Source organism: Callospermophilus lateralis, chromosome 2 (genome assembly GCF_048772815.1).
Source record: "Callospermophilus lateralis isolate mCalLat2 chromosome 2, mCalLat2.hap1, whole genome shotgun sequence".
In the NCBI taxonomy this organism is placed as follows: domain Eukaryota; kingdom Metazoa; phylum Chordata; class Mammalia; order Rodentia; family Sciuridae; genus Callospermophilus; species Callospermophilus lateralis.
In genome coordinates this window covers 84,658,193-84,730,281 of record NC_135306.1, presented here as the reverse complement: position 1 = coordinate 84,730,281, position 72,089 = coordinate 84,658,193, and positions in this window count along the sequence as shown.

Below are 72,089 nucleotides of genomic sequence, written 5' to 3'. Positions count from 1 at the left end.
GTAGCGAGGGGAAAGGGAAAAATAATACAAGGGGGAGATATGAACTGCAGTAGAGTGGGTAGAGAGAAAAGAGGGGAGGGGAGGGGAGGGGAGGGGGATAGTAAAGGATAGGAAAGGCAGCAGAATACAACAGACCCTAGTATGGCAATATATAAATCAATGGAAGTGTAACTGATGTGATTCTGCAATTTGTATACGGGGTAAAAATGGGAGTTCATAACCCACTTGAATCAAAGTGTGAAATATGATATATCAAGAACTATGTAATGTTTTGAACAACCAACAATAAAAAAATAAAATAAAATAAAATAAAATTAGCAAAGATTTTTTAAAAAAAAAGATTAAAAAAAAATAAAATTCTGGAAAATTGGATACAAAAACATATCCAAAAGATCATGTACCATAATCAAGTGGGATTCATCCCTGGGATGCAATTTGGTTCAACATACAGAAATCAATAAATGTAGTTCATCACATCAATAGACTTAAAGATAAGAACCATATGATCATCTCAATAAATGCAGAAAAAGCATTTGACAAAATACAGCACCCCTTTATGTTAAAAACACTAGAAAAACTAGGAATAACAGGAACTTACCTCAACATTGTAAAAGCTACCTATGCTAAGCCTCAGGCCAGCATCATTCTAAATGGAGAAAAACTGAAGGCATTCCCTCTAAAATCTGGAACAAGACAGGGATGCCCTTTCTCACCACTTCTATTCAACATAGTTCTTGAAACACTGGCTAGAGCAATTAGACAAAAGAAATTAAAGGAATATATTTAGGAAAAGAAGAACTTAAACTAGCACTATTTGCTGATGATATGATTCTATACCTAGAAGACCCAAAAAACTCTACCAAGAAACTTTTAGAACTAGTAAATGAATTCAGCAAAGTGGCAGGATATAAAATCAACACCCATAAATCAAAGGCATTTCTGTGTATCAGTGACAAATCCTCTGAAAAGGAAATGAGGAAAACTACCCCATTCACAATATCCTCAAGAAAATAAAATAAAATACTTGGGAATCAACCTAACAAAAGAGGTGAAAGATCTTTACAATGAAAAGTATAGAACCCTAAAGAGAGAAATAGAAGAAGACCTTAGAAGATGAAAAGATCTACCTTGCTCATGGATAGGCAGAATTAATATTATTAAAATGACCATACTACCAAAAGCACTATACAGGTTCAATGCAATTCTGATCAAAATCCCAATGGCATTCCTCATAGAAATAGAAAAAGCAATCATGAAATTCATCTGGAAAAATAAGAGACCTAAAATAGTTAAAGCGATTCTAAGCAGGAAGAGTGAAACGAGTGGTATTGCTATACCAGACCTTAAACTATACTACAGAGCAATAATAACAAAAACAGCATGGTACTGGCACCAAAACAGGCTAGTAGACCAATGGTACAGAATAGAGGACACAGAGACCAACCCACAAATATATGACTATCTTATATTAGATAAAGGTGCCAAAAGCATGCACTGGAGAAAGGATAGCATCTTCAACAAATGATGCTGGGAAAACCAAAAATCCATATGCAACAAAATGAAATTGAATCCCTCTCACCATGCACAAAAGTTAACTCAGAATTGATCAAGGATCTAGGGATTAAACCAGAGACTCTGTGTCTAATAGAAGAAAAAGGAGGCCCTAATCTCCATCACATGGGGCTAGGCCCCCAACTTCCTTAATGAGATGCCTATAGCACAAGAATTAACAAACAGGATGAATCAACAAAAGGGATGGATTCAAACTACAAAGTTTTTTCTCAGCAAAAGAAATAATATGTGAGGTGAATAGGGAGCCTACATCACGAGAGCAAATTTTTGCTCCTCACACATCAGATAGAGCTCTAATCTCTAGGGTATATAAAGAGGCCAACAAGACAATCACCAAAAAAACAAATAACCCAATCAATAAATAGGCCAAGGACCTGAACAGACACTTCTCAGAGGAGGACATACAATCAATCAACAAATATACGAAAAAATGCTCACCATCTCTAGCAATCAGAGAAATGCAAATTAAAACTACTCTAAGATACCATCTCACTCCAGTAAGAGTGGCAGCCATTATTAAGACAAACAACAACAAGTGCTGGCGAGGATGTGGGGGGGGTGGGGGGGAAGGTACACTCATACACTGCTGGTAAGACTGCAAATTGGTGCAGCCAATTTGGAAAGCAGTATGGAAATTCCTTGGAAAACTGGGAATGGAACCACCATTTGACCCAGCTATTCCTCTTCTCAGACTATACCCAAAGGACCTAAAAACAGCATATTACAGGGACACAGCCACATCAATGTTTATAGCAGCACAATTCACAATAGCTAAACTATGGAGGAACCTAGATGTCCTTCAGTGGATGAATGGATTAAAAAAATGTGGCATTTACACACAATGGAATATTACTCAGCAATAAAAAATAATAAGATCATGGTATTTGCAGGGAAATGGATGGCATTAGAGAAGATTATTCTAAGTGAAGTTAGCCAATCCCCAAAAACAATGCCAAATGTCTTCTCTGATATAAAGGGGGTGACTCAAAATGGGGCTGGGAGGGAGAGCCAGGGAGGAAGATTACCTCTAGATAGGGAATAGGGGTGGGAGGGAAAGAGAGGGAGAAGGGGAATAGCATGGATGGTGAAAGGAGACCCTCATCATTATATAAAATACATGTATGAAGATGTGAATTTGGTGTCAACATACCTTATATATAATCAGAGATATGATAAATTATGATATAATGGTGCATTAAGAATTGTAAAGCAAAAATAAATAAATAAATAAATATTTTTAAAAAAACATTATGCCAAGTCAAATAAGCCATACAAAAGATCAAACATTGTATGGGTCTATTGAAAGGAAATATTCAGAATAGGTAAACAGAAACAGAAAGTGGATCAGTGAATAACCACTTACAGGTAAGGGGTTTCTTTTGAGGTGATGAAAGTATACACATATATATGAATGGATATATGAATATGTTGTAGTTGGACTCAATACCTTTATCTTATTTATTTATTTTATGTGGTGCTGAGGATCAAACCCAGTGCCTTGCATGTGGTAGGCAGGTGCTCCACTACTGAGCCACAACACCAACCCAATATTTTGGAACTTAAAAGGGGTAGTGGTTAAAAAATACTGTGACTATGGTAAATGCCATGCGTTGTTAATTTTAAAATGGTTGTTTTAAATTATGAATTTCCCTTCAATAAAAAAAATAGGAATTTAAATTTTTTAAAACTAGGGATAGGTCAGATTTGGCACAGAGATCACAGTTTGCTGATGTCTCTCTGAACTATGGGTGAGGACTTCAGAGCATGCTCCAACATTGCCTTTCTAAATGACACTGAGACTATGAGTGTTAGCTCTTCCAGGCACCCTCTTCCCCAGAAAGCCACTCTTGAAGCCCCCACCTGCCTGGTGTTGCTTTTCCTTCTGGCAAAACTCCCCACTCATGTCACCATTCTCTCGATGCATCTTTATTTCTTCTATCGGTCCATAGGCTCCCAGAAAGCATAGACTGGATTTCATTTCTCTCTCAAGTGCCCTTTTTAGTGCCTAACACAAGACAGGCACCCACTCAGGAAATGTTTATGTAATTAATGAATATTATCAGAAAAATCTGACCTTTGTGATTATTGGCTCCTCCACATGTAAAGTGAAAAAATTACATCTCATTTTTGCCTCATTAACAATGATCAACTATATATAATGATGGCATGCTAAGTGTATAAGTCCTATATAAGTAATATAGTCCATGATCAGATACCTGCACATGAACTTGAAACATTTCATTTAAAAAGATATTTTTAAACAAACAGGTTGTCAGAAGAAATTATTGTATTTTTAGTTGGTTATAGCATATGTAATTTATTTCCACTTTTCATTTAAATTTTTCTTCATTTTTTCAAAGCAAAAAATATAAACATATTCCAAAGAATATGGAAAGTTAATCCTTTTGTCCCTTCTTTATCTATGCCCCATCTTATTACCCAGAAGTTATTCTTATAATTTCTGTTTTTAACCCTCTATAAATATGAATGTGAAGTTGTATCTCTATTTTTTATCCACTCTAGACATGATCTGCTAACTACCAATATGAAATATTAAAAAGAAAAATAATCGAACAGGGTCATTACACATAAAACAAGTCCTAGGGAAACTGGTATTTTCACCCAACTCATACCCCACCTTGACTCCCACTGAGCTTTACATATCTAAGGACAATAACAACTTTGTGCAGTTGTGTCTCTAGTGTACCTACCAAGGTATGTTACATAAAGTATCTCATACTATCTGCAGAATTCAAGCTTGCTCCTACCCTCTAAACTAAAATAAATTGAGAATTTTGTTTGCACTATCTCCACCTCTCATTCACACAACCTCTCAACTGTTGCTGGAAATATAAAGGTGCGCACAAGCCAATATCCCAGGGAACCCCCAATTCTAGCAGAAGGGAGACAAAATAAATGAGTTGCTATCCCGTGCCTAAGAAAAAAATTGAAAAACTGAAAATAAAACCAAGTTATGTAGAAAGAAGAAGGAACTAGCCAGGTGATGAGTGAGGGTATTCCTATGGATTAAATAAAATAATGTACATGAAAGTACTGTAGAAACTCTTAACACATTATACAAACTTAAGGCACTGCCATTGTTGCTATTAGGAAACTCTGAGAAAAGTTCCAGCTTCTTTTTCCAGTGACCAGAAATGCTACAGTGCTCTCCTTAAAGTTTTTCTTTTCTTTTCTTTTCTTTTCTTTTCCACTGGAACAAGTAGCCCAAGGAGCCAGCAGTATAATGGATGCCCAAGGTACACTTATTATAAGTTATTTGAAGAAAGATTCCACAGCATCAAGAGACATTGCCATTATTAAAGTTGATTCCTGACAAAACATTTTATCTTCCCTAATTCAGTGCAATTAGAATTTCATATGACTACAGAGCTGACAGAGCCTATGAGTACACGTAGCGCCCACATACATACATAACACATATGCATCTGGAGAGTTCTGGAATCCTCCTCACTGAGGAGGTGCACAAAGCAAGGGAACACAGAGAAATCAATCCACGAATCCAAGTCATGATGAGAATCCTAAAAGTAATGTTTAAATGAAAACAGAAGAAAATATAAATTTCAAGAAAATATTAATGGGGCTGGGATTGTGACTCAGTGGCAGAACACTTGCCTCACATGTGTGAGGCACTGGGTTGGATCCTCAGCACCACATAAAAATAAACAAACAAAATAAAGTCATTGTGTCTATCTACAACTAAAAAAAATTTTTTTTAAAGAAAAAATGAGGCTTTCTGGGAATATGCTGTAGAAGCACTTTGGAGTGTTAATCAGGTGGCAATAGTTGTAGGTTTTTTCCCCCAGCCAACATGATTCTTACAAGCTGCCACAGTATCTAGTCCAAATATATGTGGGGTGGTTTGGATGTGAGGTGTCCTTCCAGACACTCACGTGTGAGGCAATGCAAGAGGGTTCAGAGGGGAAACGATTGGGTTGTGAGAACTTTAACCTAATCCGTGAATTATCCTCTTGTTTTAGTCAGCTTCTTCGCTACTGTGACTAAATGACCAGCACAACTGTAGAGAAGGAAGAGTTTATTTGGGGGCTCACCATTTCAGTGGTCTCAATCCATAGACGGCAGATTCCATTCCTTGGGGGTCAAAGTGAGGCAGAACATCATGGCGGAAGAGCGTGACAGAGAGAAATAACTCACATCATGATCGGAAAGCCAAGAAACACTCCACTTGCCAGATACAAATATATACCCAAAGCCATGCCCCACTTCCCACCTCCTCCAGCCACATCCTAGTACTTCAGTTACCACTGAGTTAATCCCTATCAGGGGATTAAATCACTGATTGTGTTAACACTCTTACAACTCAATCATTTCTCCTCTGAACCTTCTTGCATTGCCTCACAGGAGCTTTTGGGGGACACCTCACATCTAAACCACAATACCCCTGATGAGTTTAATTAAATGGTAATTTGAGGCAGGTGAAGTATGGCTGGAGGAAGCAGGTCATTGGGGGTGTGGCTTTGGGGTATATATCTGTATCTGGCAAATGAAGATCTCTCTTTCCCTCTCTCCCTCTGTCTATCTCCTTCCCCTTCCTGATCATCATATGAGCTGCTTCCCTCTGCCACACTTCTGCTATGATGTTCAGTCTCACCTTGAGTCCCAAGGAATGGAGTCTGCTGTCCTGCTGTCTATGGATTGAGACCTGTGAATCCTTGAGCCCCCAAATAAACTTTTCCACCCCTAAAATTGTTCTGGTCCAATCTTTTAGTTGCAGCAGCAAGAGCTGACTAAAGCAATATGGCAGGGTTTGGGGGGCTCTTCAGAAACATCAGATGAAGAGAACAAGTCTTTGACAATAGTGTCAACTCCCCCTTTCCTACTAAACAGCACTCCCACCCACCAGAGCCCAAGCCAGAAATTTGGACCATGTATTCAACTCTTCCTCTCTTTCATTCCCCTCATGCATGCAACCACTTTCTTATGCCTTTTTAATCTCTCTTAAACAGATCCATTTCTGGGCTGTCTGCTTGGAGTTCTGTTGGATTCTTGCAAAAGCCCTCTCACTAGTCCTCCTCATTCCGACTTTGCTTTCTCCAACGTGTGCTCCTTATTCTAGCATCAATATGCTCTCTAAAACACAAATTTGAGATTTATAATACAATGGTAAGAACTCAGGCTCCAGGTCAGTGTGCCTGGTTTCAATTTCATACTCTACTACTGACCCATTCTGTGAATTTGGACAAGCTACATCTTGTTATGTGTTGAGTTGTGACTATATTTAGAAACAGGGTTTTTAAAGAGGTGATTAAATTAAAATGAGGTCATTAATGTGGATCCTAATCCGATATGACTGATATCCTTAAAGAAAAAGAAATTAAGGAACAGGTGCAGAGGAAAGACCATAAAAAGACACAAGGAGAAAGGAGATAGTCTCAAATCTCAAGCCAAGGAGAGAGGCCTTGGGAGAACCCACCTAGCTGATATCTAAATCTCAGATTTTCAGGCTATGTAATTGTGAGAAAATGAACTTCTGTTGTTTCAACCACCCAGTCTGTGATAATTTGTTATAGCAGCTTTAGCATACTCTGTTATCTAGAGTCATAATCTTTTTTATTAGTAAAAGTAGAAATGAATTTAGTGCCTATCTCCTAGAATTGTTGGGAATATTATCTAGAATAATATACATGCTATACCTAGAACATAGCCTGACATATAATTACATAAGAGAGCAATCAAAAGGATGATAACGATGGTGGTAGTGGTGATGCTGACAATATTTTTTCTCTACATAAAATTCTTCAATGGCTCCCCATTGCCCAAACAAGAAACTCTAAACTACTTAGCATGGCTACAAGGCACTACATGATCTAGACGCTGGATGCCTCTCAGCTCACCTCTTGCATGAGCTGCAGCCCTTCCAAATGGCTTAGAGTTTCCCAGCACACCATGCTATTCCATTGTCCCAGTCTTTCTGATACCACCCCTTCTTCCTAATGGCCACTCTGCAGCATCATTTACTCCCACTTTGAGACTGACTATTCAGTGTAGATATCATCTCCTCAAAGGATCTTCCTCTGCCCACTTCTGCCCCCTGCTGAATCAGATGTCCACAGTATCCATTTTAATTTTATTATGCCCCCATCCCTTTGTATAATAATTGCTCATGTCCTATCAGACTTCAAAGTGACCCTGTATTCCTTGTGAGATTGTACCTGATTCCTTATTGAATCCCCAGCATACAACTGACATGTACCATGAATTAACTCATTAAATATTTGTTAAATAAGTTAATGCATCTTTTTTTTAAGTGAGCTTTTAGTGGGACCCTTGTCTGCTCTTTCCCACAGTATACTCAAGACAGGGATGCCCTCTCTCACCACTTCTATTCAATATAGTTCTCAAAACACTGGCCAGAGCAATTAGACAGACGAAAGAAATTAAAGGCATAAAAATAGGAAAAGAAGAACTTAAATTATCACTGTTTGCGGATGATATGATCCTATACCTAGAAGACACAAAAGGGTCTACAAAGAAACTACTAGAGCTAATAAATGAATTCAGCAAAGTGGCTGGATATAAAATCAACACGCATAAATCAAAGGCATTCCTGTATATCAGCGACAAATCTTCTGAACTGGAAATGAGGACATCTACCCCATTCACAATATCCTCAAAAAAAATAAAATACTTGGGAATCAACCTAACAAAAGAGGTGAAAGATTTATACAATGAAAAGTACAGAACCCTAAAGAGAGAAATAGAAGAAGATCTCAGAAGATGGAAAAATATACCCTGTTCATGGATAGGCAGAACTAACATCATCAAAATGGCGATATTACCAAAAGTTCTCTATAGGTTCAATGCAATGCCAATCAAAATCCCAACGGCATTTCTTGTGGAAATAGATAAAGCAATCATGAAATTCATATGGAAAAATAAAAGACCCAGAATAGCAAAAGCAATTCTAAGTAGGAAGTGTGAATCAGGAGGTGTAGCGATACCAGATTTCAAACTGTACTACAAAGCAAAAGTAACAAAAACAGCATGGTACTGGTACCAAAACAGGCGGGTGGACCAATGGTATAGAATAGAGGACACAGAAACCAATCCACAAAATTACAACTATCTTATATTCGATAAAGGGGCTAAAAGCATGCAATGGAGGAAGGATAGCATCTTCAACAAATGGTGCTGGGAAAACTGGAAATCCATATGCAATAAAATGAAACTGAATCCCCTCCTCTCGCCATGCACAAAAGTTAACTCAAAATGGTTTTGATATCAAAACCTTGATATCAAATCAGAGACTATGCGTCTGATAGATGAAAAGGTTGGCTCCGATCTACATATTGTGGGGTCGGGCTCCAAATTCCTTAATAGGACACCCATAGCACAAGAGTTAAAAACAAGAATCAACAAATGGGACTTACTTAAACTAAAAAGTTTTTTCTCAGCAAGAGAAACAATAAGAGAGGTAAATAGGGAGCCTACATCATGGGAACAAATTTTTACTCCTCACACTTCAGATAGAGCCCTAATATCCAGAGTATACAAACAACTCAAAAAATTAAACAATAAGAAAACAAATAACCCAATCAACAAATGGGCCAAAGACCTGAACAGACACTTCTCAGAGGAGGACATACAATCAATCAACAAGTACATGAAAAAATGCTCACCATCTCTAGCAGTCAGAGAAATGCAAATCAAAACCACCCTAAGATACCATCTCACTCCAGTAAGATTGGCAGCCATTATGAAGTGGAACAATAACAAGTGCTGGCGAGGATGTGGGGAAAAGGGTACTCTTATACATTGCTGGTGGGACTGCAAAATGGTGAGGCCAATATGGAAAGCAGTATGGACATTCCTGGGAAAGCTGGGAATGGAACCACCATTTGACCCAGCTATTGCCCTTCTCGGACTATTCCCTGAAGACCTCAAAAGAGCGTACTACAGGGATACTGCCACATCGATGTTCATAGCAGCACAATTCACAATAGCTAGACTGTGGAACCAACCCCGATGCCCCTCAATAGATGAATGGATAAAAAAAAAATGTGGCATTTATACACAATGGAGTACTACGCAGCACTAAGAAATGACAAAATCATGGAATTTGCAGGGAAATGGATGGCACTAGAGCAGATTATGCTAAGTGAAGCTAGCCAATCCCTAAAAAACAAATGCCAAATGTCTTCTTTGATATAATGAGAGCAACCAAGAACAGAGCAGGGAGGAAGAGCAGGAGGAAAAGATTAACATTAAGCAGAGTCATGAAGTGGGAGGGAAAGGGAGAGAAAAGGGAAATTGCTTGGAAATGAAAGGAGACCTTCATTGTTATGCAAAATTACATATAAGAGTTTGTGAGGGGAATGGGAAAAAATAAGAAGAGAAATGAATTACAGTAGATGGGGTAGAGAGAGAAGATGAAAGGGGAGGGGAGGGGGGATAGTAGAGGATAGGAAAGGTAGCAGAATACAACAGTTACTATTATGGTATTATGTAAAAATGTGGATGTGTAACCGATGTGATTCTGAAATCTTTGTAATGTTTTGAATAAAAAAAAAATAAAAAAAAAAAGAAGAACCGGAATTCAGACCACCTCCAGTAGATAACTGCATGTTTCAAAATCATTGCACGAGCATTAAAAAAAGATGTGTTCTATTTGACAGGAGAAAGCTTGGTGTGTAAAAAATGTCTATATAAGCTTCAAAGGGGTGACTGCCAGCTTTTTTGAGAAAGAGGATGTGTTCAGTAACTCTAAGGAATTTATTATTTACAAGCACGTTTTTGACATCTTGGCCATCAGGCATTTTTCTCAAATGAAATGCCAAGAATGTGACTGAGAGCAACAAATATCTCTCATTTTGAACCCATCTCTGTACTCCTGACAAGATGGTATGTCTTCGTACAGTGCTCATTCTGAGCCCCTCACGTGCTGGCTCAGAGCATGCTCCCTGTTCTTTCCTCTGGCTTCCTCTGCAGTGGTACCATCCCTCAGGTAGTAGACTCAAGAATCCAGTCTACACTCAGCCATTCCGCACATAAATGCCTACAAAGATAGCAGTGGAGGTGTTAGACAAAATACCTGCATAATATTATTATTTTAAATTTTGGGATTTTGGACTGATAGGCTCTCTTTCATGAATATATTTCCAATTTTTTGCCTTGGTGGCAAAGAATTTGAGAAACAGCACCTTATCCCCAGAAGATTCATTCAAGACCCTTAGTAGATACCTAAAACCAGGACAATATCAACCCCTATGTATACTATAATGTTCTTCCTCTACAGACAATCATATGATGAAGTTTAATTTATCAATTGGGCACAGTAAGAGAACAACAAAAATAGCTAATAATAAAATTCAGCAATTATGAAAATATATTGTAATAAAATTGCTACTTTTGTGCTTTGGAGCCATTTTTAAGTAAAATAAGGGTTACTTGAATACAAACATGGGGATATAGCAGCAGTATATTTGATAACTGAGACAGCCACTGGGCAACTAATGGATAGATAGAGCTTAAAGCATGCATATACCGCACGAAGGGATGATTCATGTCTTAGGTTGAATGGAACAGGATGGCACGAGATTTCATCATACTACTAGGAGTAGTACACAATTTAAAACATATACATTGTTTATTTCTGGAATTTTCCAACTAATATTTTCATACTGTAGTTGATCTTGGGTAATCACAGAAAGTGAAACCATGCATGAGAGAGTGCTAGTGTACATTGAATATCTAATCACAAAACCATGTCAGCCAATGCCAGTCCCTCCCCTCTTTTCAACATGTTATTCAATTGTCATATATGCCCATATTCAGTAGATTTATAGAGACCATAAACTCAGGCTCTGAATCCAAACTACCTGGGTTTGAATCCTGGCTCTTCTCCTCACTAAGCTGTGTCATCATGAAGTAACTTCTCTGTGTTTTAATCTCATCTGTAAAACAGGGGCAGTTAAATGATTCAATATGCATAAATAGAATATAAATATATAAATAGGCTTTTTTAAGAGAGAGAAAAAACAATGCCTCATACAAGCAATTGCCACAGCAGAATTTTTTAAATATGGTAATAGTATTAGTATTTCAAATATTCTTAAAAAGCAGCTTGAATATAAATTCTAATTATATATAATACTAATAAAATATATTTGTTCTAATAATTCATAGTTTTTCTTTTTGCTAACACAATGGTCTGGAACAATTTGATCTAGAACTTCATGACACCCATGCCCATACACACAAACACATTCTTACACACATGTGCACATACACACACAGGCACACAAGCTATATTTACCTTGGAAGCAAAACTATAGTAATATGCAAATCCTAAGGGTAAGTTTCTTCCATTTAAAAATATATAATTTGAAATGCTCTCAGATATGTTTACCAGACAACCACCAATTTTTGCATTTTACTATGTTTCTCAAAGGACAATTGTGGTTTAATATGCCAAATAAGAGAATAATATGCTAATAATCTTAACCTTACTGGTGGGTAGCATCTTATGCTAAATATGGGTTCTGACATAGACCACGTTAGCAAACCATGGATCCTGATATCTGTTTCAAAAAACTACTTTCTGGAACTATTTTCCCAGCAACAAAAATATCAAGACAATTCATGGGCAAATAAAAATGTTTCTTATAGGCTAAGCACAGTGGCATACACATGTAATCCCAGCAACTCAGGAGGCTGAGGCAGAAGGATCACAGGTTTAAAGCCACCCTCACCAACATACTGAGACCCTCAGCAACTTAGTGAGAACCTGTCTATAAGTAAAAGATAGATAGATAGACTGGGGATATAGCTCAGTGGTAGAGTACCTGTAGGTTCAGTCTCCAGAACAAAAAGAAAAATGCTTCTCATCCTCAAAGGGTTGGATTCATAATTCAAATTACCTATCAGAGGTACCACACAGGCTGGTTCTAAGGATCTTGTCTAGGAAAAGAGTGGTGAATGTACGGGTCCATATTTTATCAAAATTGCAGAAGATAAACAGGTAATTACCATGCTATGTGGAGTCTCACCTTCCCAGGCTGATGCAACTCATAAAAGATGTGTAAGTTCAGGTATGATACTTAACCTCAAGCCACAATAGGCATTTCCAGTATTAGCTATGCTTTACAGAGCACTCACATTTCATGCTGAGCCTGCCAATCATGGAAACCTAGGTGAGAACAAAAACAAACCTATTAGCCACTTTTAAATGACTGAGTTCATATTTTTAGTGAAAACACTTGGGGTTTGCAATGACCATTAAATTATCCACTGCTCCACTTTTTACTCTGCTTTCAAAATATTTTTAGACTCTTGGAGCTAATGCTTTTGTTTACATTGTTTTCATTATGACTATAGATCAAGTGAGAGATATTTATTGAGCTCCAACCCTTTGTGATAGAAATTATAGTATATCCAGAAGAAAAACCACATCAAACTTGGCTTTTACAAGACTTAAGATACTAAATATTGTACCTTTAAAAAAGTGTAGGATAATTCAAAGTCAAGTACTGAAGTATGTAACACAGGCTTATCCAACCTGCACTAGATAGGGGTGACATTTGAAATGGGTCTCAAAGATTCTAGAATAAATAAATGTATAAGGGAGAGAAAGTATTGCAGCATGACTGGGAGTGGGGAAAGGGGTTGGTAGCTGGAAATAGAAGCACAGGTAGCAAAGATCTGAAGTTGGGAAGGAGCTTAGCATGTTTGGGAGAAGCCAAGAAATCAGACTAGAGTTGAGGCTTGTATGAGGGCAGAGAAACAGAACCCACCCACTCACTCTAAGGTGTTGCTACTTGTACTCATATCAGATTGTCTATCCCACCACACTGTGAATAGCTCAACTAACTGAAGTCCTCAGATGAGAATCCTGCTTTAAGTTCAGTGACTGGGAAGTGATTTTCATAATTATTATCTTCTTTATCATGAAATTTAAATTAATGTGTATGCATTTATACCCTGCCATTTTCTGAAGGATATTTAAGATGGTTTGCAAATATGATATCAAGTACAATGAAAGGATATGAAACTGAGCTAGATAGGAGAAATAATAAAGAGAAAGTCCAGGTATGTATTAAATGGAGTCAGAAATAAGCTGAGTGCTAATTATAGGTCATGAAGGGCCATAAATTTATCTTCTGGCAGCATGGAGAGAGAACCTAATGGTTATGGGAAAGTGGTTATTTAATCTGTCATAGTCACACATATCGTTAAAACCATTAGAAGCATTAGGAATCATCCACGTCTAACCCTATCATTTCAAGATGTGGCAGCTGGGCTTCAGAGCCTACGAGTACTATCACAGAGCTAGTTAGGGCAGAACAGAAGTCAACTTTCAGAAGTGGGGAAATTACTCCCAGGGAGAAGATTAACAATCAGAAGCAAACCAATGAACAGAGGTCACCTTCCGAAGGATTTGGAACCTCCTTTGAACAGTCTGATCTCTTCTGTGAAAGCTGTCACTAAGATGTGAATTAAGGCATATTCTAAGTTCTTAATTAGATTACCTTAATTGCTGTTGCTATGCTTAACTATAAAACCTAAAATAATGTTTAAAATTCATCACAGGCTTTATGAGATGGTGGGTTTCTTGTGTATCGTTCAGCATCAACAATAAACTATCTGTTGTTTTCACAAATATGCTCACAAGCACGTCCATTTTCTGGTACCTTGGCACAGGCATTTTCTGTTTGTTTGGGTTTTTATTCATTCTAGGGAGTGTTGTAACCACATATCCTCACCCTGGTGGAGAAATGTGTTTTCACTATAACTATAATTTACTACTTTGGATCTCTCCCATTCATAAAACGGTGACTCTACAGGAAAGACCTTATTATGTAACTCTGTTGTTGCAATGAGAAAAGAAAGGAATAGTATGCAAGCACTGTTAATTCAGTGCTTAAGAATACTTGCTGGAGACCATGATCCAACTGTAATACCTAATTGATGGAGTAAAAGGAAAGAAATGAGGGTTCCATACCCATGTGATTAAGAAAAAAATAAACATAATCAAAACAAGAAGTAAAGCAATAGCCATATTTTTCCTTTATATTGGTGCATTATAATTATATATAACATTAAAATGCATTGTTACATGTTCATCCATGCATACAACAAAACAATACAATTTGATCAATTCCATTCCCCAGTAACAACCACAATATTATTGCACTCAGAAGGTCAGCTTGGGGCTCTTAGGCACTATTACAGCTCACGTTCTTCTCTTGGAGACCTTCCTACTGACACAGAGCAGCAGCCAGCCCTGCAGCTGCCTCCTGCCCCAGCTGCTCCTTTACTGTCTCCAACCCCTGGGCCAGGTGCTTGCTTTGTTCCTATGATCATCCAAGAGATTGAAAGGAGGGAGAGAGACTGACAAGGCTTTCAGTCCTGGCTCATGGGTCCTGGCTGGTGCTTGTTCTCCAGCTTTTACTCACATTCTCTTCTGACTGTTCCAATACCAGAACACTAGGCACGACGACTTTTTAACCAGCTCCCACAATGGCTTAAGGCCAAATCCCTCTCATACATCCCCAGTGGTTCTGATTCTCTGATTGAAGCCTAATGATTTAAGCTTCACATTTCAAATTTTTCTACTGTGAACTTATCCTTCTCAATGGCACGGTCTGATCTTTTGGCAGTTAATTATATTGGGGTCTATTAGAACAGCAAATCACTTTGCTAAAATGATATCTGAAGTAGTGAAAAACACATCACATTCTCAAATAGCTTCATAAAAATAACATTCTTTAGAACAGTAACTTTCACCATAAAACAGTGAGGGTTCTTACTTTGAGGGAAAATGGCAATAACAAAAGGCATTTGCCTCTCTTTCCATGAGATAATACTATCCTCAATGGGATGATTCTGCTGGCATTGAGGAGTTTTCTGTTTATTTGTCTGTTTGTTCTGAGTCTCTTAATTGCATTATTTTAAAATTAGAGTTAAAAAGCATTATAACATTATTAAGGACTACTTTCAAAGTGAAAAAAAAAAATCTTAACCTGTAACTTCTCTCTTTAACATGTCAAATGTTTTATCATCTTATAATTACGTGAGGCAGTTTAGAGCTCAAATTTTAATAAAGACTCTCTTATTTATCACTACAAGAGAAAAACTTTGCAATATACCATGGAAACCCTAGCATCCATGAGGTGATAATAAATTAATAAGATATTTTCATATGTGCCTTATAAAATAAGTCTCAATTTTTATAACCATATAAGGTCTGTCAGTCAGTCTATAAAGGAAGTGCCAAATTCCAAATGATTCCATAATACCAAATGCCAAATCATTGTTTGGTTTATAAAATTATATACTCGGATTTCTTTGAAGATTTTTGTATATGACCTGATTTCACCAAATTATCCTTATGATGGAATGAAGCTCTCTTAGTTATGTTTGCTGTGCCCAGCCAGTGGTTCTCAAATATCCATTCCAACCAGCAGGAAATGGCCTATTATGGAGATGGCTCATTCCAAGTCTGGCACAAGCAATATACAGAATGTGCCTAGAACCTCTGTCACACCTGAGATCAGGCAACCATCAAAACCACTGTGTTGTTTCAAAGGTAATAGGAGTCAATTGGAAGTGGCCAAAGATGGAATAATTTGAGCATCAAAAAGATAATGGCTATAATGGATTGAAACATAAATTTTGCTTAAAACGGCGTATGCAGCAAATCGCCCCGCGGCCAGAGTCTGCGGCGCTCGCTGGGAAACGACGGTAAGATAACAATGCAAAGATACAGCGCTACGGATTCTGCAGGCTCCCGCCAGCTGTGCAAATACTGTACTCAGAGCTGAATTCTGGGCTTGAGACGGGGAAGGAAGCCATCCAATTCGGTTCTCCACATCGGTCAGACCACAGAGGAAGCCAGCGGCCACCATCTTGGAGAGCTGACGTCATCATCTCTGTTTTTTGACTGATCACAGCTCTTTCAGCTATAGATCAGCGGGGAAAACTTAAGGGCCCCTCCCAGCTCTCCCGTGAGCGCAATAGCCAGACCGAGGGCGGCACGGGAGCCGGCGGGAGCCGCGGCTGCGGCGAAGGAGCCGGCGGCAGCCGCGGCTGCGGCAAGGAGCCGACGGCAGCCGGGGCAGCGGCACGGGAGCCGGCCAGAACCGGCGGGAGCCGCAGCAGCGGCGTGGGAGGCGGCGGGAACCGCAAGGCGCGGGACTCCCAGCTACCGCTCCCACCAGTGCTGACAACTGAGGTCTCTTGCATCAGATACGGGGGCGTGGCTACCAGAAGGTAAGCAAATTTGCTGGGGGTTCTCAGCCCCAAGCTCTACAAACTTAGGGCCTGAGGGAGGCAAACAAGGAGAGTGTGCCCAGGCACTAATGAAACAGCTGCTCCACGCGTGTGTAAGGTAGGCGGAACTGTGACCACCAACAAAACAGACCCAGAGGCCGGCCAGACACATCGCCCCGCCCCGGTTGGGGGAGGGGCAGAGCTGCCGGGCGCCTGCAAGGTAGGCAGACCTGCGACTCACCAGCAGATCAGGCCCAGCAACCATGGAGCAGCAGAGCCACCCCTGGGCCTGCAAGCTAGGTCCACTTGCCACCCACCGGCAGGTGGTCAGGCCCAACAAACTGCGGAGGGGCACAGCTGCCCCACGAGCCTGCTAGGTAGGCAGAACCCTGACCACTGACAGAACAGGCCCAGCAGCCGGCCAGACACATCGCCCCGCCCCGGTTGGGGGAGGGGCAGAGCTGCCGGGCGCCTGCAAGTTAGGCAGACCTGCGAATCACCAGCTGATCAGACCCAGCAACCGCGGAGCGGCAGAGCCACCCCCGGGCCTGCAAGGTAGGGGCACTTGCCACCCACCGGCAGGTCAGGCCCAACAAACTGTGGAGGGGCACAGCTGCCCCACGAGCCTGCTAGGTAGGCAGAACCCTGACCACCGACAGAACAGGCCCAGAGGCCGGCCAGACACATCGCCCCACCCCGGTTGGGGGAGGGGCAGAGCCGCCGGGCGCCTGCAAGTTACGCAGACCTGCAAATCACCAGCAGATCAGGCCCAGCAACCGCGGAGCGGCAGAGCCACCCCTGGGCCTGCAAGGTAGGCGCACTTGCCACACACCAGCAGGTCAGGCCCAACAAACTGCGGAGGGGCACAGCTGCCCCACGAGCCTGCTAGGTAGGCAGAACCCTGACCACCGACAGAACAGGCCCAGAGGCCGGCCAGACACATCGCCCCGCCCCGGTTGGGGGAGGGGCAGAGCCGCCAGGCGCCTGCAAGGTAGGCCAACCTGCGTCTCACCAGCATATCAGGCCCAGCAACCCGCGGAGCGGCAGAGCCACCCCCGGGCCTGCAAGGTAGGCGCACTTGCCACCCACCGGCAGAACAGGCACAGCAATCCACAGAGCGGCAGAGCCACCCCCGAGCCTACAAGGTAGGCAGACCTGCGACCCACCAGCAGGTCAGGCCCAAAAACCTGCGGAGGGGCACAGCTGCCCCACGTGCCTGCTAGGTAGGCTGAACCGTGACCACCAACAGAACAGGCCCAGCGGCCGGCCAGACACATCGCCCCGCCCCGGATGGGGGAGGGGCAGAGCCGCCGGGCGCCTGCAAGTTAGGCAGACCTGCGACTCACCAGCAGATCAGGCCCAGTGACCCGCGGAGCAGCAGAGTCACCCCCGCGCCTGCAAGGTAGGTGCACTTGCCACCCACCGGCAGGTCAGGTCCAGCAACTCTCGGAGGGACACAGCTGCTCCACGCACGTGCAAGGTAGGCGGAACCGTGACCACTGACAAAACAGGCCCAGTGGCCCGCCAGATACATCGCCCCGGTTGGGGGAGGGGCAGAGCCGCCACCAGCGCCTTTTAGGTAGACAGACCTGCAACCGACAGACAGAACAGGCCTAGTGGCCAGCGGAGGGGCAAAGCCGCTGCTCACGCCTGCAAGGTAGGCGGACCTGTGACCACCGAAAGAACAGGCCCATCGAAAGTACAGGCACAGCGGCCTCCCGGCGTGGTAGGCACATTGCCTCAATTGGAGGAGGGGCAGAACCACCGCCAAAGCCTGCGAGGGAGACTTTGCAGCTATACAAGAGCAATATAAATATATAGGGGGAAAAATCAATAACACAACAGTTTCACCAAGCAGAAAGAAACGCGATCAATATGAAAAGACAAGGAAAGAAAGGACCACAAGCAATGCAGGTCAACTCAACTTTAGAAGAGGTAATATCTGCAGCAGATGGAATGTCAGATAAAGAATTCAGGATATACATGCTTCAGATGATCTGGAGTCTCAAGGAAGACATTAGACAGCAAAATCAGACAATGAAAGACCACTTCGACCACTTTGACAATGAATTACATAAACAAATCCAAGAAGCAAAAGATCAATTATACAGGGAGATAGAGGTTATAAAAAACAAACAAAGAGAAATCCTGGAAATGCAGGAAACAATAAACCAACTTAAAAACTCAATTGAGAATACTACCAGCAGAGTAGAACACTTAGAAGATAGAACATCAGACAATGAAGACAAAGTATTTCAACTGGAGAAGAACATAGACAGCTCAGCAAAGCTGTTAAGAAACCATGAGCAGAACATTCAAGAAATATGGGATAACATAAAGAGACCAAACTTAAGAGTCATTGGGATACAGGAAGGTACTGAGGTCCAAACCAGAGGAATGGGCAATCTATTCAATGAAATAATACGAGAAAACTTCCCAGACTTGAAGAATGAGACAGAATCCCAAATCCTAGAAGCCTACAGGACGCCGAATGTGCAAAATCATAAGAGATCCACACCTAGACACATTATAATGAAGATGCCCAACATACAGAATAAGGAGAGAATTTTAAAAGCTACAAGAGAAAGGAAGCAGATTACATTTAGGGGTAAACCAATCAGGATAACAGCTGATCTTTCAACACAGACTCTGAAAGCTAGAAGATCCTGGAATAACATATTTCAAACACTGAAAGAAAATGGGTTCCAACCAAGAATTGTGTATCCCGCAAAATTAAGCTTCAGGATGGAAGATGAAATTAAAACCTTCCATGATAAACAAAAGTTAAAAGAATTTGCAGCTAGAAAACCATCTTTTCAAAACATCCTTGGCAAAATATTACAGGAAGTGGAAATGGAAAATATCAATGAAAACCAACAGCGGGAGGTAGTACAGTAAAGGGGGGGGGGGAATAATCAAAGAGGAAAACAAACCATGTTTAGTAACATAAATAAACAAATATGGCTGGAAGAACAACACATATCTCAATAATAACCCTAAATGATAATGGCTTAAACTCACCAATTAAGAGACACAGGCTAGTAGAATGGATCACAAAACAAGACCCAACAATATGCTGCCTTCAGGAGATGCATTTGATAGGAAAAGATATACATAGACTGAAGGTGAAAGGTTGGGAAAAATCATATCACTCATATGGACTTCGGAAACAAGCAGGAGTGTCCATACTCATATCAAATAAAATAGATTTCAAGCCAAAGTTAATCAAAAGGGATGAAGAGGGACACTACATACTTCTCAAGGGAACCATACACCAACAAGACATAACAATCATAAATATATATGCCCCAAACAATGGTGCAGCTATGTTCATCAAACAAACTCTTGTCAAGTTCAAGAGTCTAATAGACCACCATACAATAATCATGGGAGACTTCAACACACCTCTCTCACCACTGGACAGATCTTCCAAACAAAAGTTGAATAAGGAAACTATAGAGCTCAATAACACAATTAATAACCTAGACTTAATTGACATATATAGAATATACCACCCAACATCAAGCAGTTACACTTTTTTCTCAGCAGCACATGGATCCTTCTCAAAAATAGATCATATATTATGTCACAGGGCAACTCTTAGACAATATAAAGGAGTAGAGATAATACCATGCATCTTATCTGACCATAATGGAATGAAATTGAAAATTAACGATAAAAGAAGTAAGGAAAAATCATGCATCACTTGGAGAATGAACAATAGGTTACTGAATGATCAATGGGTTATAGAAGACATCAAGGAGGAAATTAAAAAATTCTTAGAGATAAATGAAAACACAGACACAACATATCGGAATCTATGGGACACATTGAAAGCAGTTCTAAGAGGAAAATTTATTGCTTGGAGTTCATTCCTTAAAAAAAGAAAAAACCTACAAATAAATGATCTAATACTTCAACTCAAAATCCTAGAAAAAGAAGAGCAAAACAACAGCAAAAGAAGTAGAAGACAAGAAATAATTAAAATCAGAGCTGAAATTAATGAAATCGAAACGAAAGAAACAATTGAAAAAATTGACAAAACTAAAAGTTGGTTCTTTGAAAAAATAAATAAAATCGACAAACCCTTAGACACGCTAACGAAGAGAAGAACAGAGAGAACTCAAATTACCAGCATACGGGATGAAAAAGGCAATATCAAAACAGACACTTCAGAAATACAGAAGATTATCAGAAACTATTTTGAATCCTTATACTCCAATAAAATAGAAGATAGTGAAGGCATCGATAAATTTCTTAAGTCATATGATTTGCCCAGATTGAGTCAGGAGGATATTGACAACCTAAACAGACCAATATCAATTGAGGAAATAGAAGATACCATCAAAAGACTACCAACTAAGAAAAGCCCAGGACCGGATGGGTATACAGCAGAGTTTTACAAAACCTTTAAAGAGGAACTAATACCAATACTTTTCAAGCTATTTCAGGAAATAGAAAAAGAGGGAGAACTTCCAAATTCATTCTATGAGGCCAACATCACCCTGATTCCTAAACCAGACAAAGACACTTCAAAGAAAGAAAACTACAGACCAATATCTCTAATGAACCTAGATGCAAAAATCCTCAATAAACTTCTGGCGAACCGGATACAAAAACATATCAAAAAAATTGTGCACCATGATCAGGTAGGATTTATCCCTGGGATGCAAGGCTGGTTCAATATACGGAAATCAATAAATGTTATTCACCACATCAATAGGCTTAAAAATAAGAATCATATGATCATCTCGATAGATGTGGAAAAAGCATTCGACAAAGTATAGCATCCCTTTATGTTCAAAACTCTAGAAAAAATAGGGATAACAGGAACATACCTCAATATTGTAAAAGCAAACTATGCTAAGCCTCAGGCTAGCATCATTCTGAATGGAGAAAAACTGAAGGCATTCCCTCTAAAATCTGGAACAAGACAGGGATGCCCTCTCTCACCACTTCTGTTCAACATAGTTCTCGAATCACTGGCCAGAGCAATTAGACAGACGAAAGAAATTAAAGGCATAAAAATAGGAAAAGAAGAACTCAAATTATCACTATTTGCAGGTGACATGATTCTATACCTAGCAGACCCAAAAGGGTCTACAAAGAAACTATTAGAGCTAATAAATGAATTCAGCAAAGTGGCAGGCTATAAAATCAACACGCATAAATCAAAGGCATTCCTGTATATCAGCGACAAATCCTCTGAAATGGAAATGAGGACAACCACCCCATTCACAATATCCTCAAAAAAAATAAAATACTTGGGAATCAACCTAACAAAAGAGGTGAAAGACTTATACAATGAAAACTACAGAACCCTAAAGAGAGAAATAGAAGATCTTAGAAGATGGAAAAATATACCCTGTTCATGGATAGGTAGAAGTAACATCATCAAAATGGCGATATTACCAAAAGTTCTCTATAGGTTTAATGCAATGCCAATCAAAATCCCAACGGCATTTCTTGTAGAAATAGAGAAAGCAATCATGAAATTCATATGGAAAAATAAAAGACCCAGAATAGCAAAAACAATGCTAAGCAGGAAGTGTGAATCAGGTGGTATAGCGATACCAGACTTCAAACTATACTACAGAGCAATAGTAACAAAAACAGCATGGTACTGGTACCAAAACAGGCGGGTGGACCAATGGTACAGAATAGAGGACACAGAAACCAATCCACAAAACTACAACTATCTTATATTCGATAAAGGGGCTAAAAGCATGCAATGGAAGAAGGATAGCATCTTCAACAAATGGTGTTGGGAAAACTGGAAATCCATTTGCAACAAAATGAAACTGAATCCCTTTCTCTCGCCATGCACAAAAGTTAACTCAAAATGGATCAAGGAGCTTGATATCAAATCAGAGACACGGCGTCTGATAGAAGAAAAAGTCAGCTATGATCTACATACTGTGGGGTCGGGCTCCAAATTCCTCAATAGGACACCCATAGCACAACAGTTAATAACTAGAATCAACAAATGGGACTTACTCAAACTAAAAAGTTTTTTCTCAGCAAAAGAAACAATAAGAGAGGTAAATAGGGAGCCTACGTCCTGGGAACAAATCTTTACTCCTCACACTTCAGACAGAGCCCTAATATCCAGAATATACAAAGAACTAAAAAAATTAGACAATGAGATAACGAATAACCCAATCAACAAATGGGCCAAGGACCTCAACAGAAATTTCTCAGAGGAGGACATACAATCAATCAACAAGTATATGAAAAAATGCTCACCATCTCTAGCAGTCAGAGAAATGCAAATCAAAACCACCCTAAGATACCATCTCACTCCAGTAAGATTGGCAGCCATTAGGAAGTCAAACAACAACAAGTGCTGGCGAGGATGTGGGGAAAAGGGTACTCTTGTACATTGCTGGTGGGACTGCAAATTGGTGAGGCCAATTTGGAAAGCAGTATGGAGATTTCTTGGAAAGCTCGGAATGGAACCACCATTTGATCCAGCTATTCCCCTACTCGGTCTATTCCCTAAAGACCTAAAAAAAGCACACTGTAGGGACACTGCTACATCCATGTTCATAGCAGCACAATTCACAATAGCAAGACTGTGGAACCAACCTAGATGCCCTTCAATAGACGAATGGATAAAAAAAATGTGGCATTTATACACAATGGAGTATTACTCTGCATTAAGAAATGACAAAATCATAGAATTTGGAGGGAAATGGATGGCATTAGAGCAGATTATGCTAAGTGAAGCTAGCCAATCCCTTAAAAACAAATGCCAAATGTCTTCTTTGATATAAGGAGAGTAGCTAAGAACAGAGTAGGGACAAAGAGCATGAGAAGAAGATTAACATTAAACAGGGATGAGAGGTGGGAGGGAAAGGGAGAGAGAAGGGAAATTGCATGTAAATGGAAGGAGACCCTCAGGGGTATACAAAATTACATACAAGAGGAAGTGAGGGGAAAGGAGGAAAAATATAAGGGGGAGAAATGAATTATAGTAGAGGGGGTAGAGAGAGAAGAGGGGAGGGGAGGGGGGAGGGGGGATAGTAGAGAATAGGAAAGGCAGCAGAATACAACAGACACCAGAATGGCAATATGTAAATCAATGGTTGTGCAACTGAAGTGATTCTGCAATCTGTATATGGGGTAAAAATGGGAGCGCATATCCCACTTGAATCAAAGTGTGAAATATGATATATCAAGAACTATGTAATGTTTTGAACAACCTACAATAAAAATTAATTAAAAAAAAAAAAAGAGGGGGCTGAGGTTATGGCTCAGTGCTGGAGCGCTCACTTAGCATGTGCAAGGCCCTGATTTTGATCCTCAGCACCACATAAAAATAAATAAAATAAAAGTATTGTGTTAACTACAACTAAAAAATAAATGTTAAAAAAAAATTTTGCTTAAAACTCATAAAATTAATCATCTTACTAAAAATAGTATGTGATATGTTCCAGCCACAAAATTGTGCTTGAATCCAATCAAGGTTTCAGATTAACAGTTTATAGGAAATATAGAGGCTAGAAGTACATGACAAGTGACCCTAGACAACACAGTCACCAAAATCCAGAGTGTGGAGAAGCTGACATTCTCCTCACAGTCTAAATATTTTGGGATCCTCTTTGACTCTTCCAATCTATTGATCTTTATTTCAAGTTTGTCTCCAAACCGTGCTCTTATCCTTTGTTCTTTCTTAAATGCGCCCTTTCTTGGCCTTCTCATGAACTATATCATCAATTTATCCTTGTCCTTATAATCAATCTCTTCATTTTAATAGTATTTAACACACTTTTTAATTAAAAAACCACTATGAGTATTTGTTTGCCATGTGTCTTCCTCTCTTAGTTCCAAAATCCCTGTGAAGGCAAAGGGCGGGACTCTGGTCCTCATCTGTCACACTGAATCATACTAAGTACATCAAAGCAGATTGTGTGTGACTGAATGCTTCATTAACTGACTGAATAAATACATGCACCAGCTTTTCAGGCTACTTACTATATTATTTCTAAAATCTTTTTTCCTTTCAATTCATCTTTCATAAAACACTACCAAATTATTTTTCCTAAACAATACAATGATTCTATTACTAGAGTGACTTACTTTCATCTATAGCATCAAGCTGAACTTCCCTGCTTCAATTTTTGGGTTCCCAAATATGCTCCTTGTTTTAGGGATCTCCAGAGAAATGGAATCAACAGGGTGTGTGTGTGTGTGTGTGTGTGTGTGTGTGTGTGCGTGCACACGCACGCATATGTGTGTGTAGAAGGAGAGAGAGAGAGAGAGAGATTGGGATTTTAAAGAATTGATTCACACAGTTGAGGTTTGGAGGGTCTAAAATTTGAGCAGCAAGCTAAATTGGGGGAGAGATGAATTTCAAGTCCAAAGGACAATCTATCAGCAGAATCTTTTCTTGCTTTGAGGAGTCCAATCTCTGTTCTGTTAAGAGCTTCAACTGATTGAAAAAGGTCCACCCACATTATTGTAGGTCAACTGCTGTACTCAGAGTCCACTGATTTCAATACTAACTAAAAATCTTTGCAGAAACATCCAGAATAATGTGTGATCAAATATCTGGGCACTGTGGCCTAGCCAACTTGAAACATAAAATTAACCCTCACACCATCCAATCCTTACCTACCCAAAGACACTTCCCAACAGCCCCTAGCTTTTCTGCTTGATCATTTCCCATTCCTGTGGTTTTCATTCCTGACTTAGTCATTTACTGTAGCCACCTCCTCCCCAGCTGGGAATCTCCTCCTTCTGCCTCACTCTGAATCTCACCTATTTCTAAGTCTATACTACTCCTCCAGCTTCCCAGGCCTCTGGCGTTTTGCCCAGGGTCCACGAAGTGCTGCTATCCAAAAGCGTAGGTTAGTAGATTTGCAAAGAACCTCAGAGTAACTTTACTGAACTCAACCCCTTTTGTTTCCATTTGTCAAAACAATTCATGTGTCATTTCTGAGTCACTCAGGAACAGATCAAGGCCCTTGTGTACCAACTCTCAGTCTAAAGTTCCTTCAGTTTGCACATGCAAGTTTGAACACTCTCCATAACTAGACTTAGATTATCCAAAGGCCATATGTGTCACTGTGTTTTACAGAACAGTGTACCACAAAGAAGGGTGAATACACTCCAGTAAAGTATACTGGTATATGGCAGGAAAATATTTGAACTTCTATTAATTTTTAGTCTTCACTTCATCCCTCCACATTTTCTATTTTCACATTTGTTTTAATGTACATTTTATGTTGGTATGGAGAACATTTATATAATTTATAAATAAATGCAATGCATATACAGAGGTACATATTCTCATACATACATAGTTTTTTTAACTGACAGGGTTGTACCCCCCACACACACACAGATTAGTCTCAGCTGCCTCTAGATTGCTAAACCAGCTTATAACATCTAACACCCAAAATATCTATCTCTTTTTATGGTTAACCAAGAACTATGAGCCAGGTTGAAGGAGGTTCCCTCCTTTGCTCCCTCCTCAGCTCTTTTAAATGCCTATTTTTAAAAGCCATTCAGTAAACACCATGGAAGTTTCAATCTGTTTAAATTCCTAAGGGCACTTAAAGGCGATATCTTCATTTAGAAACTCTAGCTTGAGAATTGTAGGAAAGAAAGTGGGAGGGGAAGCTGAAGATCATGACCTCCCTGCTTGCTGGGCCACCTGGGCAATATTTTCCTATGATCTCACTGATAGTGAGTTTATTTTGGTAACTTTCTGGAGATGAATCAAGTCCTGATTGAAAAGCAAGCATTTGTATATTGGGGAAAAATAAAAGAACAACTTCTAGGACTTATGACTGAAAAGTGCTCTGCTAAAACCCAGGCTCATCTCCTTGTTTAGCTCTGGATGTAGAATCCAAACCAGACATGTATCATGCCTTATAGGTCCAAGAAGTTAACACCAAACCATTGAAATAAAGAATCCAAGTCCAGATTTACTCGTTCTGGATAACAAACATGAGAGAAATATTCTTTGAAATCAAATTGATTTTTATTTCTGTCCCTTATGCGAGCAAGTTTCACTTAAAACAACTTAACAATCAGCCCTTCCCAAAAAGAAAAAGAAAAAGTAAACAAAATTCATTGATGTTCTGGGTGTTCCTGCCTTCAGACTTAGGTTCTTGGTAATATGAACTATAAAATAACATCCTGCTTTTCATGGACTGCCAGTTTTGGAAATGGCTATGCTCACCTCAATACACCTCAAAAAAGAAGAAAGAAGAAGAGGAGGAGAAGATGAAGGAGGAGGAGAAGGAGGAGGAAGAGGAGGAAAAGGAGAAGAGGAGGAGGGGAAAGGGGGAGAAGTGAGATAAGGGAGAGAAAGAGGAAAGAGAAGGAGGGAGGAGGAGGAAAAGAAAGGGGAGGGGGAGGAGAAGCAGCAGCAGCTTTGTCTTCTCACGTTTTAGTAAGAATGTCCAAAAGAATCTCTAATTTTTACCATAAAACTTCAGAAACTGACAAAACGATCATTGTCATCTTGCTGCTTTGTAATCTGATATTTCTATAAGTATTTCCTCAAGTGAAAAAAATTCTGATTGGAGAATTCACCAAAAGTAACAAGTTGTATTTGGTATTTATTCCTCCGATCTAGTTCTATTCCATCAATACAGTTAGATTAGTGGAAAATGAAATTACTTAAGTTTATAAAGGATTATTGCGGAAACCACTGCTGGATAGCTACAGATGTTCCCACACCTGTGGACTATATTCCAAGTCCAACGTCATCCTCTATACAGGAAATCATGATTAGTTCTCCTTGGCTTCCTTCCTGTAGCCAGAAATATGTGGAACAATGACATAATAGAGTATGCAACAGCACTTGCCCATCTAGAGTTACAATCTATGAAGAGTGTGATCCCAGAGGCTCAGCCCTGCCTCAGATGATCTCACAAACATCTGTGAGGTGCTTTGGGGCACCAAAACGGCCAAAATACTTGCCCCAGGGGAAGCTGAGTCATATTCTTCTGCCTTGGATTTCGAGGCAGAAAAGAAAGAACTGAACATGTGTTAACATCTGACCATAATCTTCAATTGCTTTCTTGCACAAAGTTACTTGAATGACTAGATAGGGTGATTTTTCCCTCTCACAATTCAAATTGAACCATCTTGAAGACTAAAAATGCATTTGAAACAAAAAACAGTCGTGTGCTTTATTTGTGAGTTGAGTTTCTGAGAATGTTAAAACCTAGATAAAGGTGTTAAGAACCCATTGATTGTTAAGATATTTGGCTCTATCCAAGAAACTGGAATCAGTGGCACCTTAAAAGTCAATTAAGCAGAACTGTATACTTAAAAGAGTATCTCTGCCCTAAATTATGATAAGGAAAAGAAGTTTGAAGGAACTATGCTAATGAGGGAAAAATTATTTGAGTTCTTCAGCCATGAAATAAGAAATATCATTTGGCTGTTGAAATCCTTCTTAGTTGGGAATGAAGATAGTTTATTTTCCTTTTCACAAATATATGACCAGTTACTGGTCAGTTAGCTCAGCTTTTTGGAGCTTGATATTTCAATAGACCAAGGCCTATAAAGCATGGTCAGCAATAAACATCACAATGTGAATGCTTTCTTTTATGATCTACTAAAGACCCTCCTCTTAGACATATGACCCTTTTGGTCAAACAAAAGACAATGATGTACTTAGGGTAAACTGCTAAATATATATATTTTTAAATGAAACATTCCATGTGACCTTGGGAAAGTTACTTCACCTCTCTGAGTCTTAGTGTCCTGATATTTAAACTGCAGGTTATAATATTGCTGAGCAGATAGAGTTGTTCCAAAGAGTAAATTAGTTACTATATGGAAAACTCTTAGAAAAGGGCAAGATATACAGTAAGTACTCAATAATGTTAACTACAGCTATAGTTTGGGTCTAAAATGCTCCACAAAGACCCATGTGTTAAATTTTGGTCTGTAGTGGAAACTTTAAAGTCTACAGGTATAGTGGCACACACCTGTAATCTCAGCAATTCAGAAGGCTGGGCAGGAGGATCCCAAGTTTAAGGGCAGCTCAGCAACTTAGTGAGATTGTGGCTCAAGGGTAGAGCACTTGCCTGGCATGTGTGAGGCCCTGGGTTTGATCCTCAGCACTATATATATATATAAAAGATAAATAAATAAATAAATAAAAGACCCACTTATCACTAAAAAATATTTTTTAATTAATTAATTAATTAAAAATTAAAAATAAAAAGGACTGGGGATGCAGCTCAGTGGATTTAATCCCGAGTACCCAAAAGCAGGAGAGAGAGACTGGGGTTTAGCAGGGGCGGGGGTCGGGGGGTTAGACCATTGCAAAATGCTCTCAAAGGGAAAAATTAGGATGCGAGCCCCTTCCTCCCATCTCAGCCATGAGATAATCAGTTTTTACTCCTCTATGCACTCCAGCCTCACCACAGGCCCTAAGCTATCAGGCCAATCAATCATGGACTAGAACTTCTAAACTTATGAGCCAAAATGAACCTTTTCTCTTTATAAGTTGATCATCTGAAGTATTTGTTACAGTAGCAGAGTGCTGACACTGCTACGATTAATATTATTATTTTCTTGTAAAATATTACCAATGGATCAGTAGAATATTCTTCTTTTGTGAAAGAATGCTATTTAAGAACAAAGGAAACTGACACTGGAAATTGATTTTAAAAAATAATGATTAAGAGCAGGAACCAAACCAATAAATAGTTAAGCAATAGGGTTCAATGGGTCTCAACCTGACCAGATTTAAAAAAGGGAGAAGCCTAAGAAAGGATACACCATGAAGTTAAAGGCATCCAGAAGAGGAGCTTTCCTGAAGACCTGTTTGACTAACATTAACAAGCTAAGTGTGACTCAGAGTTTGAACTTCAGATATTGGAGCTCTTCTTGAGGCAGAGTCCAGGTGGTAAGAATACAATGTGCACTGCCTGACTATCCTTGCAGGAAAATGCCTTTTGCTATATCCCTACTGAACATAGTTCTTTTTTGTGTGATTCTAGGTTTGCAGGTATAAGGACAAAATTCAAAAGCCTAACAAGAGAAAGATCTGCCTTAAAATGTAAATCTGCACTGGTTTATTTCCCTAGCACTCTGCCCCATCTCTGAAGTGTGCTCTTGTCTGTGTGGAGGTGGGGATGGAGTGGCTGGAGGGGCAGTTGCTGAATCAGTCCAGTGGGATCAGAAGCTAAGTAAACTTCCTTTGCAACAATAAAGACCTGCTAAACAAAGGATTATCCCCAAGTGGGGGAAAAAGGATGTCTTTGCTGTCAGTCATCGCTCCCTTTAGGGAAAAACCTTCTGAAAGGCAGACTCAGATGCTTACAAATAGAGCAGCTTTCCCAAATCTGATTATGAGCCCTTTGGGCTTTGAAAATTATGGCAGCTTATGAAAAGCAACCACAGAGTCCTCTGTGGGTGTGGAACAGAGCCCCAGGGATAGCCCCCTGGGAGGGGAATGAATTCAAGCCCAGGCCCTCCAGGTCTAGTTGCCAAAAAAAAAAAAAAAAAAAAGAACTTTCCATCAGCACAGAACTGTTTGCAGCTTTGGATTAAAAAGAGAGAGAGAAAAAAAAAGCTATGTCCTTTTAGTTGTTTTGTTTTGCTTTGTGTTACTCATGTAGATATTCATGGTTAATGCAAAATGAGATCTCTCCTAAAATTACCAAGGTTGCAAATGCAATATAAAATAATACGAGCCAAGAACAATATAAATGTCTCTCTTTGCAATATAGTCATAATGTGAAGTGTGTGGGGCTGATGGCACCACTGTCCCTCCCCTGTATGACAGTCCTTGCTAATCAATCATGGTGCTATTTCTTCTGAAATGTTATTCCAGACATTTATTTATTTATCAGAAATGACATAGAAGCTGAAATCAAGTTGAGAAATTTCTGGGAATCTCTGAACAACATATTTACAAAAGCATATTTTAGACTGGGCACCACAGTGCTAAGAATACTAAATTGAGACAATGGTTATTAAATATCAGTGAGCAACAGAATTAATTGTCTGGTGGGTTTGTTAAAGCAGAATACTGGGCTCCTCCCCTAGAACTGCTTATTGAATAGGTCTTAGTCTTCTGAGAATTTGCATTTCTAACAAGGTCTCAGGTGATTAGGGTCTTAGTCCAGGGAGGACATTTGAGAACCATTGGACCAGGGTTTAAAGACACTGTAGTAAGCTGATAATGACTCTCAAAGATATATACATGTCCTATTCCCTGGAACCCATGAATGTTACTTTATATGGTAAAGTTTCTACAAATACAATTACATTAAAGATGTTGAGGTAAAGAAATCATCCTGGATTATCTGACAGATCCTGCTATTGACTGAGTATATCCCAAAAAAATTTATATGCTGAAGCCCTAACTTCCAACATTATGGTACCAGGAAGCATAACCTTTAGGTAGTAATTAAGTTTGGCTAAGATCAGGAGGGAGGTCCCATGATTTAATTAGTATCCTTATAAGAAAAGGAAGTGATGAGTGTTCTCTATCTCTCTCTCCCTCTTTTTAAAAAAAAAAAAAATTGACACAGGTTCTCACTAAATTACTTAGGGCCTCACTAAATTACTGAGGCTGACCTTGAATGGACAATCCTCCTGTCTCAGCCTCCCAAATTGCTGGGATTACAGGCTTGTGCCACCATGCCCAGCAACATTTTCCCTCTCTCTATCATGGGAGGTTATGGCAAGAAGGTAGCTGTCTGTAAACCTTACAAGGACCTTCACCAAGAGCCTAACTTTGCTGGTGCTCTGAGCCTGAACTTCTCATCCACCAGAAGAGTGAGAAACAAGGGTCTGTTGTTCGAGTCATTCAGTCTATGGTATTTTGTTATAACTGTCCATGGAGATTAAAACAGGCCCTACATGTGATCACAAGTATCATTAAAAGAGAAAGGCCAAGGGATATTGGAGGAACACAAGAGGAGAGACCAAAGTGACCATGGAGACAGAGGTAGGAGGAGTAATGAAGACTCAAACCCAGGAATGGTGTAACTGGAAAAGCCAAGGAACAGAATCTTCCCTGAGCCTCCAGAGGAAGCAGTCCCTACAGACACCTTGAGTTCAAACCAGTGGAACTGATCTGGACATCTATCCCCCAGAACTATGAAAGAACAAATGTGTTTTAAGTCCCCCAAGTTTCTGTTAATTTGTTATAGAAGCCATAGAAACAAATACACTGCTAGTTCAGTGACTAATATACAAAATAGACAATCGCCAGACCATTTATGACAACAGAACTCTCTAGCCCACAACCTCTGTAGCAATGAATTCACAATGGTCAAGACCAGGTGAGTAACCACCAGCTTCCCTAGTTTTTGCCTCTATTTTCAAATGGTGACCACCAGAGAAAACCAAATATGTTCCCCACACCAATCATAAAAGATTGCTGTGCTTCTACTTGTCCAGACTCCAGCTTCCCCATGCCCAAAACTCTAATCCTGGAGTATTCTCTTTTGTTCACTATAAAACTTTCTTAATCCTCTACCTTCTCTTTGAGTCTGCCAAACACAGGAGATAGTGGTCAACCCCCTTGCTATAGAAAGCTCTGAATAAATGACTTAAGTTTGTTTTCATCTATATGGTTTTTGTGTATTTCCACAAATCCTCCGACCTGATAACAAGCTCATACTCACTTTTTTCTTACCACAGTAGGTAGCTCCTTGCTCATAGAAGATACTCAATTATTATTTTCAAAGCTGAATTTGACTTACTATTACCTGCCAATTTATAGATGAGGAATTTGAGAACTACAGAGATTAACTAATTTGCTGAAGATTATATTGGAATGCAATGTTAGAACCCATATGTCTGGATTCCCAATCCAGGGTTTTTTCATAGAAAGATTGACTCATTGCCCCAAGTTCTTCCACCAGTCCATCACCCTCTATGGTATGATCTTGGGGTCTAAGGAGTGTGCTTCTCTGCCCCTTGGCTTTAGGCTTAGATGCAAGACTTGCTTTGGCCAATAGGATATTAACACTCCTGACTCAAGCATAGTCTGAAATGTATTCTCATAACTGGGCTTGCTATCTTGCACATCATGAGAGGAACATGCCCAAAGAGGATGAAAGACTCATGGGGGAAGACCTGCATCCAACATATAGCTTGCATCCCAGTTCATACAGCCCAGCCCTAATTAGTTAATCCTGGTTGCCTGTGGATGTATGAGCAAGAAATGATTATGGTATGTCCCCGAAGTTTGGAAATATTTTTCAAGCCACAGTAGCTGATTAATATAATTATCCTTTTTGTTAATATGTGGCTTAAAGAGGAAAGCTCAATTCTAGAAAGGTGTTCATTAATAGTTTAAAAAGAGAGATTAAGAGAGAATTCCACTAGAGCCATGTGTATTAGCTATCTATCCGGCATAACAATTACCACAAACTTAGTGGCTTATTGTCTGTTAGATCAAATCTTCTACTAAATGTCCTACCCGGCTATGATAAATCTATCAACCAAGGCTAAATTCTCATCAGAAGCTCATGAATAAAGTTATGGTTTGGATGAGATGTCTCTCAAAAGCTCCTATGTTAATACAGGAATATTCAGAGGTGAAATGATTAGATTATGGGAGCTGAAACATAACAAGCCCATACTAGTTTGAATGGGCTGACTGGGTGCTAACTGTAGGCAGGTAGAGCATGGATAGAGGAGGTGGGCCGGGGGGTGGGGGTGTCGTTGAAGGGTGAATCTTCCCTGCAACACCTTCACCTCTTTCTGTGTGTTGGGTACACCAAGAGCTGAGTATCTTTTCTCCACCATGCCCTTCTGCCATGATGTTCTTCCTCACCTCAGACCCAGAGCAATGGAGCTGACCAACTATGGACTGAATCTCTGAAACCATAAGTTCAAAATAAACTTTTCCTCCTCTAAGTTGTTCTTGTTGGGTGTTTTGATCATAGAGATGTAAGATTGACTAACATAACCTTACATATGTGGTTTTTGGAAGCATTTCATTTCTTTTTACCTCTGGGATCCATAGAAGTTTGTTTCTTCAAAGTCAAAAGGGAAGATAAAGACTAAAGTAAGTTACCTAGCAAGGCAGAGCCTATTTAACAAAACATAAAACAGAATAACATCACATGGCATCAGTTAGAAAGAGTTCACACCAGTGTAACTCCACATCCTGTACAACCACAAGAATGGGAAGTTATATGTGTATGATATGTGAAAATACATTCCACTGTCATATATAACTAAAAAGGAGAAATTTTTAAAAAGAAGCAAGTCACAGATTCTGCCCACACTCAAGGGTAAGGATTACATAAAGGCATGAACACCAGGAGATAGGGGGAAGGGATGGCCAAAGTGTGTATAGTCCTTTCACCAGAGTCTACCTTCTATTCCAATGATTCATACCAACTATTCATCTATTCCTGGTCTTGGATCTTTGTTATTAAAGGGCTAGCCAGGAGAACCTGAAAAAAGATTGTAGGAAATAGTGATATTTTCTGGAAAATAAAAAGATAAATGAAAATGGATTTGCCCCTACATTTCCTTTTAGGTATATCTATTATATTAATAAAGTTTGTCCCAACAACTCCACTTTTTGGTATCTTCCTTGGAGAACTTCTAAATAGGGCTCACCATTTGTCATATTAAGGACTAGAATCAGCCTATATTCCTAATATTAAGCAATAGAGAAATAGCTAAATAGACTTAGGACTATCTGTACCTTGCAATACTTTGTAGTAGTTTAAATGAAAAAGGTAAATTCAAGTACAATGATGCATCACTAAACAGTGTGATACATTCTAAGAGATTAACCTTTGGGGGACTGGGGATGTGGCTCAAGCGGTAGCGCGCTCGCTGGCATGCGTGCAGCCCGGGTTCGATCCTCAGCACCACATACAAAGATGTCGTGTCTGCTGAAAACTAAAAAATAAATATTAAAATTCTCTCTCTCTCTCTCTCTCTCTCTCTCTCTCTCTCTCTCTCTCTCTTTAAAAAAAAGAAAAAAGAAAAAGAAATTAACCTTTGGGTGATTTCATCATTACTGAAACATGAAATGTACTTACACAAACTACAAAGGCTGCAACATCGCTAAGCAATATGATATGATGGTACTGCCCCCATATATGTGGACTGGCATTGACTGAAACTGCATCATGCCACACATAACTATAGCTCACTCACCACCTGTTGAGTGAAAAAAGACAAGAGAGGCAAACATACATGCTTAATGACACTGTGTATAAATACACATGTACACAAAATATCGGATGTCTTCTGAGTATCAAACACAGTGAAACCTGAAGAACAATATGCATCAGTATCATAGTACTGTTTTACCCAAAACTTCTGAGTTTACAAGAATCATGTCAGAGTAGGGATCCAAAGAAACAGTTTATATATAATGTTTTGATTTTTTATATATTACTTTATGTAGTAAACAATTCAAAGTAGTATAAATGATCCCGTAAAGTCAGAACTATAGCCACATGCATTGTGATGATATTAAAACTATGTCCACAAATTCTTTGCTACTTCTCCCATCAACAGATGGAACTTAATTCCCTCCCATTTAAAGTGTGGGATATATTTGGTGATTCACATATAGGGAATAGAATATAACAGAATCAATGAGATGTCTCTTCCAAAATTAAATTGTTAAAAACAGTGTAGCATGTGGCTTATGTGTGTGCACCCGTGCTCCCCCTGCCCCTCTGCACTGGCCCCACTTCTCCTTCTCCCTTTTCTTCTTGCTCTCCTGTCCATATTTCTCTCTCTCTTGACTTGCTTTGGTGTAAGCAGGCCTATGGAAAAGTCTATAAAGGGAGAAATTGAAGCCTCCTGCCAACAGCCCACCAAAGTCAGCTTGGAAGATAATTCTTCAGTTCCAATCAAAGCCTTAAGAAACTGAAGTCCTGACCAATAGCTTAACTGGGACCTCTAGAGGGACCCTGAGCCAGAGCCACCCAACTAAGCTGCTCATAGATTCTTGCACCAAGAAGCTCTGAGACACTAGATATTTATTGATTTGAGCCTTTAAATTTGGTAGTAATATATTAGACAGCAATAGATAGCTAATACATAGATTGATTGGATTAAGGGCAGCTATTTGCAACAAAAGAGTATTTTTAGTCTGCAGCACATGGACGTGTTATGGATGATAGGAAGTGGGTCTTAATTCAGTTCAACAAATATCCATATGCCAAGTTTTACAGAGGGTCTGAAGTTAAAACTGTACTTGTTTTCAATGTGCTCATAGTCACTAGATATGAAAATTCCCATTTCATCATGGAAAAATACAGTAGAGCTACTAAACCATGATAGAAATCACCAAAACACTAGATTCATCTTGTCAAAAAATGTTCCAAACATATCAGAATTTTCCTGCTGCCTTCAGAGTATGTTGTTCTAAGCTCTATTCCCTGAATCATACCAACAAATTTGAAGGTCACATGACTGGCAAGGAGAATACAAACTAGGAGCAAAGTGGAGGCTAAATAGCTAAGAAGGTGGTGAAGGGCTTTCCAGATGGAGGGACCTACACAGGCAAAGACTTGAAGACTTGGGGAAATAGTCCACGAAGGAGGAACTTATGAGATATTTAATTTACAACCGAGCCTATGTCAAAGGAAGGAAGAGCTCACTCTGTTGTTGCAAAATAGCAATAGTTGCTAAGAGCCACAGCCAATTAATATGATGCATGGTATTTTTGATTGAAAGGTGATGCCAGCTAGCCATTGAGATGATATGATTATGTTAAAAATTACATTCATATGGATACCGGACTCCTGCTGTTTACCTCGGCCTGCTGCGGGACTCCTGGAGAGTTCCCATTGGTTGGGAAAGTGCAGTAGGAGGGAATTCCGGGGGAGGAACTTGCGCTGGGGTTCCGGGGGAGAGACCGGCTGAACGCCGCGTGGGTGGATCAGGAATCTTCCCAGGCACGTACGTGATATTGGCAGTTATTTCAAAAATAAAGTGAGTAAAATTGCTTGCCCCTGAGGGAAGGCGACAGAATGGGTGACCATTTCAAAAAACAATGTGTTCTTCTTTTGATTTATTTTGTTTTTGTTTCAAGCTTCCTATCCCTAGAATTTTCTCAGGCAAACTGGGAAAAATGGTTGGCTCAAGGTTTGAAGTTGTTTGGCCCTGAGAAAGAGAAAATTGATACAACTATTCTTTGCTCCGTTTTTGTTTCATTCTGTTTTGGTTTTGTTTTATGCTATCTTATTGGGTTGCATTACCTTTATAGTAGATTAGAAACTAGTAAAAAAAAAACCGAAAAACTGTTAAGTAAATTGTTAGAGGCGCAAACTGTGGTAGAAAACATGTCAGGTCAAGCAAAAGAGAAAGTCTCTCCAGCTAGTCAGACAGAGGAAAATTTGAAGAAAGAAAGCTTAGAGGAAAAACGACCATCAAGTGGGGAGTTACAACAGGAGGCTGCTACTAACTCCGTTCTATCACCAGAGGGCGTAATTCAACCAACAGCTCCACCTACAGCTGAGCTGCCCTCAACTCCCAAAGTTAATGGACAAAATCCTGAGGCAGGATCCCAAAGATTAGCATGCCCTGTACTTGAGTAGGCAGGAGGGCAACGAATTCACCATGCTTTAGATTTCAAAACAGTGAAGCAATTAAAGGAGGCTGTAACAACCTATGGCCCGCAAGCACCCTTCACCATAAGTATGGTCGAATCTATTACCAACTTGGACATGACACCAGCAGATTGGGCTAACATGTGTCGATCTGTGCTAAATGGAGGACAATATTTGTTATGGAAGGTTGCCAATGAGGAATTCTGCACAGAGACAGCTAGGCAAAATGCACCAGTCGGTTACCCTCAAAGAAATCTGGAAATGTTGTTAGGAAAGGGACCTTATGAGGGTCAACGGCAACAAATTGAATATGATCCTGGTGTATACGCACAAATTGCTGTAGATGCGGTTAGGGCATGGAAAACTTTACAGGGGCATGGAGATTTACAAGGACAGTTATCTAAGGTAATACAAGGAACTAACGAACCTTACGCTGAATTTGTAGATAGACTTATTCAGACAGCTTCTAGAATATTTGGAGATGTAGAACAGGCAATGCCATTTATAAAACAACTGGCTTATGACCAAGCAAATCGTTGCTGCAGAGAGGTCATTAGACCATGGAAACATGAAGATTTAAACACATATATTAAATTATGTAGAGACATTAATGAACAAGGGCAAGTCTTAGCAGCAGTACAACAGGCTTTAGATGCCAGGCCAAAAACATGCTACAATTGTGATCAAACAGGACATTTTAAAAGGAATTGCCCCATAGGAGGAGGGTTTAACAAAGCTAGGTATCAAAGGAATAGAATACCAGGTATTTGCCCACGATGCCGTAGAGGGAGACATTGGGCTAATGAATGCCGTTCTCAAACCACTATAGAGGGCACTCCATTATCAAAAAACGGACAAGGACCAAGTGTTTACCCATGATATTGTGGAGAAAGGCATCAGGCTCCATTGCCAAAAAACGGACTAGAGGGCCCAATGCTCCGGGGCCCAAAACCACAAATATACGGGGCAACGGAGGAACCCAGCAGCACCATCAAGGTAGTGCCCAGGACACATTATCCATTAAATCCCTCATCAGACAAACTAGTGGGAGCGCAGGGTTGGACATCTGCGCCTCTGCAAGAGCAGTACTAACTCCAGAGATGGGAATTCAAATCATTCCCACAGGAGTAAAAGGACCTCTTCCCCAAGGAACAGTAGGCTTATTATTGGGACACAGTTCTTCTACACTAAAAGGACTTATGATAAGTCCCGGGGTAATTGATCCCGATTATGAAGGTGAAATAAAAATTATAGCTAGTTCTCCAAGAGGTATATCAGTAATTTCACCAGGGGATAGAATAGCACAGTTACTAATAGTACCCAGCCTACATGATAAATTTTCCAGTCGTACTGTAGAAAGAGGTACCAGGGGATTGGGCTCCACTGGTGTAGATTGGGCTATGCTGTCTTTAAATTTAGATTCTCGCCCCATGCTAAAACTAAATATTCAAGGACATGACTTTAATGGGCTGCTGGACACAGGTGCTGACCTCAGCATCATATCTCGTCAAGAATGGCCAAAACATTGGCCATTACAACAAGCCACTCAAACGCTTTGAGGCCTAGGAGTGGCGACTAATCCCCATAGAAGTGCAATGGTATTAGATTGGAAGGATCCTGAAGGATGTGAAGGAACTATACAGCCCTATGTATTGGATCATCTTCCTATAAATTTATGGGGACGAGATGTCCTAGATCAATTAGGCTTGACATTAACAAATAACATCAGTTCTAACGTGCCCACTACTAGGGCTAGACAAGGCTTTAGAAAAGAAAAAGATTAAGAGAACAAGAACAAGGTATGACAGCACCAATTCAAATAGATCAAGAAATAAATAGACATGGATTGGGTTTTCAAAAAGGGCCACTGAGACAATCAAAATTACTTGGAAATCAGACAGACCAGTGTGGGTTCCTCAGTGGCCCTTGACTAAAGAAAAGATACAAGTAGCCCATGACCTGGTCAAACAACAATTAGCAGAGGGACATATACAACCTTCCATTTCTCCCCATAATACTCCCATTTTTGTCATTAAAAAGAAATCTGGTAAATGGAGATTATTACAAGATTTAAGAGCCATTAATAATGAGATGGTTATTATGGGACCTGCTCAATCAGGGATTCCCCAATTGTCTGCTTTACCAAAACCTGGTATGTTTTAGCTATAGATATTAAAGATTGTTTTTTTTTCAATTCCAATTCATCCTGAGGATAGTCCACATTTTGCATTTACTATCCCTGCACTAAATCATGAAGGTCCTGATCAGAGATATGAATGGAAAGTACTCCCTCAGGGGATGGCTAATAGTCCAACTATGTGTCAAATTTATGTTAACAAAGCAATCCAACCACTTAGAAATCAAAATCCTGAACTACAAATATTTCACTATATGGATGATATGTTATTGGCACATAAAGATAAAAACACATTGCTAGAATGTTATGCCACACTTACAAATTTATTAAAAGGTTATAATCTAGAGATAGCAATAGATAAAGTACAATTAAATCTTCCAATTAATTATCTAGGAGTTCTGTTATCCTCAACCATGGTCCGTCCACCAAAAATTCAAATACGAGTAGATCAACTCAAATCACTTAATGACTTTCAAAAGTTATTGGGAGACATAAATTGGATAAGGCCTTATGTAGGCATACCAACAGGAGAGCTAGGACCTTTATTTGATATCCTAAAAGGTCCATCAGATCCAAATTCACCCCGCATGTTAACGCCTGAAACAAGAAAGGCATTAAAAATCATTGAAACATATATGGAAAATATGCACTTGGATAGAATTGATGTAAGTTTGCCTTTATTATTTATTGTACTACCAACAAAAAATATTCCTACAGGAGTATTTTGGCAAGAAGGTCCATTATTGTGGATACATTTATCTTATTCTCCTAATACTATTCTTACTAGATATCCTGAGGCTGTAGGACAATTAATACTCAAAGGAATAAAAGCAGCAAAGGGAGTGTTTGGGATTTCTCCCAATAAAATTATTACTCCATATACTATGGATCAAATTGATGAATTAGCTAATGAGTTAAATATTTGGGCAATAATCATGTGTAAATCTAATGTTTCATTTGATAATCACTTACCATCTAATCCTTTGTTGTCTTTTTGGTCTAAGCATCCTGTAGTTTTTCCAAAAATGACAAAAAAAAAACCCTATCATGAATGCTCCAAATATATTCACTGATGGGTCAAATAATGGTACAGCAGCAGTAGTTACCCCTCATCAAATTTTACATTTTTAGTACCCAAACAATCAGCCCAAAAGGTAGAGCTTAATGCAGTATTACAAGCTTTTATGATGTTTAAAGATTCTGTATTTAATTTATTTTCTGATAGTCAGTATGTAGTTAATGCTATAGTATCCCTTGAAGATGCTGGTAGGATTTCCCCTTCTTCTACTGTTTTCTCTTTGTTTTCCACTATACAAAGTCTAATCTGGGACAGAAAAGATCCATTCTTTATAGGACATATCAGGGCACATACAGGATTGCCTGGAGCCCTTAGTTTGGGCAATGAATTAGCAGATAAATCTACACATGACATACATATTTTCTCCACAATAGAAGAAGCTATAAATTTTCATAAAAGGTTCCATGTCAATGCTAATACTTTACAAAAGCGTTTTAAAATAACTAAAGAACAAGCCAGACATATAATAAAACAATGTCAAAATTGTGTGACATTTTTACCACAAGTTAATCTTGGAGTCAATCCTAGAGGACTGATACCTAACCATATTTGGCAGATGGACGTCACACACTTGCCAGAATTTGGAAAATTAAAATATTTGCATGTTACAGTTGATACTTCTTCCGGATTTTTGATGGGCTCCCTTTATGCCGGAGAAAAAACTAAAGATGTTATAGCTCATTGCTTACAAAATTTTGCCACCGTGGGCGTTCCAAAACAGTTAAAAACAGATAACGGTCCTGGTTATGCTTCTACCTCTTTTAAACAATTCTGCTCATCATTTGGCATTACTCACATAACAGGAATTCCATACAATCAACAGGGACAAGGCATAGTTGAAAGAGCTCATCAAACTATTAAAATGTACTTATTAAAACAAAAGGAGGGAATTGGAAAGGGGTATATATCCCCCAAAGATAAACTTAAAATAACCCTTTTTACTCTAAACTTTTTAAATTTGGATTCATCAGGGCTTAGTGCTGCGGAAAGACATTTGAATCCAAAAAATGTACATAAGCCTAAGGTACTTTGGAAGGATATTCTAACAGGACAATGGAAAGGTCCTGACCCAATGATTGTCTGGAGTCGGGGCTCTGTTTGTGTTTTTCCACAGGGAGAACAGCAGCCGATTTGGATTCCAGAGAGGTTAACAAAAACAGTTTCTACAAACCAAAAAGAAGATGATTTGACTGAAATCCATAACAGCTGATATCCAGAACTCCAGCTTGGCTATTCTTACATCTGCGATAGTGATTAACCAGGATGCTTTTTTCAATATCTATTTTATTATTGCTTTTTCCCACATCATAAAGTTCTATTTTATTTTTGAGCTCATACAGACCTAGGTTAATGTTTTTCTGATCAGTTTTATTTTTTGACTGTGGAGTTTTTAACATTGCAATGGAGATTTCATCTAGGTGAAGCTACAAGGCCTTTACTATTGTCTTATGTGTTGTATGTTATATGTGCACACTTCTGTTTTGTGTTGTATGTCTATATGTGCGTATGTCCATAGATCATATATGAGGAGTGCTCATGAAAAAATGGATCCAAGTATTTTTTATTATTCATGTAATTTTAATGGTTTAATTTAAATTGGGTAAACAGCTGTTAAAGATTATTTTAATATGTGTACAAATAAGCAAGTTAACAGATCTGTTTGTTTATTTTTGTCTTTCCTTTTCATTATATTTAATAATTCTGTTCAAGATAATGTAAATTGTTCTAAAAAAAAAATGTTTTCTTAGTACCTGTTGAAATGTTACATTTTTTTTCTTTCTTTCTTTAACATCATTGTCAGAATTCCTATTTTTCATCCCAGTGCCGGTGAAGACAAAGATGAAACCAAACTACAACTTCTTCGATAATTATCACAACAAACTGTATAAACTGATTCATCAATGAATAATAACTCAACAAGTAATGCTCAATCAATGAGTCGATTTATCTTGGGAGGAAATGGACATATTGATAGATTCCTCCACTTTGAATTGCTTACAGAACTTGCCTGGACTATGTATCACTTGTATGCACTGTGATCTATCTGTTGATGCAGCGAATTATGGTAATGCTGACGTATCTTTGCTGATGTATCACCAGTGATGCAATTTTCCCTAGGAGTCGTCAATTGATTTGGTGTCGTGGCATTTCTGTATCCTCCTCGCTTCTACTAGTGATGGTCTAATTTTGGGGGCCAACAGAGGTGAGGCAAAGAACCTCACCCCCCCACTGGCACCAAGGCCAAATCTGGGGGCCAACAGAGGTGAGGCAAAGAACCTCACCCCCCCCCACTGGTGCATAGGCCTATCCACAAGTATGGCTATATGCTGGACCGGTAGTCAGTGACGGGTATGATCCAATTGCAGTGGTATCAACCTAAGACAGGAGGCTGACGCCTAAAAGTCAGTTTTCCGATGACGGGTAAGAACCATATGTTGAATTGGACAAACCTAACAGGCACGGTCCCTAGCCACATTACTTGTTGCTTAATTAAACAGAAGGGGGGAGATGCTAAGAGCCACAGCCAATTAATATGATGCATGGCATTTTTGATTGAAAGGTGATGCCAGCTAGCCATTGAGATGATATGATTATGTTAAAAATTACATTCATATGGATACCGGACTCCTGCTGTTTACCTCGGCCTGCTGCGGGACTCCTGGAGAGTTCCCATTGGTTAGGAGGGAATTCCGGGGGAGGAACTTGCGCTGGGGTTCCAGGGGAGAGACCGGCTGAACGCCGCGTGGGTGGATCAGGAATCTTCCCAGGCACGTACGTGATATTGGCGGTTATTTCAAAAATAAAGTTTGTTCCTGTTTGAGTGGCTCGTGATCTTGTGCCCAGCCAGACTGCGGCAAATAGTAAAGACTGTCTGGGCTTTGAAGGCAAACCTGTGTTCAGATCAGACTGACCAAGTCACAGAAGACGAGCCTCAGTTTCCCATTAATAAAATGTAATCAGAAATACATAAAAAGCTTTATATCAAATAAATAAAATCTACATATATCACCAGGAAGAATGACTGCTCCATATGGAAGTTAGAGAAATGTATGCTTCCTTTCTCCTTTCATTCTTTAATAAAAACAATAGTAAATAATTTCTCTACATGAGACACTTTGCCCATTCTTATTTCCTCATTGAATCCTTGGCATAATCATGTAAGATGATATTATTTTCATAATCAATTTTAATAGCCAAGGAAACTAAAACAGAGGTTGCACAACTTTCCAAGGTCACACAACTAATGAGTGACAGAGCTTAAATTGGACCCAAACCATCTGGCTCTTGAGTTTTCACTATCATCCACTATACTCAGAGTGTCCCTGCGGACTAGTTTGCTGACAGGTGCCTCTTTTCCTGGCATAATTAATAACAGGGGCCTCTTTGCATTCTCAAAAGTGTCTTGATTTGAACAGTAAATTAGATGTCACCTAACTGCACTGGGAAGGAAATTCTTGGGAATCTCCTAAAGCCCCCATGGTCCAGCAAAAGTTTTCTTCCTTCCAAGCTACATCTGCAGGTCCTGACACAGAGACAACGATCCTAGGGCCTATGGGCATTAATCAGGACAAATTTTTCAGGAAGAAGATTCTACCCTCCCCTGGAGAGTGACAGGGTACACATCAAACTGCAATGCTAATGATTTGGGTGTTAGTCCTAATTCCCCCACAGCTGAGATCAGTGGAGATGGGGGAGCTGCCTGTCTGAAGTCAGATCCTTGGGGCTGAGTCAAATGTTCCATAGGCAAAACCAACACGTGGTAGCAGTGTTTTTATTCCACTAAGAATAAAACCCTCCAAGTGCCCTGCAGTTCTTTACAGTGAATTGAATCCATGGAGCTTTTTGAGACACGTAAAAATACTATGGGCTTCAAAGTCAGTAAGTACAAGAAGAAGAGGAGCCTTTGCATCTGTTCCACCTGGAAGCATTGCCATCTTGTAGACATGACCCAGGCTTACAGGACAGGCCACCTACTCCTAAGACTGTTCTTCCTTAATGTAGAGGCTATAACAGTGAGCAACCACAGAACCGCTTTCCTAGCGTGTCAGTCAGTTTTCCATTGCTGTGACAAATACCTGAGAAAAATAACTTATAATGAGGAAAAGATTTATTTTGGCTCACTCATGGTTTCAGAGGTTTCATGACCCCAGTGACCTAACTTCTTTACACTAGGTTCCACAACTTCCCAATAGCACCACAGACTGGAGATCAAACCCTTAAACACATGGGTCTTTGTGGGACATTTCAGAGCCAAGCTATATAGCACCTGGAAACATTAATAGCAGACAAAAGAAAGATGGCACTGCAATTGCAATTCAGGTTCAACACTGAGGCATGAAACAAAGGATGGACCAGAAACCTCATGTCTTGGCCTCTCTGAAGTGTCAGATGTTTGGCCAACTTTTTTGTATCAACACAGTCACAATATCCCAGTGGGACTTGCCTCAGCATAATTAATTCTCATAGAATAGAAAAGGTTAAATGACATTATCATGTGGTTATACATTTCCCAACAACTTTTACCCCTAGAGTGGAACCCTGGACTGAAACAATGCACCCAATATTTTTCCCAGGGTTCCCAATTGGTCAGTGACTAGCAATTTGACCTGGAAGGTTATTGCTTTCCTATGGGACACCTTTTCCCAAATGGGTTGAAAATGATCTCTAAGAAGCCTTCCTATTTTGAGAATCCCTGACATTTGAAATTACCATAATGTTCTCCTGGTATTGAAAAATGTCATCTAGCTGGCACTAGAGAGCTATTCTTCCCCATTATTCCTTGTCCTTGAACCTGTAAAAGGTCCTGGAGGATGTGAGTGTCTTGGAAATGGGAACAACCATAAGTAAAACTAGGAAGTAAGCCCTTGGATTTGAGTTATGGATGGATTTCCCATTAATTTCAGACACACAGTTTAAAAACTATTAGAATCTATTTTACAATTCATAGAAGATAAATGTCTGAGGAATATACATCATCAAAAAAAATTATAAATTTTAGATAGGGCAAAGGGGAAGGAGGGGAAGGAGGGGCATGAGGGTAGGAAAGATGGTGGAATGAGATGGACATCATTATCCTAAGTACATGTATGAAGACATGAATGATGTGACTCTATTTTATGTGCAACCAAAGACATGAAAAATTGTTTGTATAATATTAATTGAATTGACTTCTGGCATCATATATAACTAAATAGAATAAATAACATTTTTAAAAAACTTTAAAAATATATAACAAATTTACTTTGAAGGTCTTAAGTGGCTTTTCTTTATAATTCAGAATAGGGCAACACCTTATTCTATAAAGCAGAATGAGCAGAGCAGAGGATAAGCAGAGTGGAGGAGTTTGGTTTTACAGAAAGAAATGAGCTAAGAAAAGCAGAAATAGAAAACCAAAAGTGGTTTGGTTGTTTCAGAGTTACTTTCTTTGTAAAGGTTAAAACAGAGGAGACTTCCTTATCATGTGGGCTGGAACTGGCTTGTCTGGAGATTTGGTTATTGTCTCTCACTCTCCTGATTTCTTGGAAAGTCAGATAAACAGGTTAGTTTCAGCTTGGTAACACAGAACTTTAGCATAAGTGACTCCATTTCATTCTGGTCTGTTAGACACAGTGCAAGAGCTCAATTCAAACCAAAGACCTCCTATCAATTTTACTTAACAGCATGAAATGCCCAGTAAAACTAGAGAGGTGTTGTCTACCTTGGCAGAACAAGGTAGAAAAACAAAAGTCAGAAAGAAAAAAACGTCACTTTTATTTAAGTCAGCATGAAACCACAGAAGAGTGTCCTGTTCAGCTTATAAAACAGAGCACTAGATCCCACCTGAAACTAAGGGGCCTCAGACTGCAATGGGGCCAGAAATCTGCAACCTGTGATGTCAGGACACTCAGAGTCCATCTCCAGTGTCTCTTTCCACCAGGCAATTACATCCTCAGTACCTTGTTCACTGCATTGGCAAAGCCTCCCTGAATTAACTGCTCCTTTTTGTTCTGTTCACTTGCTCATCAGTTACAAACAATGGATAAAATTCTGTCTTGTATCATAGTTGGCTCATGCAATTATTCATTTGTTTGGCCCCTACACAATGAGTCCCTACAATGTGTTCAATCTCAAGGCTGAGCATATGACAATACGCAAAATATACACATCCTGGGGTTCACAAAACTTAAAAACTAGTGAGTGAATAAAAGACTAATCATTACACAAGTAAATGTAAAAATGTATTTTTAAGTGTGCACTGCTTTAAAGATATAGTCTACTGTAAGAGTATGTATCTGACCCAGAATATTGACAGCTGGTTGCATTGCTCTCCAGGTTTTTCCAAGCTAGCTCCTTGTAGGTACAATCCAATTTTATTTATCTGTGCCCCTCCTTCAGCTCTAGCCAGTGGCATGAAGTAGCAGCTAAATAAAGGTCTGTTGTAAGAGAGAAGTTTACAGACCACAAAAGTACCAAGTCTTCCTCCCACCAGAGTTTAATAAAAAGCTCTGGTTACATGCTTCTAAAAGACATAATCTGTGATGTTTGCTTTTCCTCATTTTCAAGGAAGGAGTTCTAAAGTTCCAAACATTTTAAGAGAAGGCTCAAGGGAGAAAGTTTTTGTAGCTAATGATCCAGCTTCAGATGGTTTATCTCAGAGCAAAGGGGGTTTCTGCTGCCTTCCCCCTGTCAGCAGGGAACTGGCTCCGAAGATGTGGGAGATTAAGGAGCTTTCAAGACAAAGGCACATAAATCAAAAACAATGAAAAGAAAACAAGATCCTGATCCTCCTCCTGTTGATGTTCTTTCAAAAGTATTTTGCAAGAAGGTGGGGTGGGGGAAAATAAACAAAGTTTGCAAAAAAGAATTAAGTTTAGTGTAGAGCCTGGGCCTGCTTGTCTCCCCCACACACACACACATTCCCCCCTCTTTTTCCCTCTCCCCACTTTTCTCTCTCCCTCTCCATTACTCTCTCTCTCTCTCTCTTTCTTTCTTTTTTTTCGGTCTTACCACTAACAATCTAACATGATAAAAATTGAAAAAAGATGTCTAAAAGATAAGCCATTTCCTCCCTCTCATTCCTAGTCCTATTTGGTTCAAAAACCGTGAACTATATATAGATCTCCTTTAATGATGAAATGTCTCAACCTCCACTTAATAAATCAAGAACAGAGTGCAAGGTGATGATAAGCTGGTGGATCCAAACATCCAGGGCAGAGCTGTTCTAGTCCAAAAGTAACAAAATAGATCTGATTTGGATTTGAATATTGACAAAGGTGTCCAAGAACTATGTACTGTTTCTTGCCTTCTATAAATCTGGGGGCTGACCAGGCTCCTGGACCAGAATCCCCAGCAGAAACCATTCCACTCCAGAACCACCTCTGGCTTCTGCTTTTCTCTAACATGCATTGCCAAAACTAAAGATAGAAACATCAACTCCTGCTCTGAAGCTTCCACAGGTAGTCTATGAACCTGCACAGCAAATCACTTCCTCTAGAATTAGGGTTGTCCAGTTAAATTTGAATTTTAGGTAAACAACAAATTATTTTTGTATATGTATGGCCAAGATTGTATATCTGGTACACTTTATTTTTATTTGCTAAATCTGGCAACCCTTCCAAGTATCATACTCAATAAACCTTAAACATGTACTGTTGCCAGATAAAGTACAAGAGAGCCAGTCAAATTTGAATTTCAAATAAACAAATTATTTTTTAGTTAAGTTCATCCCATGCTGCAATATTTGCAATATATAAATAATAAAAAAATTATTTTTTCCTACCTGAAATTCAAATTTAACTGGGCTTTCTGAACTTTCATTTGCTATATCTGGCAACCCTATTTATGTGTTCCCTCCAACAATTTCATTGAAGTAAGCTGAGACAAAATGAGGACGTTCTGGGTTAAACAGAAAAATCCAGAAAAAGAAGGATATTTGGAGAAGAGTCAGGGATAAATCAGTCATATCCTTTCTTTAATTTAAAAAAAATATGGGCTTAGAGATATTCCTATTATTCTTAATGTTTTGAGTATATGTCTATTATGACTACATTATTGTGCCTATGTTGTGTTTTTGCTCTAATTAGTCTTATTAAGGATAGTTCTTTTAAAGAACCAACTCTCAGTTCTCAAGACTTTGCTTATTTCATTAATTTATTCCTTTATCTTTATTATTTCCTTTGATTTTGTCTGGATTTACTTTGGAGTTTGGGTTGTGGATTTTTGTTGTTGTTGTTGTTGTTGTTGTTTTACTTTGAATTAAAACATTTTGTGCATCTATTTTGTCATTACTGTTAAGATTTATTTTTTTTAAATTCAAGAATTTAGCAGTTAGTATTTTACTTTATAATACAATTTTTTTTTCTTTTTTGTTCCTTCAGCTATTTAGTTTTTGTTGTTTGTTTGTTTGTTTGTTTTTAACCTGGTGATGCTCTTCTATGGCAGTGTTTTTACTCTCCTGTTTCAATTTTGGGAGGACGAACTCATTTTTAGTGAAAGGAGTTTTCACACACACCCTTCATTCCTGAGGTTATGGGGTCCCTGGCAGTGGTTTTGAATTTACTCTGCTAAGCCCTATAGTGCTCACCACCTGATGACAGCTCAGTTTCTATACTATAACTCCAAGGTAGTTCAAATTTAACTGTCTACTGTCACCAAAAATGGACTTGAGGTTCTGATTTGTCACCAGCACCCTGTGTCTACCTGCAAACTGCAGTCACACTAGAAGCAACAGGCCTGGAGTCAAGCTCTGTCCACTGCCTAAAGAAGAAAGGAATGCAGAAAATGCTTTGATGAGCTCTAAGCTCATAGCTCTTTCATTTACAAAATAGCTGACTTGGGGCAAGTTGCTTACCTTCTAGGAGCATCAACTTCCCCATCTCTAAGTAAGAAGAGTATACCAGTACAGCAAGAAAAGAGAGAGAGAGAGAGAGAGAGAGAGAGAGAGAGAGAGAGAGAGAGAGAGAGAGAGAAAGGAAGAATTTGCTGAGAAGCAGTGATCTACCAGATAGAATTGCACTGACTCCTACCCACTGCTTCCCTCATTGGGTGGTGACACAGGACCAGCACAGCCAGAACACAGGGACACAGGGCATTTTTCATGCTTCAAGTTAGGTGAATGAAATCTATCAGAGTATTTATCCTAACAGAAACAGAGAGGCCAACCTATACCAGAGACCAAAGCACAGCCCTTTGGGAATTCCCAACAGTACTTCAAGAAATTTGAGAAGTACTTATAAAGAAATATAAGTAAACAAATACATATAAACATAAACTTAAGTGATTCCTATAAGGAACAGATGCGTGTGAGTCACTTTGCTAAAAATGTCCCTGGGAATCTCACAAAGAGCTCTCAGATTAATTCTGTTTGAGAAGGTCATGTGCAAAGATGAAAAGGGGATGCATTAGTGGTACCCACCTGCAGGAATACAGAGCAAAAATCCAAAACAAGGATAGGTCCAGAAAAAAAGTGCTCAAGATATAAAAAAGATATTGTATTAGTTTCCTGTTGCTGTCATAATGAATTACCACAAACAGTGGTTTGAAATTGGCATGGATTTATTATCTTACAAACCTAGAAGTCAGACGTTCAAAATGAGCTGAAATCAAGGTGTCAGTGGACCTTCATTCCTTCTGTAAACTCTAGGGGTAAATCCATTTCCCTTGCCTTTTCCAACTTCTAGAAGCTTCTTAATTCTTTGGCTTGTGGCCCAACATTGGTCGGATCTCTGCTTCTGAGGTTATATCTCCTTCTCTTTCTTTGGTCTCTCTGTCTCCTTCTTATTAGGGACATGCAATTGCATTGGGCCCACCAAGACAAACCAGCAAATCTATCTTAAGGTCTTAAATTTAATCATATGTGCAAAATCATTTTAATCAGGATTTGGGGGATTGATGCAATTGGGGTCATTATTAAGCTTATCAGGGATATACTTAATTATTTGCAGAGCAAAATACTTCTTGGAGTCAATAGTGTAATGCTAACAGATTCTAGAGAGGAAGTGGGTCTCCTTAGTTCCCATATTGCTTCCAATTTCACTGACAGGTTGATTGATCCCTGGGCTGATAAACCCGGGACTTGGGCCTCCCTCACCAGCCCCTCCAGGCTAATACATCATGGTTTTCCCCAGAACTCTATGGCTCATTGCACATTCCTTTGTTATAGTAATTAATCACCCCAAAATATTTACTGAACACCTCCAAAGTGTAGACAATATTCCAGGCATCTAAAACACATCAGTGAACAACATATTCCACAGTTCTTACCTGCTATTAGGGGAAGGCACACAATAAACAAAATATAGAAGGAAATGATATAGCAGACTGGAAGGAGGCTATGTGCTATCAAGAATAATGAAGCAGGAAAGAGGGTTAGTAAAGGTCATATTTGGGGGGGTAGTCGTAATTCTAACTAGGATAGTTAGAAAAAGCTTAACTGAGAGGCTTGAAAGGTGGGAAGGAGAGAGCCTCACAGATTTGGCAAATAATGCAAAGTCTGAATAGGAATAACCTTATATGGCTGCAGAGGAATGAGCCGGGGGACAGTTATAGGAGAGGGGGACAGATCAGCAATGAGAGGTCAGCTGACAGAAGACTGTCACATCAGGCCATGCAGGATTTTGTACTCTGGAAAATGGGGACATGGTCTCATACTTTGATGGCCCAGGCACCTTGAACTGGATGACCTTTCATAGTTAACACCTGAGAAAAGAGGCTACAGGAAAAACCTAGGTTCAGGTTCCTCCACAGGCAAGGAAATGAGACAAGTTTCTTCTCTACAACTTCCCTTCCCACTTCACTTTCCCTTCTGCATCAAGGACCCAGGCTCAGGGTGTCTGTCACTAAGCTGTGCACAAAACTGTTTGCCCTATATTAACACCAACGTCTCCAATTAAGAAAGTGTTGCAGTTGCCCTGGGCCATAATCATGTATGCTCTGCTCCAGCCCTTCTGCTTACCTGCTGTGCTACTAACTGACAGCCCAACCTCACACCTACATCCCCAGTGAATTCCTTCCCACCTTATTGGTGAAAGCTCTGGCAAGGCCTTTCTCTGGCAGGCATAAGCCTCCACTAAAATATAGAGAGAACTCAGGGCAGGGAAGGGAGGTGTAAGAAGTCCCGGGGTGGGGGCAAGAGTTGAGAAACAGATGAAGGCTGTTCTGGGGGAATGGGAAGAGGAAAGGGGACATTGGGAAGCCTCTTTGTTCCACTGTGTTATAGAGTAACAAAGGGTTAAGCAATTTGCATTACTGTATTTGTGTGCAGGCCTCAGAGGGCTGCAGGAGCTGCGCTTGGGTGGTCTGGTACAGTCTAGGGCAGCAACCTATTAGTGGTATCTCGGTGTGATTTATGTAGCTGTCAAGCAGCCTTCACCGGGACAAGTGAATTGCCGACGCAGTTTGCAGCCTGTGCTCCTTCCGAAAGGGTAAGTAAATGGAGGCAAAGAGAAAGAAAACAGCTCAAGGTGCCACCCTTCATCCTCTGGGTCTTCTAATGAGGAGTTCCCTCTATAGAAAAACATTCAGCTGCCCAAAAGAGACCGCACTTATAGAGCCCCACTGTCTGCCACAGACCGCCAGTGAGCTCCTTCGTCCAGGGCCAGGGCCAGGCTAGGCCAGGAGGGCAGAGAGGGCTGGCAGGGAGCCACCTAACTTGCACAGAGGAAGGGAAGCAAGGCCAAGGGACAGCGAGACTCAGCCTATCCTGCTGGAGGGGTTGGGCACAGAGTCTCACTTTCAGGACTGAGGGTGGTGAGAAAAATAGACATCATGGTTTGCCCCATCCTACAGTCAAGGGAAGATGTGAAGATGCCACCCATTAGGTCCCAAGACAAGTCAGCTCTGCTCCTGAGGTAAAAAGACTTGGTGTTTGATGGCCACACAAAGGCCTAAAAAAAGGCCTTGATGCCGCACTGGAACACTGCAGGGACAAGAATTCATGTCAAAGTCAAGTGCGAGCACCTTTTTTAATGTCTGATGTTCCCGCCTATGACTCCTCCCTAGAAAAGTGACCCTTCTGGGTTTGGTCAACTCATAGCCACCAGACAGCCCCTACCAGGCAGGCTCACGCATGTGTATACACACACACACACACACACACACACACACACACACACACCTGTTATCCACAGAAGCTGAGGCCCGAGGAGAGGGCAGCCTCTTTCATTTAATGGCTGACTGACAGCAAAGTAGCCAGAGACATGTGTAAAACTTTAGAGGCCTGGAAAAGTGTGTGTGTGTGTGTGTGTGTGTGTGTGTGTGTGTGTAAGACAGAGAAAGACAGAAAGAGAGAGTGAGGCCAACAGCAGGACTTCATTCTTCATAATGTCAGGGATTTTTCTTTCCTTGGCCTCTTTTCTCTCCCCTGCCAACTGGCATGTGGTGTATTGTGTTTGTGGTACAGCAGTGGAAAGCAGGTGTTTCGTATTCGATTTGATTCCCAGCCAGAACATTTCAGAGGTTTTTTTGTTTTTTTGTTTTTTGTGTTTTGTTTTTTGGTTTTTTTTTTTGCGGGGGGCGGGGTGCGGTGCAGAGACAAATTCTTGACTCTTGCTGAAATGAGGAAAGAGCTGCATGCTGTCAGCAAATGATAACTGTCCACTTCATCCCTCCTTTCTCATTCATTCCCTTTGCCTGTCCTTGACTTTAGGAGTCACTGCTTCAGAATGGTGGTGCCCTGAAGAGGAAATCCCTTAGCTGGCCTCAGACAGACCCAGGTGGCACCAGCAGCTGCATGCTCTCTGAGTTTCTTGACTTGGCAAGAGCTCCCTGGACTTAGTCTTTTAACAGTCTTTTCAGCACAGGCCGGAAGAGACAATGGGCATTTTAATAGGCTTCCTGTTTGTTCAGATAGGAAATTGCTAATGCCTCACTTCAAAATGGTGCCTGGAGGTACATGTGCCAACTTGCCCTCCAAGCACCTGATTGCCTCCTCTTTGCAAGGAACCTTGAGTGCCCAGTCAGTCGGAAGTTTAAACATTTGACAGTTTAGTTCAGGACATGGCAGGGCTGGTATTTCCCATTGCCAGAGGCCTTTTGAGGACCCTATGCCCTTCTGTTTTCCAGGGCACCATTCTTCTGCCCTGGTTCTGGTTTAAAGAAAACAGCTGCAATGGAAACAGGGACTGTAGCTGGCTTGGCCAAAATTCCTTTTATAATTCCCATCTCAGCCTCTTACCCACGCCCCCATATCCGGTCATTATACACAGCTCTTGATTCCTTAAGCTTGCTTCTAATTTCAAATCTAAGCCACAGAACTTCTGTGCTGTCCCCATAGACCTGTGCTGGCCTGCCTCATGAGAATCCCTTTCACCACACCATGCCCCAATTTGGGTTCACAGAATGCAAGGAGCCTTTGGGAAGTTGTTTTCTGGACAGTTCCATTGAGACTCTGGGCACAGAAAGTCACAGATGTGTTCTTTCCATTTGGGGTTGCTCTTTAGAAAGAAAAAGACTGTTGGCAAAGGCATAAACTATTACTTGGTGCTTTTCTGATATATTTTGTGGGGGAAGCCATGCCTGACAATAATGGTAGATAGAGACTGGAGTCATTTTTCTTTCTAACATTTCAGGTTTGGAGTCTCTTCTAACATGCTTATCTAAGGATTGTTGCCTTTTCCATAAAGTTGAGGGATGGTAAAAGTTCACACCAGTCCATATACCTTCTTCCTCAGAAGCGGTAAAGTCAGTCCACCATCTTCATTCTCCCTACACGGCTTTAGCCCCATCAAGTCTCATCCAGGTCATTGCAATGTCTTCCCCCAAATCCACCCTTCCTGCCTTTAAAACTGTAATCATCTTCTTAAAACACAAGCCAGACCTCACTTGTCCTTCCTCTAATATTTCACTGATTCTCTCACTGCCTACATCACAAACTTGAGAGTTGCAATAAAGACCCTCTACAAGATGGATCTTGTTTTACTCAGCTTCGTCACTGCTGTGACAAAAAGACCTGACAAGAACAATTTAAGAGGAGGAAAAGTTTATCTGATGCTCACAGTTTCAGAGGTCTCAGTCCATAGACAGCCGGATCCATTGCTCTGTGCCTGAGGTATTAAGGTGAGGCAGAGCATCATTGTAGAAAAGTGTGGCAAAGGAAAGCAGCTCAGGACATGCTAGTGAAGAAGAAGAAGAATGAGGAGGAGGAGGAGGAGGAGGAGAGAGAATGCGTTTGCTTACCAGGGACAAAATATATACCCCCACTGTGACCCACCTCCTCCAGTCATACCCTACCTGCCCTACCACCCCATTAATATCATTTAAGTGGATTAATATACTGATTAGATTAAAGCTCTCATAACCCAGTTATTTCACCTCTTAATTTTCTTACATTGTCTAACATATGAGTTTTTTTTTTGTTTTTTAAGAGAGAGTGAGAGAGAGCGGGGGAGAGAGAGAGAGAGAATTTTTAATGTTTTTATTTTTTAGTTTTCGGCGGACACAACATCTTTGTTGTATGTGGTGCTGAGGATTGAACCCGGGCCACCCGCATGCCAGGCGAGCGCGCTACCGCCTGAGCCACATCCCCAGCCCATAACATATGAGTTTTTGAGGAATGTCTCATCTCTAAACCATAGATCTGTTCAATCTCCTTTTCAATATCCTTCCTGCAGAAGATAAAGATGATTTTTGTCCATCTAGGTCCACCTAGAAGCGGACATCAAGATGGGATTATAAGTGTGAATATGACTAGGGCTAATACCTGTGGGAGAAAATACATGGAGGAAGCTGGAGAGTGAAGAAAAACTATCCGGCTGTGATGGCAATTTGCCTCCACATGAAGGAAACAACGGAAAGTCTGGTAGAAGCGTCCCAAACTGCTATGGATTTCAGGAAAGTTGAGCAAGGCTATCAGGGATTGATGGCAGCCACCATAAAGGAAAGTCAGCAGACCATGGTCTTCTATGGCCACCAGGAGGGAGCCAGTATTTCTTCTTCGCTTAGAAATTGGCCCAGAGCAGCCTGTGGGAAATGTATGTGGCCCTGTGAGACAACCTGTGTGGATTTCATAAAGCAGTGACTGGTACCCTGGGTCAGTCACACTTTCTGAAATCAGAGGATAAGAGAAACACTTTCATGGACATTCCCCTTCCAACTCCTCTTGGCATAAGAAGTTACACACAGTTTCTGAACACTCCACTGAATTCCTTCCACCCTTGCACTTGCTCCTGTCTTCTCCTTGCCTGCTATGCTTTTTTCCCCATTCTGCCACCATAGGGCATTTTATTCATCCTTCAGGACTCAACTCAAAGGTCATCTTCTCCAAGACGTTTTTTTCCTGCACCAGCAGTACTTTGGCCTGTCGCTTGAGTACAGCATCTCTTTGATTAGATCCAGGTCCTTGCAGGTCTCTCTTCTCTCTGGCATTGAGGGCAGACTGTTTATAGGTCCATATGAAGGAGTCGATCCATGCATCATGTAAATGCATTTTATTTATATATTTGATTAAGAGTTATTATTTATTATTGTGTGCCAGACACTATGGTAGGCCCTACTGATCAAGACATACAAAACAGGGAAGGAGCTGAACTTCCAATCTTGCTTGATAAATGAAGGACTGGATGATAAATGAATGAAGAAAGTAGGAGGGAATATCCCGATGGGAACAAGTTCTAGGGTGCACTGCTAGGAGAAAGATTAAAGAAATTTACCCTAAGCATAGAAAGGTTATCATTGAAGTAAGATCTGGGGTGAGCACAAGATGATAATTTGGCATGAAATGATGCCAATAGGTAATTTTAAAAGTTAAAAAGATATGGCTGTCATACAAATATATAGTAAGAGTGTGTCAATGATTACTTAAATAATTGGTGAGGAAACTGGCAAGATAAAAACGCAGAGCCAGGTAAGTCAACAAAAATTGGCATTACAGATTGGTGCATCAGTGTATGCCTGTAATTCTAGCAATTTGGGAGACTGGGGCAGAAGATCACAAGTCCTTGGCCAGCATGGGCAACTGAGTGAGACCCTATTCCAAAATAAAATTTAAAAGGACTGGGAATGTACCTCAGTTGTAAAGTGCCCTTGGGTTCATACCCAGTACAGGGGGAGAAAAAAAGAGGGTATTTCACCTCATGAGGAGACAATAAAGAGGAGGAGGATGCTGGGCAAAGATGGCAAGGAGTTGGGCAAGGTGGCACACACCTGTAATCCCAGTGGCTCGTAGGCCGAGGCAGAAGGATTGCAAGTTTAAAGTCAGGCTCAGCAAAAACAAGGCACTAAGTAACTCAGTGAGACCCTGTCTCTAAATAAAATACAAAATAGGGCTGGAGATGTGACTCAGTGATCAAATATCCAATTTCAATCCTCAGTACACCCCTTCAATAAAAAATATATAGCAACAATAAACAAGGTCTTAGTATACTTAAATAGGAGAGTCAAACCTGAGACTCCTACAAAAGCTGAGACTCTCAAAAGGCTACAACCCCAATGAAAGAAAGACTTCCAAACTTCAAACCTCACTAGTCCGGCAGAAGCTTACATGTCTACAATTGTTTTAAATGAAAAAAAAAAAAAAAAAAGATCTGCACCTGTGTCTTACATTAGTTTACAATTTTGTATTTTAACTATGCACACAGGATATGAAACTTCATCCTGAGCCAAGAAATTAACAAAGAAATAAAGTAAATACTCTTTCAAATCTAATTCCCCATTAAGAATTACAACATGCTTGAGAAAACAAACCACCATATGAAAGCTAACAGATACACAAAGTGATTCATTCAACAAGGGCTTGATATAATAGCAAAATAATATAAGATAAACTATAAAGTAAGTATATCTGAAGTATTGAAGAGATTTTTTAAGTATTAAGATATAAGAAAAGAATTAGATTCCAAAAAAAAAAAAAAAACAGGCATCTTTAGAAAAGAATCCAATAGAACTTCTATAAGTGGAAAATATTTTAATTAAAATTAAAAAGTGAATGGGCAGTTTAAACAGTAGATTATCCAAGATATATTTGAAAAAAAAATTATTCAGAATACAGTACAGAGAAATAATGAGATATAAAGTATGAAACATGTTAAGAAACATGGAGGATACAGTGAGATGGTCCAAAGTATGTCTAACTGGAGTCACGGCAATATTCCAAGAGAGAATGAGAATTTTTTCACATTGAAGAAAAAAGACATGATCCTCCGATTTAACAAATATAAATCCCAAGAAGAATAAATAAAAAGTAAATCAACACTTAAAACAACATATTGAAACTATAACACCAATGTCAAAGAGAAATTATCTAAAACAACCAGAGAGAAAATAGAAAGAACAAAAACTAACTAGCATAACTTAATAAACAAAAGATAGTAGAATATTGTGAAAATCCTGAGGGATACGATTGCTCAGCCTAAACGCTACACTTGGATAAACTCTGCTTTATTCTATAATCAGGAATATAAAAATTAAAAGTATCTCAGGCAGATAAAGGCTGACATAATTTATAATTCACAGATTTTCATTGAAAAAGATTTAAAGGGATGTTCCATAGTGAGAAGAAGAGGTAAACCAGAGGAAGGATGCAAATGCAAGAAGTGAGGATCAGGTAACAAATTGTTGAAAAATTATAAAAATCTATGTAAGCATTGGCTGTAAAATAATAATAAGTATAATTAATAATTTAGAATAGTTTAAATAAACCTCAATGAAGTTTAAAACTTAACAGAAATAACATGTGACCCATAGAAAAATGTTGCAGTGCAGGTTTTTATTGTATTGGTCAAAAGAGAATAGACACACTGGATCTTGTCAGAGATGCACATTAAGAATATAAAGATGGGCTGGGGATGTGGCTCAAGTGGTAGCACACTCACCTGGCATGCATGCGGCCTGGGTTCAATCCTCAGCACCACATACAAACAAAGATGTTGTGACCACCCTCTCTCTCTCTCTCTCTCTCTCTCTCTCTCTCTCTCTCTCGCTCTAGAGAGAGAGAGAGAGAGAAAGATATTGGGCTGGGGTTGTGGCTCAGGGGTAGAGCGCTTGCCTACCATGCATGAGGCACTGGGTTTGATCCTCAGCACTACATAAAAACAAAATAAAGATATTGTATGCACCTATAACTAAAAAATCAATATTTTTTAAAAAATGTAAAGATACTAATGCAATATGTCATCCTATACTGGATCTTGGAACAGAAAAAGGACTCTAATGGAAATACTGGCAAAACACAAATAGAATTTGGAGTTTAGTTAATAATACTGCATCAATTATGTGGACTTTTTTTTTAATTTAACAAATGTGACATCATATGTAAGGTGTTAACATTAGCAAGAATTGAGTGAGAGGTATTAAGAACTCTCTTTTATATTCGTAACTTTTCTGTAAATCTGAAATTGTTCCTAAACAAAATTTTTAATAAAAAGGGCAAACTTTGTAACTTCCAAATCTGTAAAAGGTAAGGAGAAATATAAAGAAATCTTGATAAATCAAAATAGAAGAAAAAAAAGAAAAACAAGGAAGAGAAAATAATTTACCTGTGATAAATAAAAAAAATGAGTTGGTAGCAATAACTTTACGTTTTAGAGAGGGGACTTGAAAAAGAAAAGCAGAAATTGATAAGTAATGAAACCAAAAAAGATAAGCTAATGAATAACATGAAGATCTAGTTCTTCAATCCAAAAAGAAAGAAAGCACGCAGTAAGTTATCAGATAAATTAATGTTTTAAAGAGGAGAAAAGAAAAGAAAAAAAAACAGCCAACCTAAATAGAAAATAACCACAGATACAGAAGAAACTAAAGAAACGGTGAGCACACCCACCTTTCTATGAGGTCCTGTGTGACTCCACCCCTACACACTCCAGGTCCTCTCTGTCCTTTTCTTCCCTACTGTTTTTCCAGAAAGTTCACCTTCATGGACTACATCAACCCCTCAGGCCTCCAGTTGTTTCAGGTGTAGTCAATTAGAAGGTGAGAGACCAACAAGCAGAGGGGACTGTTTGCTTGCTCCTTCCATCAAAGTCCTGCAGCTGCTCCCTGGGATTTCCAGAAGAGTCTCCTCCCCTCCCCTGGCAGATTACACTCTTCGATATTGATTTATCCTGACCTGGCCTGTGCTTTTGTCAGTTGCTCTCATACAAAGCTCTTTCCAATTGTCTCTCTTAAGCTTCCCTTCTAGGACTTTTCCTCAAGAATATAGGATGACTTCTAAATAAAATGTAAACAGCCGATAAGGGCCACAAAAAATGTAGAAAAAATGTAAATCAGTCAAAACCACAGCTCAAATTGAGAAAATTATCAAAGAATTGCCCCTCCCTCTCATCCATCTGCCCCATAGCGCCTGTGCTACAGGGAGCCAGAATGTGGGGCAAAGGGAAGTTAGCAAGTATTAGGGTTATTGACATGGAGAAGAATTCCTTCATTATTGACAACCCAGATATGAAGGACACGAGTAAACTTAATGCGTACATGATGCAATAGGAGGCCCGTGCCTCCTCTCTAATCTTATATATCACAACTATATTTAGTTTCCTCTTATGTTAAAGGGAGAATAATTTGTTAAAATAGCAATGGAGCAACTCCCAGGCCCCAAGTCAGTCCTCCTTTGATCACTGCTATAAGAGCTCAGAGCACAATTTCTCCCTTAGAAGGCTGACATGTTGAGCTCTTTTAAAGTTCAAAAGGAAGCATCTTTTAGATGGCATTCCATAAAGCATTGGTTTCATGAAATTATTTTTCCAAAACTGTTCTGTGCTCTGCTCAGATCCCTTTTTCAGGAATGGTGCATTTTTTATCTCCTGGCTGCTGGGACTCATAGCAGTACATTTTTATACAGCTCCAATATGGGAGCAGCCAATAGCCAAAGACTATTGATGCAGGAATAATAAACCTGCATATAAAAATGCTCCAATGAGCATTGTATCTCTTTTTTGATAACCAACTCAAGTCTTCATATATGTACTTTGTATAATGATGTCCATCACATTCCACCGTCCTTGCTAATCCCCTGGCAGCTCCCTTTCCCTCCCACCCGTCTTCCCTATCTAGAATTCATCTATTCCTCCCATGCTCCTCCTCCCAATCCCACTATTAGTCAACCTCCTTATATCAGAGAAAACATTCAGCATTTGTTTTTTGGGGATTGGCTAACTTCACTTAGCATTATCTTCTTCAATGCCATCCACTTACCTGCAAATGCCATGGTTTTGTTCTTTTTTTAATCCTGAGTAAAATTCCAATGTGTATATATGCCATATATATATCCATTCATCTATTGAAGGGCATCTAGGTTGGTTGTACAATTTAAAAATTGTGAATTGTGCTGCTATAAACATTGATATGACTATGTCCCTGTAGTATGCTGTTTTTAAGTCTTTTGGGTATAGTCCGAGGAGAGGAATAGCTGGGTCAAATGGTGGTTCCATACCCAGTTTTCCAAGGAATCTCCATGCTGCTTTCCATATTGGCTGCACCAATTTGCAGTCCCACCAGCAATATATGAGTGTACCTATTTCCCCACATCCTCACCAACACTTATTGTTGTTTGTCTTCATAATAGCTGCCATTCTGACTGGAGTGAGATGATATTTTAGAGTGGTTTTGATTGGCATTCTCTGATTGATAGAGATGATGAGCATTTTTTCATATATTTGTTGATTGATTGTATATCCTCTTCTGAGAATTATCTGTTCAGGTCCTTAGTCCATTTGTTGATTGGGTTATTTGTTTTTTTCAGCGTTTAGCTTTTTGAGTTCTTTGTATACCCTAGAGATTAGTGCTCTATCTGATGTGTGAGGGGTAAAAATTTGCTCCCAGGATGTAGGCTCTCTGTTCACCTCGCAGATTGTTTCTTTTGCTGAGAAGAAACATTTTTAGTTTGATTTCATCCCATTTATTGATTCTTGGCTTTAATTCTTATGTTATAGGAGTCTTATTAAGGAAGTTGGGGCCTAATCCCACATGATGAAGATTAGGGCCTACTTTTTCTTCTATTAGACGCAGAGTCTCTGGTTTAATTCCTAGATCCTTGATTCACTTTGAATTGAGTTTTGTGCCTGGTTAGAGATAGGCGTTTAATTTCATTTTGTTGCATATGGATTTCCAGTTTTCCCAGCACCATTTGTTGAAGATGCTATCTTTTCTCCATTTGGCACCTTTGTCTAATATAAGATAATTGTAATTTTGTGGGTTAGTCTCTGTGAACACAGAACACTTTTAATGCATATTAACATCCCATGGAACTTATTTTATAAATGCTGGTTCAAAGGTCAGAACAGTCCATAAACTAGAATCCATCTTCCCTTTAGAAGATGGTTTTGTTTTTAGCTTTGGCAAAAACAAACTGGAAAACCAAAAGACTATCCCTGTGTGTGATCACTCAGAGTCCTTACAGGGTGGTAGGGCATTGTCCGGTTTTTGAAAGAGCTTGGGAGCCACTTAGATTCCACTCTGTGAGTCCTGGCTCTGTGGCCTTAGTCTACTCCCTTAACCTACCATATAGGGTAATTGTAAGGAAGAGATGAAGAAAGAAAGATTGTTAATGTGTGTGACCTGTGGAGATTAAATTTGTAAAAGCATACAAATTATGTCAGGTTTCCATCATTGTTGCAAAATACTTGAGATAAAAAACTTTTAAAGGAAGAAATGTTTATTTTAGCTCATGGTTTTAGAGGTTTTAGTTCATGGTTGTTGGACGTGTTGCTTTGGACCTGTAGTGAGGCAGAATATCATGACAGGAATGTGGTGGAGCAAAGCTGTCACCTCATAGCAGATAGGAAGGAAAGAGAGAGGATGGGCCTCAGTCTCATTATCCCCTTCAAGGACACATCCCCACATCCCCAGTGGCCTAACTTCCTTCCACTGGGCCCCACCTCCTAAAGCTTCCACCGTCTCCCAAAAACACCACAGACTGGCAACCAAGGTTCTAGGACATGGGCCTCTGGGGGATATTTAATATCCAAACCATAACAGAGATCATATAAACAATAAATGTGATTAATTAAAACTTTTTTTTATTTTTTTATTGATTGTTCAAAACATTACAAAGCTCTTGACATATCATCTTTCATACATTAGATTCAAGTGGGTTATGAACTCCCATTTTTACCCCAAATACAGACTGCAGAATCACATCGGTTACACATCCACATTTTTACATAATGCCCTATTAGTAACTGTTTTATTCTGCTACCTTTCCTATCCTCTACTATCCCCCCTCCCCTCCCCTCCCATCTTCTCCCTCTACCCCATCTACTGTAATTCATTTCTCTCCTTGTTTATTTTCCCATTCCCCTCACAACCTCTTATATGTAATTTTGTATAACAATGAGGGTCTCCCTCCATTTCCATGCAATTTCCCTTTTCTCTCCCTTTCCCTCCCACCTCATGTCTCTGTTTAATGTTGATATTTTCTTCCTGCTCTTCCTCCCTGCTCTGTTCTTAGTTGCTCTCATTATATCAAAGAAGACATTTGGTATTTATTTTTTATGGATTGGCTAGCTTCACTAAGCATAATCTGCTCTAGTGCCATCCATTTCCCTGCAGATTCCATGATTTTGTCATTTTTTTGGTGCTGCGTAATACTCCATGGTGTATAAATGCCACATTTAATAACAAGAATCAACAAATGGGACTTACTAAAAAGTTTTTTCTCAGCAAGAGAAACAATAAGAGAGGTAAATAGGGAGCCCACGTCATGGGAACAAATATTTACTCCTCACACTTCAGATAGAGTCCTAATATCCAGAATATACAAAGAACTAAAAAAATTAGACAATAAGATAACAAATAACCCAATCAACAAATGGGCCAAGGACCTGAACAGACACTTCTCAGAGGAGGACATACAATCAATCAACAAGTACATGAAAAAATGCTCACCATCTCTAGCAGTCAGAGAAATGAAAATCAAAACCACCCTAAGATACCATCTCACTCCAGTAAGATTGGCAGCCATTAGGAAGTCAAACAACAACAAGTGCTGGCGAGGATGTGGGGAAAAGGGTACTCTTGTACATTGCTGGTGGGACTGCAAATTGGTGCGGCCAATTTGGAAAACAGTATGGAGATTCCTGGGAAAGCTGGGAATGGAACCACCAATTGACCCAGCTATTGCCCTTCTCAGACTATTCCCTGAAGACCTTAAAAGAGCGTACTACAGGGACACTGCCACATCGATGTTCATAGTAGCACAATTCACAATTGCTAGACTGTGGAACCAACCCAGATGCCCTTCAATAGATGAATGGATAATTAAAACTTTTATAGTAATTTTTCTTGTTAGCTCTATTGTTTTGCTTTTATTCTCTTTCCTCACTCCATCTAAATGATCAGATGTGTTATTAATAATAAAATAATGGGAAATTTATAAGATCATATAGAAGGAAAACACAAGACACAGATTTTCTGGAAATCCCACTGTCATCTTGATCATCATGCACATATATAAAGACTGTGATCCATTGATTTTTTGGCCCCAATGAGAAAAAGCTAGAGCCTTGGTCCTCAATCTACTTCTCCACAGTCATAATCAAGTAAAACACACTGAGAGAAGGAAACAACTAACAGGCTGAAGATACAACTCATAGATCGGGAAAACATATGTGCAGACTATACATCTGATGAGGGGCTAATATTCAAAAGACATAAGGAACTCAAACAGCTTTCTAGGTATGAATAAACCACAGTGAATCCCATACATACACATACACACAAACACACACATAAATACTGAACTATAACAATAATAGGGAGGTCAGTAGAGTGGAACAAGGAGAGGGAGAAAGGGAGGGAAAGAGAAAGTCCTGGGGAGGAGACTGATCCAATTATGTTATCTGCATGCACAAATAAGGCATAATGAATCCCACTATTATGTATGATTAAAATACACCAATAAAAAATAAATTATAAAAAACTCAATTGCAAGAAAACAACTAAATTTAAAAACAGAAAGGATTTAGAGACATTTCTCAATAGATAAAATAAAAATGGCAAACAGACAAGTAGAACAAATGTTGGATTTTCCCATCCTCACACATTTTTTTTTCCTACTGAAGCTCTTAGATGATTTCAGTCCTTGCTCAAATCTGGCAAAAGTAGGAACAATCACACAATCACACATTGCAGCCAGTTTTGCAATTTGTTTGCAGTTATAGCAAAGAACTAAAATGACCTCCTTCATTCCTCCAAGGTCCTGTATCAAGAGCTAGCTCACCACCCATCCCTCCCTAGGAAACACAGGGCACATTGGATCCCACCTTTGGAGCAATGTGTGATCTCTTTCTCGCCTAGGTCACAGCTCTTAAAGATTTCATGAAATCAGGAGAAAGAGACCATGCCTAATGCAGCTCCCGAGGACAGAGCTCAAACCCCACTTTTTCCTCTGAGGTGAACTTCCCCATAAAACCAAAAGAAGCCTCATAAAATAATTTCCTCTAGTGATTCAAAAGCAGCATCACCATACCACACACATAAATGTGGCCAGCTCACTGTTTTTAGTCACCTTGTGATATGAAAGGCGATATATTTTTTAACTCACCTCCCTCCTGTCTCTCCAGTAAATTTGCACACTGAGTCACTTCATTCAGTGGTATTCTCAGTCGTAAAATATCTCAAAAGAAGAAATAGGAGCTGAAAGTTCCCCCATGACTCTGCTGTTTCCCTCTGAAGAGCTTGTTTCCCTCTGGATAGGATGCGGCGGCTGCTGCTGCTCTTCCAAACAGCCTCCCGTTTACAACCCTGCGATGGAAACAAAACCTAGACTTGCAAGTCAGTTAACAGTTTAAACTATATTTGGAATATTTTCCTGTCTTGCCAGATCTTGGTTTTGTTCCCTTTTCTCCTAACTGTACCAGTCTTTAAGAAAAAGAAGGATATAAATAATTCCAGGAATCCTATTATCTTTTCTACAGATAGATAGAGGAGTTAGCGATAAAGATAAAAAGAGATACATATTTAAAACAAAGGAGTTTTCTTGTCTGTTTATATAATCGATTTCTGCTCTCTCCTACTTTACCACCAGTGGTTGATCTGCCCAGGAGAGGCTTCGTGTTTCAGGAAGTCAAATTCTTTCTCCCTTTACTATTGTTCATTTTTTTTTACATTATAAAAGATTAGCTTTTGAAAAGTGCACTAAAAGGACCTATACCTGTGGAGTTCAGTGCTACTTATAAAACAACAACAACAACAACAACAACAACAGGGTGATGGAATAACACCATCTAGAAGGAGTACAGCCTACTACAGCAGGTCCCTCCTCCAATCCCCCCGCCATCCTATTTGCAGACACTAAGTGAGTGTATCTGTGTTGACCTGGCAGACCAGAAGCTCTCAAAGAGGAAGAATTGCCAGCTTACCATAGCAAACTGGGCCTGATTTCTCCATGCCTCACACCCTTCTCCTTCCCATAACTCATTAGGCAAGCTTTCCTTGTTTCTAAGGACTACCCTAGGCATATCTCCTGTTCAGCCATTTGGCTCTGTGGCCCTCAAGGGAGAGCTGGGCTGGACTCCCAGACCCAATATAGATATTTCCTGATTTCTCTTTCTGTGCCCAGCAGCTTATCACAGATCTCACACAGGATCTCCTAGCCTCCAGAAGATTCTGCCATACAAATGGAATTAATATTCTCCTGAATATAAAGTGCATGAGGGTTATGTTTTCCATTTGGAGAAAAGGCATAGGCTTTAGATTTAGAACTTGTTTAGAATTTGACTCTGACATTTATTAACCATAATTCTCTTTAGGTTACAAATTTTTCCAAACCTCGGTTTTCTCATCTATGAAATGGGAATAATAATACCCATTTTCTAGTGCTTTGGAGGATCACATGACACTATATGTGTGTTTACATGCATACATATACATATATAGACATATGTATTTGTGTGTATGCACTGTGCACATGCATGCATATATGTATACATGTACATACACACTTATAAAATCAGTATTTATGGGAATTATAATGTCTAATACATATCAGGTGTTCAATAAAAAATACTAATTCACTACTCTTTTCTGGAACTTCCACCCTTTTTTCCACCAGGTACATAGTGAGTTAAGTTCTAATTTGGGCACTTTGCACCTTCTTTCACAAGACCACCTCTGACCAAAGCATATTTCCAGTCTAATTTTAGCACATAATTAAGGATTGGCATCACCAATACCAACACCACTTACTAGGGTAACTGTAACAGAAGTCATCATCAGTTTTCTAGCCAAGAGAACATATTGAATGTCAGTTTAATCTAGTGGACATTTATTGGACCCATCCAGGCATTGTGCAGGGTGGTTGAATATGCAGAAATGTATTGAAGACATTGTAATAAAAGTGACTTACATTTTAGTATGAAATCAAGCCATCTTCTATCCTTTACATACTTAATAAATCACATCCACTGAAATCAGTATGTCCTTTGGAAACAATGTAAAATTTTCATAAAATATGCAGCCATAAAAAAAGAATGTCCTAGACTGAGCTGTCATGTGGCAAGTGATAGGAGCAAGTGGAAAGACAACCCAATGGATGCAATTCACTTTGTATTCCCATTGTCAAACTAATGTCTCTTATCTCTGGTTGTATACATAGTATATTCACACCAATTCATGTCTTCATACCTGTACTTTGGATAATAATGATCATCACATTCCACCATCATTTCTGACCCCATGCCCCCTCCCTTCCCCTCCAACCCCTCTGCACTATCTACAGTCCATCTATTCCTCTCATGCTCCTTCTCCCTACCCCACTATGAGTCAACCTCCTTATATCAGAGAAAACATTCAGCATTTGATTTTTTGGGATTGGCTAACTTAATTTAGCATTTTCTCCAACACCATCCATTTACCTGCAAATGCCATGATTTTATTCTCTTTTATTGCTGAGTAATAATCCATTGTGTATATATGCCACATTTTTTTATCCATTAATCTATTGAAGTGTATCTAGGTTGGTTCCACAGTTTAAACATTGGAATTGTGCTGCTATAAACATTGATGTGGCTGTGTCCCTGTAGTATTCTGTTTTTAAGTCCTCTGGGTATAGCCCGAGGAGAGGGACAGCTGGGTCAAATGGTGGTTCCATTCCCAGATTTCCAAGAAATCTCCATACTGCTTTCCATATTGGCTGCACCAATTTGCAGTCCCACCAGCACTGTATGAGAGTACCTTTTTCACCACATCCTCGCCAACACTTATTGTTGTTTGTCTTCATAATAGCTGCCATTCTGACTGGAGTGAGATAAAATACTAGTTTTGATTTGCATTTCTCTAATTACCAGCACTAATAAACATTTTTTCATATATTTGTTGATTGATTGTATATCATCTTCTGAGAAGTGTCTGTTCAGGTCCTTGGCCCATTTATTGATTGGATTATTTGATTTTTTGGTGTTTAGCTTTTTGAGCTTTTATATACCCTAGAGATTAGTGCTCTATTTGATGTGTGAGGGGTAAAGATTTGCTCCAAATATGTGGGTTCTCTGTTCACCTCACAGATTGTTCCTTTTGCTGAGACTAAACTTTTTAGTTTGAGTTCATCCCATTTACTTATTCTTGATTTTAGTTCTTGCACCAAAGGAGTCTTATTAAGGAAGTTGGGGCCTAATCCCACATGATGAAGATTAGGGCCTACTTTTTCTTCTATTAGATGCAGGGTCTCTGGTTTTATTTCTATGTCCTTGATCCATTTTGATTGAGTTTTGTGCATGGTGAGAGACAGGGGTTTAATATCATTTTGTTGCATATGGATTTCCAGTTTTCCCAGCACCATTGGTTGGAGAGGCTATCTTTTCTCCAATACATGTTTTTGACACCTTTGTCTAATATAAGATAATTGTAATTTTTTAGGTTAGTCTCTGTGTCCTCTATTCTGTACCATTGGTTTACCCATCTGTTTTGGTGCCAATACCATGCTGCTTTTGTTACTATTGCTCTGTAGTATACTTTAATGTCTGGTATAGTGATGCCACCTGCTTCACTCTTCCTGCTAAGGATTGCTTTAGCTATTCTGGGTCTCTTATTTTTCCAGATGAATTTCATGATCGCTTTTTCTATTCCTATGAGGAATGTCATTGGGATTTTGATCAAAATTGCATTAAATCTATATAGGGGGCTTTTAGTAGTATGGTCATTTTGATAATATTAATTTTGCCTATCCAAGAGCAAGGTAGATCTTTCCATCTTCTAAGGTCTTCTTTGACTTCTTTCTTTAGGGTTCCATAATTTTCATTATATAGATCTTTCACCTCTTTTGTTAAATTGATTCCTAAGTTTTTTGTTTTGGGTTTTTTTTTTTTTGAGGCTATTGTAAAAGGGGTAGTTTTTCTCGTTTTCCTTTCTGAGGCTTTGTCACTGATATACAGAAATGCCTTTGATTTATGGGTGTTGATTTTATATCCTGCTACTTTGCTGAATTCATTTACTAGTTCTAGAAATTTTCTGGTGGAACTTTTAGGATCTTCAAGGTATGAATCATATCATCAGCAAATAGTACCAATTTGAGTTCTTCTTTTCCTATGTGTATTCCTGTAATTTCTTTCATCTGTCAAATTGCTCTGGCCAGTGTTTCAAGAACTATGTTGAATAGAAGTGGTGAAAGAGGGCATCCCTGTCTTGTTCCAGGTTTTAGAGGGAATGCCTTCAATTCTTCTCCATTTTGAATGATGCTAGCCTGGGGTTTAGCATAGATAGCCTTTATGATGTTGAGATATGTTCCTGTTATCCCTAATTTTTCTAGTGTTTTGAACATAAAGGGGTGCTATGTTTTGTCAGATGCTTTTTCTGTGTCTATTGAGATGATCATATGATTGTTATCTTTAATCTATTGATGTGGTGAATTACATTTGTTGATTTCCATATGTTGAATCAATCTTACATCCCTGGGATGAATCCCACTTAACCATGGTGCATGATCTTTTTGATGTTTTTGTATTCGATTTGCCAGAATTTTATTGAGAATTTTTCTATCTATGTCATTAGAGATATTGGTCTGAAGTTTTCTTTCTTTCTTTCTTTCTTTCTTCTCTTTCTTTCTTTCTTTCTTTTTTTTTTTTTTTTTTTTTTGATGTCTTGCCTGATTTTGAAATCAGGGTGATATTGGCCTCATAGAATGAGTTTGGAAGTGCTTCCTCTTTTTTCTATTTCCTGAAATAAATTGAAGAGTATAGATATTAGTTCTTCTTTAAAGATCTTGTAGAACTTGGCTGTGTATCCATTCAGTCCTGGTCTTTTCTTAGTTGGTAGACTTTTAATGGTGTCTTCTATTTCATCACTTAAAATTGATCTGTTTTAACTGTATATATCATCCTGATTCAATTTGGGCAAATTATATGATTCTAGAAATTTGTCAATACCTTCGATATTTTATATTTTATTAGAGTACAAGTTTTTGTTGTTTTTTTAAGAGAGAGAGAGAGACAGAGAGAGAAAGAGAGAATTTTAATATTTATTTTTTAGTTTTTGGCGGACACAACATCTTTGTTTGTATGTGGTGCTGAGGATCGAACCCAGGCTGCACGCATGCCAGGCAAGCGTGCTACCGATTAAGCCACATCCCCAGCCCAAGTACAAGTTTTCAAAATAATTTCTTATTATCTTCTTATTTCTGAAGTGTCTGTGGTTATATTTCCTTTTTCATCACATATGTTAGTAATTTGAGTTTTCTCTCTCCTTCTTGACAAACTAATGTCTCTTGATCTTATTAAGGTAAAATATATTATGTGTAGCAGGACAGAAGTTACTGACATGGAAGTTCCCGCTAAATTCCCTCATCTTCCCCTGCAGAAACAAAGAGAAGAGGGGGAAAAGAGAGGCAATAAAATTTCATCAGGCTGACTTAAGGGAGAAAACCAATGAGAACAGAGAAAGAAGGTGAATGTATTACATGATTTGCTTGTAAAATGATCCTATTCTGTATATTATTTCTAATGGAAATGTGTTCAAATTTCTTATATCTTTTCATGGAGTTGGACAAATGAACTGTAAGAAACTAAACCTAATACATGCTTAAGGTGTTGACTTTCTGTTGCTATGACAAAATACCTGACATATACAATTAAAAGAAGAAAAGATCATTTTGGAGGTTTCAGTCCATGGTGAGGTGGCTCCATTGTTTGGGGGCCTATGGAGAAGCAGAACATTATGGCAGGAGCAAGACTTAGGGGAGCACAAGACTGCTCATCTTATGGTGGAAGCAAAGAAAGAAAAAGGAAAGGAACTAAGTGTCCCAATACCCCCTAAAAGGGTACCCCAATGATTTAACTTCCTTCCAAGTTAGGCCCCATGTCTTAAAGGTTTTACTTCTTTCCAACAGCACCATAGGCTGGCAACCAAGCTCTTAGCACAAGGCCCCTTAGGATCTTTAGGGGATATTTAAGATGCAAATAATAGCAGCCAGTTTATGATAAACTGACAAAAGTATGAAAATGTAGGTGACCTCCAACATTGAACTTAAAGAGCAATACTGTATTTTATACAGTGGTATTATCTGTAGTATCAAGCAGAGAAGGAAAATTCCTAATTTCTCATTTGTTTAAGGTTTTTCTGATACAAATCAACCTCTTCCCATACTACTGAAGCAAACAAGAAAGAAGCATAGTAATAAAGTGAATGCTGCCCATTTTATAATCAGAGAATTTCACAGAGAGAGAAATAGATCTATCAGACCCCAAGACTAAATGTCCACTACCTTTGATGTGACTTTTCAACACAAAGTCCTAAAGGTACTTACAACAACATTGACTTCTCATCATCCCAGACCTCCTCTGCTTTGTACTCAACTCTCCAAGAACTTCTGTCTAGAACTTGGACTCAAAAAGACTTAGGGGAGCAAACTAAATTGCCAGAATTCTTCCAGTGTCTCAAAAAGGCCATTCCCTTTTTTTATTATGCAATTTAACAGAAATCTTCTGACTTTTTACCTGAACTTGTGATACCTGAGAGGGATTTTGACAAAAGTGGACTGGCTTACAGAGGTCATCCTAATCACAAATGCATGTCATATTGTGCCTACAAGTAGTATTTCTAAGCTCTGAACTGTAACTCTTTCTTGTATAATTCCCTAGCCTTTTACTCAAAATACTACATCAAGCCTTGTTCTTCCTTCTTTTTGAAAATAGACTAACAAAAGAGGGCAAGTTTTTTCACACTATTCTAGACCCTTCAAGTATTCAACTCTATGTTGTCTCTATAATGCAAGTCGAGGCAGTGGTACTGGAAAAACCAACAGCAAAATACACAACTCTCTTCTCCTTATATTTGATATATTTCACAACTGATGTAGGGATGACTCCCAACTTATCATGGGTCAACTTATGGTTTTTCAACTTTACAATGGTGCAAAAGCATACCCATACAACCACTCTGTTTTTTTCATTTCAATACAGTCTTCAGTATTCTAACATAAAATAAGCATTGGGTTAGATGCTTTTGAACAACTGTATGTTAATGTTCTGGGCAAGGTAGGCTAGGCTAAGTTGTTATGTTTGGAAAAGTAAATGTATTAAATGCATTGTCAGTTTAAGATATTTTTAACTTACAATGAGTTTATCAGGAGATAGACCCATCATAAGTTAAGTATATGAACTCTATGTGTGTTTGCAGTTCTTCTTGC